Genomic DNA, 72,089 nt, shown 5'->3' on the forward strand with positions numbered 1-72,089 from the left:
ATTAAAACTCAATATATAAGCAATTCCAAAACATTTTCCCTAATAATTTTCCCCTGGCTATCTTGGACATTGTCACTTATCTGCTCCCAGCTCAGTGGCAGAATTAGCTCTGTCTGAGGATGGATTCACATATGTTGTTCCCAAAATTATTTCTGAGCCTGATAAAGTCTGATGAGCAACTAAGTTTCATTTGAGGGGGGAAGTCAGTGAGCCAAAAGGCAATTCTGTTGTATATATGAAATTTTTTTACAGACCAAAAGGAGCTGGATATCTTTTCTGTAGTAGCTCAAGAAAAGAGAACAATAATCTTGACACCTAGACAAACGATTAAACTAAATCCCTCTTGACATCTCAGCTATGTAGCAGTCAATCGACAGTAACTAGTAAGTCATCCAAGACTCCTCTGCTTACTGAACACAGTCCTTAAACCCAACTGTTGATTTCACTTATATACATGTTATTATACAAAATTACCACTCACAGATGCCAACACATAAAATTACAAACAGAAACAGATGAACATATAGATAAATGTGTAAGACACATTTAGATATGAGGAAGAAGGAGCAAAAATAAAACACAACATAAGCCGTGTTCATTATTCTGGAACTTACCTGAAAATAGTTGTATAAATAGCTCTCATGGAGAACATCTTTTCTGAGATCTGCTATGGAAACTGAAGTATGGCTGTGCCATCAGGAAGCTTGGATTCTGATATTTTCCAAAAGCAGAGATGCGACAGGCACTGCCATCCCCTGCCATTCACTTGACAGGTTTGGGATGTATGCTGATGGGAAAAATGCAAATATTGAGAAGTTTAATCATTTGTTTTCCCTGAGAAGGAAAGAGATATGTAAAATAACTGCTTGCTACTTTTTTCTGTCACTTCTGTTAAGCAGCAGTACGAGTGCAAACCTAAGTTTTATAGCTTTGATATGAGGGCCTGTTTTCCCTCTGACAAACACTTCTGTGGATTCATTTTTGAGGTGGTGAAGTAACGTGACCTTATGAATGGCAAATATACACTGAAGACAACTTATTAAACCAGTTTAATAAAGAGCATACAAGCAAGGTTGGCTCAGCTTAATATAATATTTGTCATTTATGGTCTATATGACAGCTGATAACAAAGCACCAAAACAAGTCAAAATAGAATTTCACCTAATGAAACCACACGGGGCTTGACCCCACAGGGCCCTGAATCTGATGGAATCTTTTGTGTTGGGTGAGCGAGGGTATAAAATGGCCACATTAGGGAAGGCATAAAGAATCCCGAGAGTTATAAGGCAATACAATGTCAGCAAAGGGCTCATTTCCGGACAAAAACCTCTCAACTTTCCCCCTTGCAGCTAAATCCTACTCTCATGTTCACATGTGCAGATCTAGAGAAAGAGCAGGATAGATGGATTTACTTCAGGCCTAGGTACCCAGGAACAGAATTTGACCATGTGTATTAGTGAATGAGATCTCAAGTATAGTTGTTACATGTACTAATTGCCTCCTTAGTACAACAAAGCTACACAAATGAATTCTTTCAACCACATATAGTGCCTTTTAAATATTTGTTTTAGTAGATGCCTTGCTTTGCAGACCTTCACGTGCTGACACGAAGCACATGCAAACTAAGAGACAGTGTTTGTTAGGCCAGAAATTTTTCTCAAAAAGGTCAATGAATGTAAGGTGGAAGAAAGTAAGAATTATCCTACTTTTACAAAGGGGTAGCTGAAGCATTGGCTTCCTGAGTTTCAGGCAATGTCCTTCACCCCAATTTAAAAAAAAAAATTAATCTAAACACTGATTACTCTAAAAGCTTCTGCTTTTGTTTATAAAAAAATTAAACCAAGGTATTTCAAAGTGGAGTCAATCTACAAATCCATGAGTCCCTGAAGCTATACCACCATGGGTGCAGCAGTAGACAGAGCACCTGTTACTTGCTGTAACCCTCAGGCTTATAATGAATGAATGCCCAAATGTTGTGTGACCTCTGAATTGTATATAAATGCCCAAATTAGGAATTTCCATAAATCAATAGCCCACGTTTTAAAATGCATTTTTGTCCTTGCTCATGCTTGTGTCAGAGAACTGAGACTATCACCAAGTTATTAGTAAAAGCATCATGTGGCAAACAAAGATGTTCGTGTCACATTGTAGAGCTCTATGTGATCATGGTGATAAACAAAACATCCTCAGAATAATCCAGCATACGCACCAAATAAAATATCAGGTATTTCAATTTACCAGCCCTACAACATTTATAAGGGCCAGTGTTCAAAACACTCCCTTCCCACCCCCACCACTTTCTCTTTATAACCTGTTAAAATAACACTGTCTACAATTACAGGGTCGTTTGTTATGCATGATATAATAGACTGCAAATATAAAAAGGCATTATCATTACTTTTGTCCTTTGTTCTTCCAGGCCAGAATATTGCATAGTTCTTTACTTTGACATTTATTGCTTTTAGATTGGTAATAGAATGGTTTGTGTTGCTCATTATCTTGAATGATGATAATATTAGAGTTTGGGGAGCCTGTGTTCCCTGTTAAGTAAAGTAAAGGCTCCGTATAATTTACCAAAGGTTATTACTGGACAATTACCCACAATACAGTTCAAGTCTAATAAACGTTAGCCACATTCACTCTTAAATACCAAATCTGTAGTATGGTTTCTAGGAAACTGCAGAGAACAATTTATGTCATCTATGTGCACGGGAGGAGGAGGGGTGTTTATGTGTGCATATGTACATACATATTTTAATACATACACTTAGAATTTACTAACAGGTCTCCTTAGGGAAAATTTTTCATTCAAAGCAGTGCCTAGTGATAAAGCTGGGTCAGAAAAGAATAGGAAGGGAGGAGGGATAAGGTAAAACCTCAGTTTCCCCCCTTTATTATCAGAAATAATGGAGTAATTCCAGATTTAAAGTAGTAAAAATTAGATTTTGGCCCAAGACTTTATATAAGAACTTTTATAACAGCCTACTAATTAATCAGTTAACAGGCCTGATTTCATCTCTGGAACAGAGTTGGCCTCCCAGCCTGACCAGCAGTAGTTCCGTGTTCTGGATGGGCTTCACTGCCTGTAGCCTGGGAACGGCCCCATCCCCAGCGAGGGCAGCTGAGGTCTTTTACACCTGGGAAACTTGCTGGGTTGGGAATCCTTGGCAATTCAATCCATTTCTGAGACTTACAGATGTTTATATGTATATAACTCTCTGTGTGCCCAGACACAAACATGTATACAAACACTCACCATTTTTTTTTTCTGTTTGGTACTCCAGTTTGCCTGCAGCCATTTATGTTCAATTTATGTTCATCAGTTCATTTCTCTAGCAGCAGCACTTTCAATGAAATGTTTCTATTTGGTGCCAAGTAATAGTAGCTAGTTATTTGCCCTATGAATCTCAGTAGATTAGTTTTTGTAATTTACATACATATCCAATTTCTACCAATTTTCATTGACAGTTTTCTCTTTGGATTTTGTTTCATTTCTATTTTTGAGCTGTAACATTGTTTCAGACTTACAGCTCTCTGTAAACTTTATGATATATTCTGCATTATTGTAGTTATCTAGTAATGCAGAAGTGAGAGAAAAACCTTTAACTCTAAATATTAAAATAGTCTGCAGAAAATGGAGTTAATGTTTCATGAAATAAATGTCATAATACGAAAAAGGTATTTTAATGGAAATTTGTTCAAAACCTCAGATGTTTCTTTTCTGACTAACATCAGTTACTACTCTTCATATGAATCATAAACCCCAGACTGATTAGGTCATCTGGTTCATCCGTATGGCAATAAATAAATTTAAATCTACACAGATTTCCAGTTATGATGAGCTGACACAAGATGAGTACGAGCCTGTGAATATAATTGTAGCCAGCTGACACACCTGCAATTGGTTTGCTCTCAAGAGGGAGCATACTGATGGCTGGTATTTCTGATGTTGTTAGAACAAGATAAGCCGTAAACCAAGATAATGCTCTTCCATGCTGTGCTAGAAATGCTCAGCAGATGTTCAGGTGAAGCGAAGAGAACTACACAATTGCTGTTATTAGATCACCTGATATTATAATGGGTGGACAGGTGCAGGTAGGTGGTGAATGCTTGCAGAGCTGGCCAGGTTTGCTCAGCATGGGCCTAATCCAGTCATCGCTCAGGGTAAGGAAAGGCTTTCCAAGAGCAGCTGTGAGATTTCAACGGGACTCAACATACACAGGCAGAAGCTACACAGCCCCCATGCACAGTAAGCTTGGCCCTGCATCCCCCATCTCATGCATAGCAATTGGACACATAACATCTAAACATGTTTGGTGGAGGGTACAGCTTAATGAGTACAGCTGTGGTAGCACTGATGCCTGATAGGTACAGACCTGCAAACTCTGCAGTTTTTGCTAAAAACTGGAAAGCAGCAGGTGCTGTTTCAGCAAGGGGTGCTAGGTGCCCGGAGAAGGCAATGAACGCTGCCCTCCAAGGCAGTGAACACTGCCCTCCATGTCTCCCTCCCAGACCTGCAATAATACAGAACACATCTGTGAGTATTTTCAAAATAGCCGGGGCAACTTAGATATGCAAATCCCATTAAAATTAAATCAATGTTCTTGTTACTCCCACCTGCTTTCAAGACCGCAACTTATTTTTAAACAGCACAGTGGCAAAATACATAATGAGCTGGCCTAGCCTTTCAACTTTCCTTATCCTCTGGGCTAGAAACTGTGGGTGAATTTCACTGCACAGCAGAGATACAAGGTAGCAGACAGCTTTCCCATGTGACAGAAGAAATTAAATCCTCCGGGTCTGTGTAACTTGACAAAAAAAGTATAAAGTTTTTCCTATACAGCCATCTTTCAATAAACAAAAGAAAAAGACGGTAAAAAAAATGTGTGTTCAAATCTAAGCAATAAAAAAGCAACTACGTTTTGATGAACACTGTCGCATTCAGAGGAACAACAGAAATGTTCAACTGTGCAGTTTCGATAATATAGCATGTCCCAAAGAGACGATTTTTTTTTTTTTTTTCCAAATTGAGGAAGGATTCTCATAAAGTTGGGGAGACTGAACAGAATCTCATAACTGAGCTGCACATAGGCTAAAATTCAGCTGGGATTGAGAGTAGTCTCTGTGGAGCTCAGCAGCCAAGCTCAAGTCACTGAAGGCTGGAAATCAAGCAAGGGCAAGTACTATTGATGCAGTCTTCCCCCAGATGGATACTGGTGATGAATGAATTTCAAATGCCAATAATCTCAACCTTTGTTCAGTATGATACAAGCTTTGCATTACATTATTGGCAAACACCTCGCTGATATTTGCCCCTACACTGTTATTTGGTGCCTGTCCATCTGGGCTTGCAAGCACTTACTTCTTTGTTTTTCCTTTCCACTGGCTGTAATTATTTCCCCAATGACCTAGTAATCGTCTCGAATGAAAGTGACCTTGATGCCTAAGTAAATTTTCTCTGTCTTGTTCAGTCCACTTCAAATGCAAGTTCTATTGATAAGCTTGTATATTCATTCTAGTTGTCTCACATCTTTATTAGTAGTTTATTTTAGTGTAGCAGTTCCTAAAACAAAGAATGATCCTTTTTGATTTGTTTGTCCAATTTACACTCACAAGTCAGCTCTGTAATCCTCCTTCGGTCAAATCTTTAAAAGGCTTTACCTCTCTCCAGGCTTCAACCAGCACTTTGTACCTTAGCTGCAGGGAGTTTCTTTCTTTTGGTGCCAAAGTAGAGCTTTGAATGTACTCCTCTTCCACTGAAACAATTTCTAGTGACATTCTTGTCCTTAGCCCATCCATATGTTGGTTTAGAACTGCAGTGATATCAGTTCAAATCCTCCCCTTTTCCCAGAAAATCTGAAACCTACACCTCCACCAGGCCACAGAATGTAACTAACCTGTTATAACAGTCCTGAGGTGCAGATTTTAGTGCTGCTTTTTCAAGCTCTTTTACTTTGAACAAACAAGTGAAAATGCCCATTTTCTCTGGTTGAATTATGTCCTATTAAAAAAAGGGCATATTAAATTCACTCATTAAGAATTCAGGCTTTTCTGATACACAGTATCAGATGAAAAAACACTGTTGGCACCACAGCAAAAGCACACACCTCTACCACTACAAACAATTGCAACATCAGCTTCGATTTGCTATGGTATAAATATACATACACATCCCTCTCTTGCCTATAAATCTGTGTAGGAGCAGAGCCGCAAAGGAGCTCCTGCTCTGCCGTCTACAGTTCAGTTTTAGTCCCAGAGAGCTCTGAAGGACTGAAACCTGACAGCAGGGGCTTGCAGAACTTATAAGCGCTGCAGTAACACGCTTTCAATCTGTGCAATTCAGTACTCCTGAAGACACTCTGCAGTGGGTATCAGGCCAGCGCTGCTGTTGCACAATTTTTCCTCAATGGGAGAAGTCAGGGTATTCCTTGTTTCATATGTTCTAATGTACACGAGTACCTAAAGTCCCATCTAATAAATGCATTTAAAAACAAAAGCCTCAACTAAAATATGTCTGTGGCTGCTGTATACTTGTAATAGTACCGCTGCAATGTGGAGCTCTGTGGACTGGTAATGATTTTGTCTTGTGGGGTAGGAGCCTAAGGCCTGAGCTAGACAGATATGCTTGGAATTTAAACAGTGCTCTTTTCTCCATTTGCTATTGGTTTAAACGCTACATTTAAACCCCAATGAGGGGTTATTAACCACTAGCAAAATAATATATCTAGTTACACACATAAGAAATTGACTAAGCAAGGGTGAAGGGTGTGAGCAGCAAATTATAGTGTTCTCATATGGAGAAGCAATATACTAACATATCCTGACATAATGGATCTTGAATAGGAGTCTTACAACTGGGAAGAAGTTTCTCTTCCCAAGGGAAACATTTTAAACTCTGATTGGAAAGAAAAATATTGTCATTCTTTGAGGAAAAGTCTTTCCTGGAAGACTTTTGGGACCCTCAGAAAATAAAAACATTTTTACCCCCCTGGGAAGTTTTACCATAATATGCCTGAATGAAACATTTTAAAGCCTATTATTCTTCAGAGGGGTTTGGGGTTGGTTTTGTTGGCTGTTGTTTTTTGGTTTTGTGGTATCACGGTAGAGACGGTCAAGTGACAATCAATAATCAAGTCAGAGGCAAAAGAAACACTATTGTTCTCTACATACTTTATATATCTTTTACAGCTACCTCAAGCTCTAGCACAATTGGATAAACCCATAGCAACGGTACATGATTGGATATCTTTCTTAAAGTTTTACTTCTGAACATAATGCACATAGTTTCTTGTCTGTGGTCAGCAGTTTCATATCTCTTGCAGCAAATGTTCCCTGTCCTAGCTTACTCAGTTATTTGTTTTTGTGTGGTAAGACTTCCTGCATGTAGGCCTCTCAAAGGTACGGGACGATCTGGTCAAAGTCGAACTCCATTGGTTCTGTCAGGCTTTCAGCAGACCCTCTGCCTACCCCGACATCGTGCTTTGGTTTTGTTTTTTTTTTTTTAAAAAAAACCCACCAAAAAATAAAACATAATTAGAAAATCTTTCCTAGTCTTATTCTTGTTACAGAAACAACAACAGGTAAAGCAAATAAAGCTTTAAACCTTTTAGCCTATTGCTGGTATCTATTCATCTTTACCCACTCAGTAAAAAGTATCAAATAGACAAGCTAAACAATCATTATCAGTAAAGCAAATGATCTGCCAAGCAGGCATACACATTTGGGTCCCTCTCCTGTGAAGGCAGAGAGGTTCAGGCCTGCCACGATGCCAGGGGGGCTCTGCACATCGTGTTGCGCAGGAGAAGCTCTGTTTGGAAGAGCATTCTTCTGAATAACTGCCTCTGCCTTAAGCTGTCAACTTGGGCTGCCATGATTGTCACTGGGAAGAAATAGGGTGGGGGTGTGTGTGTGTGTGTGTGCCCACTACATCACCCTAAATTACAAACTAATTGGTTGTCCAAAGAAGTTCAGATGAGTCATTCCCTAATACTCATTTCTTGTCACTGACAATGTGGCAAGTGGTGAGAAAACCAGGTGTACAGCTACATCTACTGTAAATGCCTGAAGTTATGTGAAATTAATTCTACCAGATATTTATTTTTATAAATGGTATTGACTCAAAAGATCAATGACACTAAGAAAGACAAAAAGCTGTTATTTCTATTTGCTGTAAATTCTGGATTAGGTTTTGATTCTAACCCCCTTGTTAATATGCAAGAAAGGATAATCTGTGTGAAAATTAATGGAAAATGAATTACCGCCTTATAACCAAGTGAAGTATGAACACAGATTCGGTTGTCTAGAAATTTGATTTGTGCTGCATACTGAATGAGGTCTTGGGAGCTGCAGTACATCATGGTGAGGGACAGAACTGCATGTTTTATAGATTTTTTTTGTGCTTAAATAGGTAGTACCTCCACTTGAGCATAAGGTGAATGAAAGCTGCCAGGTTTGATCCTGCAAGGCCTCCTTGTGCTAAATTACTTCCATTTTAATTGGTGGTGAGGGGATGGAGTCACAAATCTATTCTCACAAGTCGATATTACGATAAAAGATCTGTCTTGAAGAAAGTCTCAAAAAGGCACCTAAAACTTGCCAAGTCAAAGCAAGCTGTCTGCTTTTGGACCTGTATGGTACCAAACTCCTCCAAACAGCATCTCAAATTTGAGACTATATCTCAACCATTATGTCTGCTGGGTATGGGGCTGTGAAGCGCTCCATCCCTCCCCTTCTCTGCAGGCAAGGAGGCAGCCAGGGAGCTGCTGTCAAAGGATGGGAGGAAGTTTGTGGAAGACCCACAGGGATCAAGGGATTATAGCAGCAAAACTGTTTCAGGTCTGACATGCCAGCCTGACACAGATATGTTTGTCACCTCCCTGGGCAGGGTTTGGGGGAGCACAAGAGCACGGGGAAAGGCTTGGGTCCTTCAAAAATGACCTTGGGATATGATCACTTCTCCAGCACACGGGGCTGTGCAGGAGAGATGGGAGGAAACGGGATTCACAGCGTGCATTTCTCTGAAAGGCAGGGAAAGGAAGAGAGGAAAGAAAGCCTTCCTTAGGAAACCACCTGGTGAGACAGCACTAGGGTGAATGCTCATAAAATCATTATTGCTTTATTTACATTTCTCAAAGACCTTGCATTTCCGCAGGGGTCAATTTTCACTCCAGACAACAACAGAGTAATGCTCAGCTGTTCCTTATCAGTCAGTACAGAAGAGTTGAGCCACAGTGTATGAAAGCCACCTGCCTAACTAGTGATTTGACTCTGCAAAGCAGAGGAAGACCTTATAGATTTGTGGTCCTTATCTCCATACAGTGTATCCCTGAAAAGCTCAGGCTTGTGCTTTTCTGCATCTTCAATTTGGCTGCCAAGAATTGAACTTATTTTAGATTGATGATATCATCATTTAGAGAGCCACAGCTATGGAAAGGACTCTTTTTGGGAAATGGTCATTAAAACCAAAAACATCTACCTGAACAGCTGGCATTGTAACACAAATACTGAAGGAATAAAGTTTTTATATAGACCACATCCCTTTCTGTGCTAAGGCTGATTCATAACTTCTTTTAAGTAGCAGATGTTAATAAAGAAACTGACAGAAACTACAAACATAGTTCTCATCATTTTTTTTCAACCTAGTGTAAAGACATTCTGAAACCTGCCTTTTAATTCAATATAAAACAAACCACCTAAACAGGAATCTTTTTGTTGTTGTTGTTCAGAACTTTTCCATTCAGTTTTATTCAAATTTCTGTTCAAAATACCATTTTTTTTAGAAACCTGACGTGCTATTCTAGACAGGTAAGTCTAGAAACATTGGTGCTGTTTCAGAAGCACAGGAGTTCTACAATTCTTAGCTGTGAGAAAAGGGAAATATACCTGGAGGGACATCAGCTAATAGCAAGAAATCAGAAAGTAGAGAATAGAAGACGAATTATTCTTTCTCCTTGTGCAGCCTACCACAGTTATCTGTAAGGCACAAAGACCCTTCCTATGCTCCTTCTCCTTATTTTTGAGACACTAAGAAAAAAAGGTTTGGCAGTAACAACATGAACTCCAGTTAAACCTTTTGATCTCTGTAGCTGAAACATAAAGGAGGGGAAAAGACTATGTATGGTACCTCAGTGAGATTACTCCTGTAGGGCAAATATAACTGAGCTATATCCCAGAAATATATCCCAAAGCAGCACTATATCTAACAAACATAACAGCTGATGAGCTTCTAAATTCAGAAAGGAGTGATATGCTGCCCTGAGCTGGTGGATTTTATTCTTGTTAGAAGGAAGGATAACTGCTATCACTAGAATAAATAAAAAATAACAGTAATAAAAAACCAACAACAAACCAACGTCCTCTTAATCTATTTTAAATTTTATACCTAAACATCATCGCACAAGTAAATTCTTATTTCTTCTCTTTACATTCCCTCTCACTTATGCATGTTTCTGTGTATAATAGATATACATATGTGGAGTTCACACAATAGGGAGGAAAAGAAACAAGAGAGAACGCATGTGTTATTCTGAAAAGCAAGCAGCAATACTAGAAAATAAATTAAAGTTTCCTCTGCTGCTCTTCGGGATACAGACATTGTAGCAACTTCTTGGATGCTCTCCTTATCAAAAAAATACTGTGTGCCGGACTAAAGTTTTGGAAAACAAGTCTGTACTTCATGTAAAATGGAGATTTCTGAAAATATTTTTCTTTACAATTACACACCAGCCCTCTCTTCTTACTTCTAGCTGATGACTTGCAAATATAGATCTTTTATAGCAATTGTATTTGTTACCAACTTTTTTTATTGGACTATTGTGTTTAAGCTGCAGAAACAAATCAGACTCACTTGCTTCTTTTGGCCAAGTGTAATTTTATTTCTTGAGTCACTACACCCAAATTTAGCAGCCTACATGTTTAGGTCATCTGACAGCCCAGAAATTATAATCCTGCACCCAAATTCTCTTTTTCGGTGTCATCCCTATGATCCCTCATTGAATGCATTATTTGTAATTCTTTGCACTAAAGTCATGAATACCTTAGAAATGCATCTACCACAAAGTAGATAAAAAATGCACTCCAGTCAAAGGTGTGGCTAAATACTCTCGCTGGGAAGCACTGTGCAAGTTTACATTGTTCACCTGTACATGACTTCTCTTCAGGACAAGAATTAATTTTCTTATTTATCAGCTAGGGACCATGACTGGTGGCACAACATATGCAGGACGTGAGTTAAACTTCCCAATTTGCAACATTTACATAAAGAGAAAGACAGAGTAGTTCTCCCAGGAGCTGTAGTGTACTTGCACTTCCCATTCAAAGACACTTTGTCTTCTTTGAAGAGAAAGTCCATTAAATCCACAAGTAATGCACATATTCATATTGCTTTCAGCTTTGCTGTGATTGGTGGCATACAGGACAGTGCTTATAGTTCACATTTGGACTCACTTGAACTAGACAAATCTAATATGCAATTCCAAGTTAGAATATGTTCACACTTCCTTTTCTTTTGCGCACACCCGAGGTTTAAATTACCTATAAACTGTTCCCAGACAGGTTTTAATTATTCACTACTTTTAATTATTCATCTTTAGCATAGCCTCTGCATAACACCCACTGATGTTTTGAGAAAATAATTTTACAAATACTGTTGGACTGTAAAGCTGGAAGAGCTGTCCTACATTGCTGAATCCAGTGTTCCACTGTTATTAGCAAACATGCAGCTATGTTCCTCATTTTCACTTATTTCCTTTATAAAATTTTCTTACAAGGATTAAAATTCCTTTTTGTCTTGTGGAAAGGCAAGGCCTGAAAAAGAGCCATGCCCATAAGCATCTCAGATGCAGCTAGCTAGCCAGAACCTCATTGCCTCAATAATCTGGTGTTTTAGAAGACTTTCTGATGTTGACAGAGCCGAGCCATCTGCTTGCTACTCACTGAGGCTTCTCCAGGGGCAGTTGTAAGGGACTGTCCTCCGGGCACATTTCTGTGCTGATCTCTCTTGAGATGGTGTTTCACTGTTCTGAAATTGCCTGGTTGCTTCCATATTTTTGCTCAGGCCATGTAAAATAGATTTTAAAGAATTATCTAGGCAAAATAAAATCAGTCTCTCTTTCAACTCTGTGCTGATATGCAAGTTACTTCAAGCCATATGGCTACTCCTCTACTGCTCCAGAGGTCACTAAAACAGGGTGCCAGCAGAAGGCAGTCAAAAAGCATTGACTGTCTGAAAGGAAAATAGGAGTTGGACATCTCTGTGAAGGGTTAAACGTAGCACTGCTTTCTACCGTGACAGAATCCACCTATTGTTCTGAGGACAGAGATATTTTACATCCTTACAGTACTTCCACACAGGCAGTATCACCTTCATTCTCCAGGCAAGGGACGGGAGAACAGATTTTTATAAGGTATTTAAGCTGTGCTTACTTTTTTTCTTATTTCTTCTCAACACTTTCTCTCTTTGGATCAAAACAGTTTTCATGCCTTCTATTTAGCAGTCCAACCTCAACAGGATCAGCAAATTGCAAGCCCATTCACATCTTCCCTCCTCATTATTTCAGTCTTATTGTAGACCTGTAGCTGGGACACCATCCTAGTTTTGACTGGGATAGAGCTATCTTTTTCTTCTTAGCAACTAAAATAATGCCATGGTTTGGATTCAGTATGAGAAGAATGTTGATAATGCACTGATGTTTTTATTTGTTGATAGAGGACTTTTCAACTTCCCCTGTCCGGCTAGTGTGCAAGTACACAAGAAGAGGGGAGGGAGCACAGCCAGAGCCACAGATCCAGGTGGGCCAATGGAATATTCCATATCATACAACACCATGCTCAGTATATAGATGACGGCTGGTGGGAAAGCTCACTCTTGCATCCAGGATTGTAATTTCTGGATTCTCACTTCTCTGGAATCACTAGCCGGGAATGGGCTGAGCATTGGTCGGCATTTGGTGAACAATCACATTGTGCATTACTCATTTGTATTTTCTATTATTACTATTATTATTATCATTATTATTTTAATTTTATTTTATCTCAATTATTAAATTGTTTTTATCTCAACCTACAAGTCTCCTTACTCTTGCTCTTCCAACTCTCCTCCCCATTTCTTAGGGGGGACTGAGGGTGAGCAAGCAGCTGCATGGTGTTTGGCTGCTGGACAGGTTTAAACCATGATAGACACTCTCATGAAGTCAGAAATAACAGCTGTCCTCTCTCAAGTTTCCACTAGAGCATGACAGCCACAACTTTTTCCACTTAATTCCAGACAGTACTTGTATGTTCATGGGGTTCCCACCTGCCTGCATGTCCACCCCTGATGACACAAATCCAAATCTCCCCAGCAATATAAAACCCAACTACACACTAAATGTACAAAGCCATTAAAGCAAGCTAAATGAAACAAGAAGGTTTTAATGCCCTTTATTGCAGACAGTCTGGAATGAGGCATGTTTTTTTCAGGTGAGTGAGGGAGCTGACACATTGTTATTTAAAAGGCCAGGCATATTTATTTTTTACCTTGAGTGAACTAGGAATCAGTTATTTCTCATATGCTAATTTAGTTAACACTAAACAACTCCAAAGTCTGTGGGTCATGTGTGTGTACGCATTTGCTTCTGGTTATTTTAGACATTGGATATTTTTTGTGGTAGACTTTTTTAAAAGGGTAATGATGTAATTCCTATTTTTCACAATTTACACATCCATTGAGGTGGGAAAAGCAAACAAGACTCTACTCATTGAAATTAAATCTTTACCACGATGCTTCAGCAGTCATTTATTTGTGGCAGGAATAACAAACCACAAAAACAATGGAAGGTGGTTTTATATTATCACATTAACACAATATTTGCAAAATTTTCATCCAGGAGATCAGCTCTACAGTCTGCTCTCAGACAAACAGGATCTCAGTCCTGCATGGGGTCTACTTTATAAAAGATGAGACTGTAGGCACAGACAGCCCCCAAGTAAATTCTGTGTAATTCTGTTAAAGCTAAGATGACTCTTCTAGTTGAAATGCCACATAACACTGGGTCTCAACTGACACAAGAAAGCACAACAGACTATAGTCAGTGCACAAATATCAGCCATCAAGAATATCATCCAACTCCTAGAGAAAGTTAACAGGTCAATACATCAACATAGACTTTAAAATTCCATCCACATCTAGATCACCTTCTCAGACAGAGGTAGAACTCTATGGAATTGCCTCACTTTCTTCCCTTGCTTATCCTTTGGTCCAGGAAAACAACCCATTTCCAGCCAAGCAGGACCTCCTACATTCTTTCCTTAATTTGGCAACTACATTTGTTGGGGAAGTTTCCCAGGTTTTAGGGGGTTTTTTTGGAGGATGAGGGAAGCAATTATTTTAAATACTAAGCTATGATTTATAAAGTTGTCTTTATTCCTTTCAGTATTTGCCATACAGTATTTGTCTCATAACACACAAGAACTATAATGATGGACATATAAGAGATGCTCCTGGCACAGCATTTGGCCCTTTGCAAACATCCCTTCACAGGAATCCTTGTTTGCTGCCAATGGTGGAGACTGAAGTCTGAAATCTGGACTCAGTCAGGACTTGGCAGCCTCCAGACGGAAACACAACCCACTGTCTGCCAAACCAACACCCTAACAGATTATGCTGTTACCCTTTCTCCCTGCCGGTGTCCATCAGCAGCCCAAATGAACAAATTGCCTTTGTGCTTTTCATAAAAGAAGGCAATACAAACGATTTTAGATGTTATAATGAGCTTCACCTGTTCTGCACTCATGTGGGAGCTTGGTCTGTGTTCAGCTTTTGTATTCATATCATCCTACTGGATAAAGTTGCAAGTATTTGTGTTGCTGTGAGCACATGTGCTCAATATTTTTTAATAGGACAAAGGCCTAGCACAGAAGCGATTATGGAAAGGCTTTACACTGGTTCTGCCATCAAGGCTTTTGTAGCATTTGTACAGCTTTTTTGCCTTTACCCCAATATTTAAATCCAGATAGGCATTAATCGCATGTTAGACTGGTAGGTTCTTTGGCAAAGTGCTTGGGTGAAATTGGTTTATATTTGCTAAACAAAGTCAATGAGACCTGTCTGGGGGATGAATTATGGGACCTGCTCAACTTGCTGGGAGGTGCCCTAAAGAATAATCAATTGCCTAGCTGTTTGGGTTTGTTTTCTAATGTGGCTTGTACATTAATGAGTTCCTAATTCAGCACATGCAGTATTGCTTTTAGGAAGATGAGATAGTTTGAGGGATAAGGAGAAAGGGTTGACTTTAAGCCATCAGAATTAAAGCAGTATTCTTGCTTCCCTCTTCTCCTGCCCTCCAAGAAGACAAACTCAAATTGATGTAAATACTCCTACATCAGCACAATATCAACAAGTTGATATAGAAAGTGAAATGAGTAATTACAATATAATGCGTGTTTCATATTGTTTTAACTGCAGCCACATATAGGGGCCACACAGTTACGCCACTAAAATTTTCCAGTCACGAGCCTGGAAAAATCAGAATTAAGGCCTGAAAGAACAGAGCACTACTGATGTTTAAGAAGCCAAATATTCTTCAGCTTTCGGGTTGGCCCTGGCAACTGTAAAGTTCTGGTTTTGGTGACCTCAGCCTTCAAAGATGCTGCTAGCTATCCATGTCAACCTGAGACTGCAACTGAGAGTTGACTCTAGCTTGTACCAAGGAGACAGGTCTGCATCAACATGAAGCTCCCCTAGTCCCACAGGACTAAGCATCAACCTGGTTGGTGCTGTTTCATCTGTGACCAGACAACCTCACTTCAAGCAGCACCAGAAGCTTGGGAAAGAGCTTCCTAATAAATCCAAGTCCTCAATGGACAAGGATGGAGTGGATCTTCTGCAGTACTTGTAAATCAGTGCCATGCCTTTAACAGAGTTACATGCTCCACACAACTGAATGGAGATTAGTGGAGAAGCCGAAAGGCTCTCATACTTTTTACAGAGTAGAATATTTGAACTTTGCTACCCCTTCCCACCCTTAAAAAAAAAAAAAAAAAAAAAAAAAAAAAAGCAAGTAAAAAAAGCAGTAGCTGTGTTGTTAAACGCATAAAGAAGGGAACTCAAACTTATCTCTTGTTCAATGGCCACAAGGACAGCCTGCTCCTTTCCAATGATACCAAGCTGAGGAAGATGACCTATATAGGAGTATGACTACAAACTCAGGATCAAACAATAAATGAGGTTGGAAGGAACCTAACGAACACCAAATCAATACTCCAAGATCACCTGCTGCTTCATACATATATTGCTAATTCAATGAAATCACATCAAAATATTTTCCAAGAACTTCACTATGAGGAACTCCAGGAGTTACAACACAGAATTGAATTGCAGCATTTGGAAAACCTCATGACAGTTATTCAAATACCCCAGTCTGATACGGCAACAAACCCCAAACAGGAAAGCACAAGCTGTGACCACTGGAGAGAAGTTTCCAAGAAGGACTTCAGTAAACACAAGAGAAACAGACGTGAGAAACAGCACCCAGCAGATGAATGAACAGTTTCAAATAATGTTCAATTTGTCCAAGGCCTGTGAAACCTTGTTCAGTACCAGCAAAAGACAAACTATTTCCCTTCTTAATGGCAAACTGGGCACTGGGCAGCCTTATGCAAAATACATGGCATTGTTCCCTTTGCAGCACAGCTGGTGGGTGTGGATAGCATTCAACCCTCCAAGTTTTCCAGCAAATGTCATGTTAATGTCTTCACAGAGACGACTTATGTTCCATGTCAGTCAGGGTATGTTTTTTAGTGACAATAAAAAGAAAATCTGTATCACAGCCAAATAGCTACCTTCTTTCATTGTCCTGGCAGCTCTCCCTCTTATCTACAGGCCTGTGTCTTTGTTAAGTTTATTTTCTCTGTGTGCAATAGAAATCTCCTCTGCTGTACCAAGAGAACAGCTAGTTCTGTTTCACCCTTGGCAGCCAAGATATCAAACCTCCCTAGTGCCTGCTTTTGTTATTCTCCCATTCCCAGGCAGCTATAGCATTCTGCTTGCCATCCAGAATGGATCAGTGGCTCTCTTGGTTTAGATTTTACTATTTTCTGTCCTTTGGGAGTATGAGCTTAAGAGGGTTTGCTGAAGACAGAACTATTAGCAAGTCCAAGCTGGCTCCCTTTATCCCACGTATTTCTGGGCTGGCTTTTTCAGCTCATTTTTTTCTCCTCAAATCAAACAGTTATTCTCATTTATAATTCCTGTAACCAGGCTTTCTTTTTCCCAGCTGACTGCTCATACACAGTGCCATTGCTCTGGACCTGTCATTCACAAAATTATTTCCCAGCACATGCAAAAGCATATAGCTTTCAATATGCCCACAGACTCTCAAGTATCCATTGGTGTGCACACACCTCAAACTGCTGACTTTCAAACACAGCTGGATTAGTCTCAGCAGTGAAATCCAGCTTCCCCTTTAAGTAGCCACTCCTTCAGCAAGGACAATTGCATCAAGTACATGACAAATAGCTGGGGAATAGGAACCATTTGCATGCAGTATAGTTTAATTCACCTTAATTCAGAAGCTAACACACAAGGCAAGAGGGCAAATCAGAGTAACTTTAAATATTATAGCACTGGCGCAGTGCTGCATCCCATCTTACTTTTATCAGTGTGTCAGGCAATTTTTGCATCATTTTCCACTTGTTGTAGTGCTTTTTACCTTAAGTAGCATCACTGGTTCCAAGGGTACACAGCTGGTAAACTCTATGTATTGTACTGCACTCAGAGCACAAGCAAGTTTTCAGACCAGATATCAAAGGGAAAGGATTCTTTTCCACAGCTGCTTCCTACATCACTCCATAAGATCTTTTCACTCTTCTAATAGTAAATACCATTGTCTTAATTTTCTACTGATCTTGAGAGAAATTAAATAGCTTGCAAAGCTACCAATAAGAGAAAGACATATTCTTCCAGAAGATATACTCAGAATGTGTATCAACATACGTTTAACATAAAGGTTTTAACTGCCATAGAAATGAAAGCATGGAACAACCACCACAGATAAAACTCTTTGATCTTAACAAATTTAGTTTGCACATATTAAATTACTCATAATTGTTGATGAAAGCAAAATGTAATTCTGGAGCACAGTAAATAAAATGCAGTTAAAAGCACCATGTCACAGCACACCTGGGAGTTACATTCGAGTAAGAAAGCAATTCAGTAACAGACTGAGGAAACACAACTCACAAACATTAGTGCAATATCTGGGGGGGGGGGGGGAAAAGGTGGATTTTAATTTTTTTTTTAAATATGCTTAATCAAATTACAAAAATCTCAGAAATGTCTGATTCAGCAGCTTCTCCTTAATGGCAATATAATACAACTGTGGCCACCAAACAAAGTAAACTCCCTCCTGGTAAACCTCCATATGGAGGAAATTATTTCCTTTACATTTCATTAATCCATGATTGAAAATGAAAACTTCCTCATGCACTTGTCACTGCAAAGTAGTTAGAGATCTCCTAATTAAAAAAAGTGAAGTACTGTTGGCATGTAGCACCATCTCATCTTTCTAGCAATAGTAGTTTTCACAGATGTATCATATAGTGAAAGAATATTAAGTAGACCTGTTGTGAGTGATATCAAATGAGGTTGTAAACTTAACATATAGCCTGGAAAATTTACAAATTTCTGTCTCAAATAGGATTAGTAGAGCTTGCAAAGTCTCACTGAAAGAAAGGTACCTTACTGGCTCATTTCATATCAAACTACCTGAAAGGACGTTGCAGAGAGCTGAGGATGAGTCTCTTTAACCAAATAATAAGCGATAGGACAAGAGGTAATGGCCTCAATAATGACCTCAAATTGCACCAGCGAAAGTTTATACTGGATATTAGGAAGCATTTCTTTCCAGAAGGGGTTGTTGGGCGTTGAAATGGGCTGCCCAGGGAGGTGGTGGAGTCCCCGTCCCTGGAGATGTTTAAGAATAGGGTTGACATAGCACTGAGGGATCTGGTGTAGTTGGGAACTGTCAATGTTTAGGTAAATGGTTGGACTGGATGATCTTAAAGGTCTTTTCCAGACAATCACAATTCTGTGAATCACCCAGCTGCATCAGCCAGTCCCAAATAAAAACCCTGCCAACATTCACAAGGTCCTTACCTTCACAAATATGACACAACTTAGCACTATCACATCTTACACAGCTATTTCCTTTCTTCCTCTTTTCCTTTTGCCTTACAGTGGACCACAGAAGCACAGGTCAAGATCTGCACAGATCGGAGATATAAGGACTAAACTGTGGATGGTTTCGAAGACCAGACACAGCAAGGAGGACCTGGTGAAGGGAATGACAAAACTAGTTGGAAAAGAAGCAAAGATATTATCATTAACCTCACCCTCACTAATGTATCACAGAATCTTTATGTAATGCTTATTTCAAACCAAAACTGAAAACTGACCCAAGAACCCTAAGTGAAAAGTAACTGTAAAACAGTAAGAAATCAAGTTGCAAGAATGCATTAACTGACTCTCCTGTAGAAACAGCTTTATAATGTCACTTGAAGGACATGGAAACAATGAAAAAAAATCACATTAATTACATTTGCAGGTGATACTGAAAACTAGGGCAGTATTTGCAACTGAAAAAAATAATATATTGGATGCATCCTGAAAAAAATGTTGGTTTTAGAATATAGCAATATGATTGTTTAGAAGGTAAATTTGAAACAAAATGAGAAAGTAAAGGGCATGAGTAAGGTAGATTTGCTTAAAAATAATCTAGGATAATAGTAGAGAATAAATCTAAAATAAGTTTGTAACTACTTAGTCATTAAAACAAAAAGAAGTAGAAGCTTCCTATCTCACACAACTCAGATGCTTGGGAAGACACTTGGAATCTCTGGACAAGCCCTGAGCACCCAGTTCTGTTTGTGAATGTACAGCATGCCAGGGCTCTTTAGGGAACACGAGTGAGCCCAGGTGAAAGAGACTACATTGAATTCTGAGTTCTTCTGCACAGGAGACCTGAAGCGGCTGAAAATATCAGTAGCCCAATGTGCAATTAACAAGAGCTTGAAAAGATGATTAAGGAGAAAACTGTAAATATAGTGAGCTGCCTTGATAACCTGTTGGATTATATGACAGCTTTTCACCAGCAAGCAGTGGAAAAGGAGAGGGTTGAATGAAGAGCAATTAGATAAAATCAAAGTTGGGGATAAAAAAAAAGATCAACATCAAGCAAGTTCTACCAATGAGATGTAGAAAAGTCTGTCAAATAGAAACAGTGCAGTTCACCTCAAGAAACTCTTTAAAAAGAGTTCCCCAAAATTCCCTGCCCAAAGGGTAGATAAAAACAAGCTAGTGCTATTGGGGGCTGAGATAGATGACCTCTAATGTATTGTTATGCCAAGCCTCTGACGCTTACACTACCAAACTAACATCCAGAATGATCACAGACAGAAATAAAAAATCCAGTATCTTAAGGTCATGTTTGCAGCATAACATCATAATACATATGCAACAAACACAAACACCTAACTTTTACCTTGGGTTGTTGAAAGAAAATGGGGATATAACAATCATTTCTGTTGACCGGGAAAAAAAGGGGAGAGAGATGTCAGGGGAAAGATGTGATTCATTTCTTGCATCCTCTCCCCAGGCACCTGGCACGGGCCATTGCTGGTGCAGGAAACTCAGCTAAATGGGTCTTTCACTCACTGTTGCAGATGTCATTTTCCTAGAGAAAGGATACACTATACTCAGCGATCGAGTCACACCCAGGAGACTAAAGAGAAAAATCATCATGGGTCTGCTTCAAAGAAAAATTAAAGCTACTGTTATCTGGCTACTAACTTAGAGATCAGAAGGAATATTAAATATTTAGGAGTCTTCTGAATCTTCTGTATCTCTCTGGGGGACTCCCATCTTCCATGTGAAGAGACAGATTAACAAAGGAAAGGCTGTGGTCTTCCCAAATCTAGACAGCGAGGAGCCCAAGGGAAATACTCCGCCAAGAAAAAAAGAATTACATTTTCTGCAGATTTTCCCTACATAAGTGATATTTTACATACATCTATTTGTCACTATCATCCGGCACTGCTGAAACACCAATGCATCACAACCAGAGCTGACATTGAAAGGAAGATCTTCACCATGAAACAAAATGCAAGTCATTTGGCTAAACTAAAAGATTAAAAAATAAAAATAAAAAAATCACTGAATGTCAAGCATCTAATATAAAAATAAAACGTAATTTTCCCCACAAACACAGAAGCATAGAAAACAGAGCTGGAAGGAACATCATTAGGTCAGTTAGTCTATCCTTCCTCAAGGCAAAAAATCAACTATTCCACAAAATAGAACCTGAAAATTAGCCTTCATTTTAATGTGCAGGTGTTTTTCATGATGTGGTGACAAAGAAAAGAGGACCAGAACTGATTGAATCCTTATTTCAAAACAACAAATAAAATAAATTCCTTTTCATTGAGACTGGTATGTAAAATCCTTCAAACTACTGCAGTGATTGTGAGGGTTGTACAAAAAATAATGAAGAATACCTATCTAGGGAAAGAAATGAACACTGTGAAATGAGTGATTTGTTGTATGTTGTGTGCACAAGCAGACATGAATCCTTTTCAGAAGCAGTCAGAAAAGCTTACAATAGCTCATAAATCTAAAGCTGGGGAAAAAAACCCAGAGACAAAAATAAAGTAAAGCAAATACTTTAATAATGGGGAATCTCCATCATATGAGGGAAGGATATAAGTGTTACTGGGTAGTGCTAAACAACAGGCTGTTCAAGCTTTTGCTCAAGCATGAGAGAGTTGACACGAGAAGTTACTCGTTTTACCTGATCTATTGAGAAAATCCATATTCACAACTGGTCTGCAACCAAAGGGACCAGATCATTCCCTGCTGTGACTGCACTGAACCTTGGGAGGAGTGTAAGCTACACTTGAATGTTCATGCATATCAAGTTAATTGTAAAATCTAGAGAGATCTCCCTGGCTTAGGCTGCATTGTCTTTGGCCTTAAATACTGACCATCTGCAGTGAGACCCCTTCCAAGGCATAGTATGGCTTTGAGACTTGTTTTTACAAGATTGCCTAGAAAGGAATATATAAAAGAAATTAAAGTGTATATACTTGTATTTCAGCAAGGAGCTTACCACAGTTCAAAGAAATAAAGGGGGTGGAGGGACAAACCCGGTGAGGTACACAGGACTACTTCCCTATCTAATGATGGCCATACATGAACCACCAAAGTGGTGACACATTTAGATGTCAGAAGACTTGTGAGGCCATGTCAAAAGGTCCATAATCCACATTCTAATGGAGTTGAAGGGAATGTAAGCCTCAGTCTTATCCTCTCTTTCTATATAGGAATGTATAACATGGTACATAGGTATGGTTTTATACACATATCTCACATTCTGGCATTGACCAACTGAAAATGCAGACTAGTAAGAAATAACTTCAGTCTTTGATAACAGAATTGATTTTAATGTTCTGTTTTACTAGGCAGCAAAACCCGAGATAGTCTAGCAAATATTAAGACAAAGATGTTATTTTAAAGTAATAATAGATGCAGTCTCTTTTTCCAATTATAAACGCAAGGACACAATTTATTCTACTCTTCCAAACATATGTTTTCATAAGAATAATGCCCTTTATAACTTTGGCATTTTATTGCCAGTACTCTGGGTATTTATCATTTTCAGGACAAATGGCAGCCATAAGGTCTTCATAAAAACATTTAAATTTATCTGCATGATGTTTATTGTGGAAGAGCTGCACAATATATATGGAACTTTTGCTATTTTTTCCCTACTGTGAAATATTAATGTATAGGAATACCGCTAACTATTGGTTATGCATCCATGACCTAACTATAACGACAAAAGTGACATCTGATTTTTTAGCTAAAACATTTAATAATTATATTAAGATCATAGTAATATTTATTTTTAACATTCCACAAATGCCAGCTTCAGTGAAAGTTGATTGCAATGTGCATGAGCGTCCCTTGGTGTAAAAAGAAAAACCTCCAAGGATTAGTGTACCTGATTAAATAAAAGATGGAACTGAATAAACCCAGAATGGAAACAATGAAAGGGATATGAATACTAAAAGAACATGCTGAATGAGAGTGAATTATGCAAGCATGGAGAAAAATTGCCACTCTGTTCACTTTGTCTCATTAGAGACCTGGAGAGAATTTTGAATATGCTAAGAGAATGCTGTTACTTCCAGGTACACTGAGCTGTACTGCCGAGATCACTGTCTATCCTTACATTGAGTGAGGTTAGTGTTCATGGGGGATGCTGAACTTGAGAGTTCGGTCTTCTTTAATCAGTTCATGGTCAAAGTTACAGAAACTGCCACTGATCTCTTTTCCATGCTCCATGCCACTATCAATACAGCCTTGGTTTAATGGACCCCATGCTGGAATGAAAAAAGCTCTTTGCTGCTAGTTGTCCGTCAAGAATATCTGTCAATTGGATCAGCTTGTGTTAACCTGTGGGTGACCCAAGCAAGGGAGAATATCTTGGTAGTTTCACTTTGCACTAATGATAATTTCTGAATCACCTCTTCAGACAACAGTTTTGCACCTTTATGAAGCAATGCAATTACCTATACTAACCCCCATTGTTACATCAGACCTTTTTCAGCTGTCCAGAAATGTGACCTTTGAGACAAAAGTTTCTTTCATGACATAGAAGCTGTAGTAATAAGACTAATTTTAAGCCTTAATTAGCTTTAATTAAGACTAATTTGCCCTGGCTACTCATTCCTGTCCCTACTGGGCACTGTATCACCTCTTGAGTTGTGCTGCTATGAACTGTTTGAAATCAGGTCAATTAAATAACCCACGCTGAAAAACAACTCTTTAGGTAAGATTTTCTTTGTTTTGATCAATGATCATTTCTTGACATATCATATTTAATAGGACAGCCCACAAGAAGTTAACTCGACTGACATGGGGGCACATTGCATCCTAGAGACCAGGATATGCTGCCAGGGGAAGGAAACAACTTATGCCAAAACCATGAAAATAATTTTCTGCAGCACAGAGTTACAGCCTAAGATTCTCCCTCTCATTAAATCAGTGTCTGTCTAAACTTACTAAATATAAATTCTCCATGCTCTGGGAAACCAAGAAAAGAGAGAACTGATTTCAAGCACAAGCTGGAAGCTACAGAATGTGTCTCCAGATCCTTGCCTCCGCAGTAGGTGATTTCAGATGGAAAATGCCATCTGTGCAGTGCAAATGCCCCAATGCCTGGAGGTCAGTTCCCAGCAAGATACAGACTGAAACTGCCTTCCAGTTTCCTTTTCTCAAGACTTTTATCAGTATTACCTCTAACCGAGCTCATCCCAAATCAAAACTGAAAAAAAGTGAAGGCATTTTATGTGCCAGCTAGAGCAACTACTGATATTGCTCCTAACAGAAATTCTTCCTTATGGAAAAACGGATGGAATAAAATCAGTAGCAGAGCAATGTGTTTGTTCCCTGGCCTCCCCACTGCTGTAACAATACAAATGTCTTGCACTTTCCAAAGCAGCGATTCAATCCCATTTGCTCCTTTCTTCTGTAAACAGCTCTTCTCCATTTTGAATGACTCGTCTCCCTACTGCATTTGGAGAAACACCTTGGAATCACCTTATTCCCATTTGTTCAGATGGTGGTTTTAAGCCAGTTTTCTTTCGTCTCCTGTTTCTTTTATAAAATTGACATTTGCATCCCTTTTCCAGGCACTCTTGGCATCCCAGCACAGGAGCAGAGGGATTCAGGCTGACAAGAGCAGTGGATGGATTCAGCCCCCTTGCAGTGCATTAGGTCTACAGCATGGAAGACCCTCTCCCCCTTTCCCCAGCATTTATGTACCTAAGAATCAATCTGAATCCCTGAATGAGGGATTGTTCTGCTCTTTTCCCCTGTTTGTTCTCCAAACTTATAAATATTTCATTGAATGGTAGAATTATGACATCAGCAATGACCCAGACAGACATCACAAAAGCAACAAATCCATTTGCACTCAGCTGTTTTGTTAAGATTCTGCACAAGCTCTTTCACGTTTTGATAAAGTCATAGTTTACAGCTATATCATAACTCTAAATATGACCCTTTAATGACATTGCAGCCAGGAGATACGACATTTTTTTGCCAGCTGGCAGTGGAAATTTTGCTATATCTATTAGATAGAAAGATTGTACAGATATTGGAGAGTATATATAGAAAATACTATCAGCAGTCAATCTGGAACTAAAGGGAGCTTCAGGCACATGACACTGGCAAGTTATCTTCAAGCTAACAGAATTTAGCATCCTCCTCAATCTAACATCTGTATCCAAAGAGTCAGTCACCATACTTTTGTCACAACATCAGCATTCTTGAACAGTAGCCCAAGTATTGGGTTTTTTTTTTTCTTTTTTTTCTGCCTTGTTGTAGGCAAACATGCTTTAAATCAATAAAATCTCCATTTCACTTCATCATGAGCTCATTCCTTATTTTAAAAGGGTCTTAGTGAATAAGATATATTAGAGAAAAAACCCCAAAATGTACATTATTCCAACTGAAAAGTTAGCTTTGCTGAGACACACTTTCAAATAAAATATTTGTGAAAAATCACACTCTTGTGCCAATTAGAATATTCAGTCACTTACAAAAAGACCTCACAAGCTCTGAGCACTTTAAAATTCAGAATAATAGCATAGTTTGTTCTATTACCAAAGAAAAAAAAAAATTACTACCCCCTCCTGTTTTACTTTCATTTAAAAAGTGTGTGAGCACATATGTATATTTTATACAAAGGGTAGCCTTTATACAAAGGGATGCATCCAGAGGCTACCCCTTCTTCCACTACTTTCTACCATTGCTCTATTTATTTGCATGAGAGATGACATGAAGCCAATGGCTTTGTTCCTAGACTAGATGAACCTCATAGGTACACCAGTATATCTGGGGCAACAGTTTTGTTAGCGACAGTACGAGGTCACAGAAGGATAACCGTTATATAGAGCACAAGGCCATTAAGAGAATAATCATTTCTTCCCATATAATGGGAGATGGTCCCATGACACAGAGCAGAGCTCCAAACCAGAGTTCTGCCATTGCCCAAAGGTTAGCCTGGGTGCACCTCAGTGGAGAAATATATGCCAGCAGCAGAGACCACACACTTCTTGAAACTTCCATGTAATCCAGGTGTGCTCTGGTGACATCTGTGATGTCAGAGCAGGCCCCAGAAAAATGCCCTCAAAGGCCAATTTTCTTAGTCTTGACAATTGAAGAATTTCAGGGGTTCATGTATCCAAATTATACTAATATATCCATTCTACATCCTTTTGTTTGGGGAAACTCAGACTGTTTCCACAAATATTTAATTAAACCTCATCTGGCACAGCATGAGAAATATTTTTAATGATATCCTGTGGTCAGAATCAAAATTTGCTGACAGTTACCTCACAGTGGTGTTCAAGTTTAATATTGTTTTTCATACAGATAATAGAGTTATGTTTATCAGTACTTGACAAAATCTGACCTTTCTTGGTCATATCTCACAACACTGGAACACCTCTGGGATGAAACGTGTCAGGGGTTGAAAAGTGTGTAGTATCACCCTGTGCAATAGGCTTCATCATGGGAAGCACTGAACAGGTAAACATGTGGGAGAAAATATGAAGTTACCTCCACCAGCACCTGGATAAGAGACAGCTGGCATCTATACTTCTCTGATACAACAGTCTAAGATCTGAAAGAAGCAGTGATGACCTATTTTCAAAGGCTTAAAAATACAATTTTTTAAGGGGCTAAGATTTCATTTATGACAAAATATAGGCAAGGTTAATATTAGGTGCTGGAGGTAATTGCTTAGAAGTTTCATGTATGCATCTGTGTTTTGGTAAATTCTCCAGTAGCCAGAAATTTCTGGTCAGCCTTTGCTTAAAGAAGACAAGCTTTTCCCGTGGGACAAATCAGGTGTGGGAAACTTTAAATCAAAAACTGCAATGAATAATGAAACTCTCAATATGGCCTTCTTATTTTACAACTAGAGACTTTACATCTGTCATCCTTAGTGTCATTGCTTAATTTGCAGATTGATATAAACCAGTTTACTTTCAGCATCCTTCTTAAAGGGATTTGAATATCCAGAGGAGTATGCTGGGAATTGATAATCACCCCCTTAGATCTTGTAGGAAATGGAGATGTGTCCTGATGGAGGGGAAATCAAGATCTTGATGTAATCAAATCAACTTAGTAACAACTGTTTTGGACATTTCATGCTAACAAGGGTTCTTTCAAGTTACTCCTTCAGCAATATTCCTGGAAATTGAAAAGAAATATGATGCTGATGAAACAGTAATTATTAAAGAAACACTGTCATGACTCAGCCTGTTGTTACAAATCATAAACATTTATTTTAACCTAGTTCAAATGGCTCCTTTATTTTCAGTTGTCAGTAAGCACACATTTTAGAAGTATTTCCAGAAAATATAAATTAAGAATTCCTTCATTTTAAATGGCTGGAAGTGTTTCAGGAACCTGGGTTAGGAAACACACATTCATACATACACTTATATTTGACATTACTTTCAAAGAGCTAAAAGAAGCAGCAATATTTCTTAGCAGATAACTGCAGGTTAAAACAAACAAACAAACAAACAAACAAAACAACTTCTAATGAACCAAGAATTAGTTGAAGACTAAGAAAGCATCTATTCCCTTAATTAATAAATTGCACAAAAATATAATCTGACATCATACAGTCTCTGAGTATTTATCTGACATAGACACATTAATCAAATTATATCAGTCTTTAGGTATTTTATTTTGTTAAGTAGTAGTAGGAAAACTGCACCTCTGAACGTGACAAATGTTATCATAAGCAAAAATGGACAATGACTGATCACTCAATAACTAGAGATTCTTCTGCTTCATTTCCATCATCTACACTACAACAACTGAAACAGATATAGAACTGGCCAGGAAAAGAATCATGCATGTGTGTGTGTCTAATGCACTAAAAATGTCCTTCAAAGACAGACTTATCTATGTACAGATATAATATAATCATCTAATCAAGCTTAATATATTTGTCTTTGCAAATACTGACTGAGAGATACTCATACTTTTACTGAAAACAAGCAAAGAACAATATATATGGGCTTGGGACCTCACAGAGACATTTTTCCTGAAGTTATGTGCATGGTACCTTCTCTGCAATTTTCAGATGTTCACATTAAGTCACAAATACCATTCCCAGAGTGGAGGTACCTGATAACAACTAAAGTGCCTGGAGACATCCAGGCACAAACACCCATATGAAAAACCAACACGGCACATCAGGCTGCTTACATTATTACTCATAATATCTAGGTATGCTTTGGCATAAACTCCATACCAGTTTTAACCAGTATGTCAAAAAAAATATAAAGGGAGATGAAAAAGTTGAAATGTTAATTTTGTCTTTCAGATTTACGTTTCTTCCCCCTATAAATATCCCAAAGAGGTTGTTTTCATTATTATTGAAAGACAGAACAAAACAGGACAAAATTTTAGCAGTCAGCTGTGTCTATGCTTTCTAACTTATTTATATTAAAAGCCAGACAGCATAACTGAACCAGAACACTGTAAATTTACACAGCCAAAATTTTCAGACCTTTTACACATTATTGTTATGTTCACAATTAACTAAATCAATCCCAATTTTAAAGAGCTTTTAAAAGCAGTAAGGAGTACTTTATTTATCTGTTGCTCACTCTCCCACTTATTAACCTTATTGTTGCACTCTTCTGCAGTTTACTAGCAATAAACAAATCCCATGTGAAAGCAAATAAAATACTTCTTTTGTAATGTTAATTCTACTGTCTTTATAAATCTTGGATTCCACACACAGCTTTAGCTCCTTACTGACTTTGATTTACGAGTGGGATGACCTGGGCCTAACCCTGTCAGCTATAGTTCTGAGACAGTCTTTAGGATTATGGGTTTCTGATCTGGCAAACTCCTGAGAGGAAAAAATTTAACACAGGAAGGCTCTCTCTGACAAGTGATAAAGCCCCATTCTTCTTAGGTTACACTAGAGACAGGGTTATGGGAAGAATTAATTGAGGGAGATGCAGGGACACTAAAAAAAAAAAAAAAAAAAAAAAAAAAAAAGAAGAGAATACAGAGTTTATGGGAGAATTACAGAAAAGAAAAGAAGGAGAGGTTGAAGGGAAGCAATCAATTCCCATTTATAAGGTAGGGAGTCTAGCAAACTAATTAGCATTAGAGCCAGATCAATTTTCTTACACAAAGTATTTTATGAGATTGTTACATGACAGTATACTAATTAAAACTGATTGGCCTAATTAGAGCAGCATTAATAACATAGCAGGCACTGGCAGCAGCACCGCTTATTCCGTGATGTGCTTTAAAGATAAAGATACATGAGAGTCGCCACAGACAGCCCTTGTTTTAACATAACGTTTTGTTTTGCAGCAAGCCAGCGGTATGTCTGCAGTCACGCGCTGGCGAATAAACTTGCTTCCTTTTTTTGCAGTGGAAGAACAATGGCAAATTAGCCAGTATAAAAGAGAGAGACAAATTGAAAACTGAAAACAATGGTGTGTTGGAAAAACAACTATAAAGCATGGGCCTGATTCTCCCATGCCCTGAATCTTGGGAAAATAATTTCCTGGGAGGTCACTCCAGCAATACTTCACCCAGGCTTTGCTTTTGCATAAAAGACTTCATGCAATGCAAGGGAGCAGAGTCATAAACTCCCAAACTCAGCAAATTACAGCCATGTGAGTCTACACTAGTCTACAGGTTTACAAGCTTCCCCCAAGGAAGGGAAGTATAACCAGTATTTCCCAAGGTTGTTCATGAGAATTTGCCCAGATTAAAGTTGTGATGAGACCTTTCCTTTATAAGAAATTTTTCTGAACATGAAGAAATCAGGAAAACATGCTCTTTAAGGAGCACACTATATAGTATATGCAATTCTGGTTTGAGAAAATGAGTGAAATTTCCATTAAAAAAGTATGTTTCTAGTTTGTGTGTGGATAACAAGGAATGTCTGCATGAATGAATGAATAACCTTCTACAGGTGTTTGAAGGAAGACAAGTCATCAAATAACTGTAGAAACAAAATGCTATTTACGTATGTGAAAGGAAGCAAAAGCACTATCAGACAAGTTCAAACTGAAGAGCTATTCAGAATAAAGTGAAATATTCCCCAATGGTATTTTGGAGCACTTGTCTCCTTCTGTTTGCCGTTTAGACTTTAACTGATGTGATTCTGACACAGTGAGTGAGAAATCAACATGGACTGAAAAATCAAGATATTTAGTGTTTAACAATATAGATGCTGCAGATCAAGGTACTGGGAATTTCAGATTAAGAACAGAGACAGGTATTTTAAGTTGGTAGGTTGCTAGACAGACAATACAAAGACCTGAGAAAGTAGAAGTCTTTATTTTTTTCTGGAGCAAGGCTTCCAGTCCATAACAATTATAGTGGTAATAAAGTATTGTTGCCAACTCTCTGTTCCTCGTTACACAATGGTACAAAACAAAGCCAAGCATAATGATAATTTCATGCTCTGCTTCCAAAAGATACTGCCTTGAAACCACCCATCCTGGTCACTGCTGTCTTCCACAGCAACTGGTACAAAGTAGGTACTCCATACACGTTATCTCAAGAGGAGAAACAGCTGAGGTTATTTTGGAAGAGCATCAGAATTCTCTACCCACATGGGTAATTTTTCAGAAGTAAAGCAATGCAATTTCAAGATAACAACTGCCTTGTGAGTCAACTACTGCAAAATAATGTTGCTAAGGCATCAGAATTCAAGTATGAATTTATTCTGGGAAGTTATTTTGCCATGATGGTCAACTTCTCCAAGTAGAGAGTAGTTACAGAGAATTCACCTCCAGAGGAAAAGGAGGAAAGAGGAAAATGTGAAAACCCACAAAGACCTTGCAATAAATGGCAATGTTCAAGGTTATAATTTTAGTTATTTGCTTATCATCTACATGAATATGTACTCATAGCTTTTAAATAAATATGTTTGTATAACATCATTTCCTAAATCTGAACATATACTTGAAGCAAAGCATAGTAGGGTGGAAATAAAATATATACAGTAATTAGCTGATTTTAATATTTTAAGCTTCACAAATTAACTTTAAATGATTAAACTCCATATTAACTATGTAAACGATATATATAAAAAAAGTACTGGTGCCATGGACAAGATGAATCCGCCACTAAAATATACTCCAAAAACTACAATGAGTCTCTGAAGAAACCAGGGCAACTAATGGCCCTTTGCTTGAGTGAATCACATGGCACAGCTTTGTGGTCTTTCACCATGCACAGCATCTGTCAAGTGTGACCTTAGGAATCTCTATCTATTTTAAATAAATATACCTCAGAACTCTGGGGGGGATTTTACTGACATTCATTTGACAACTCCCAAATAACTCATGACTTGGAGTTACAAATAGGTTATTATTGCGTGCAAAAACAATTTTCAAGCCAAACCTCATACAGAAGTGGAACATTCTTGCCATGGTACTCACATCTGAACACTTCCATATAACTTTTTGATGGATTACACAGCTGAATGCACATTCTATATCCGAAGCTCATCCCCTGGGTTTGTGTGTCCCTAAGTCTCCTACAGCACTACCTCCATTTGTCTGGCTCACTTTATGAGCATAAATCTTTATCTTTTGAGGAGTTTGGAAACTGCACTTGAAATCCCATCTGTCAGAAGCTTCAGGACCTCTGCTAAACCCCAGATCCACCCTGTTATTTAAGCATATTCTTTCCTCAAACAAGCAGATCTGCTGACAGTCTGAGTTTACAGTTCTCCTATTTGGAAGCATATAACATTTGACACAAACTGATGCAAAGACTGCAAAGGTTCCAAAAATCTAGTCACTGCTACGTACAGTACAAGATATATATTAATATAGTGGGAATAAATTAAAATCTGCTTCTAGTGCTCTGCCTCCATTTCTTTGCCAGTCCTGACTGTCTTTTGCACTTAGAGTAAATGTATCTTAGTAGTCCAGGTTTCTTCGTCCTGTGAATGGTTTCTTCTTTGATCCATATTTTTTTTTTCTGCACACAATTCACAGAATCACAGAATCATTCAGGTTGGAAAAGACCCTTGGGATCATCGAGTCCAATGACCAGCACTACTCTACAAAGTTCTCCCCTACACCACATCCCCCAACATCTCATCCAAACGACCCTTAAACACCTCCAGGGATGGTGACTCCACCCCCTCCCTAGGCAGCCTGTTCCACTGTCTGACCACTCTTCCTGGGAAAAAATTTTTCCTAATGTCCTGTCTGAACCTCCCCTGTTGCAGTTTAAAGCCATTCCCCCTTGTTCTGTCACTAATTCCCTGTGAGAAGAGACCAGCACCAACCTCTCTACAATGTCCTTCCAGTTAGCTGTAGAGAGTGATGAGGTCTCCCCTCAGCCTTCTCTTCCTCAAGCTAAACAGTCCCAGCTCCCTCAATCTCTCCTCATAGGATTTATTCTCCAGGCCCTTCACCAGCTTCGTTGCCCTCCTCTGCACTCACCCCAGCATCCTTGGACAACCTTGCAGGTAAATTACCCCTCCAGCTATAAAAGAATTAATTTTCTTATTCTTTAATGTGTCCATTATTACCATTAATTCTGCTCTCTTTTCATTTTTGCCTGCCATTCCTTAAGCTAGCAAACTAGTACCGTTTTATTTTATTTTATTTTATTTTATTTTATTTTATTTTATTTTATTTTATTTTATTTTTTTCAGCCTTCAAAGCCTCATGCTAGAGACTAGAAAAAACAAGTCTTTCATAGGCTGTATCCAGATTATTTTTCCTGATATTCTCCTCTGATGAAAAGTAGAGTTTAATGAGACTGACTTAAAAGAACCATAACTCACCCTCCTAGTTAAGTGTAACAGTTTACAACCAACTCCACATACGCAAAGCCATTGATTAAGTTACTTCACAACAACAATCGAAATTCATAAATGGTACAATATATGTAAAAACAATCCAATTTTCAGTCCGCTCTTCCTATCCTTAACGTCAGGTCACATTTATTTGTGTGCCTGAGTATGGATTTGATGGCTAAATTTATGGACCAGTTTCAGAACCCTAGTTCAACTAGAACTGAAAATTATAGTGCTAACATTCAGTCTGTTTTGTTGATCATGGCAGTGCCAGATGTACATATTCTAGGTAATAGCACAAAGTGTTGTTTAACATTTAAGCTGATCTAAAGAGAAAGGGCTATCTAGCCTTTGCTGTCAGCCGTTGCTGTGCAAACACATGAACTTCAGTTAGTTTAACAAAGAATAGAAATCATTTGAGTGTTAACAAATATCAGAATACTTCTGAAAAATCTGAACCTTTGAGTTATACAACATGGATGCTGTTTGCAGTTATATGCAGCATCATGAAGTCTTGTATCTGTTCAGATTTTTTGAATACTTTGAAAAGGCAGTTGTCGTCTTCTTCAACAGTACCCTGAAGTGTATTAAAATACCACAGGAAGGGCATTAATAAAACAGAGATGTATCAAATGCATAAAAATAAGAAACTGCTGAGGGGTCTGAAATTTTAGAAACTGTAATCATGTTCCTGAGCTTTTATTTAGTTTTGTTTAAATATACCACTAATGGATGTTAAATATATTGATCCACATTCTCAGCTGGTGGAAAAATAATTTAAAAAAAAAATCAATAAAGCTTAAAGAGATTTAAACCAGTTGTGGTTCTGCCCTTCTATCCCGATATTTACCTTTCTTGCAGTTCATTTGTCTTCAGTCTGGTTCTTGAAGACTTTCAGCTTTGTAAGCCATGAGAAAACCAAGATCTTACAGACTACTTCTGGTGCAAGTTTCACTGCTGAAAGCACAATCACCCTTTCACATAATCTCATTTTGACCGGACGTGTTCAAACGTTCTTACTGTTCAACAGGAAAATTAACAGTCCAGATAAAAAAGTCCACACGTTCCATAATAGGCTTGTCTCCAGCTGTATAGCCGAATATAATCCACTTCTTAAGCCATAGTCTCCCACTTGCTTTTACTTGGAACCTCTATAAACTATAAAACATTGATGAACAACATCTGAGAGATGAAACCACCATGAATTAACTTCCAGCTTAAACAGCCAGTGCTTTGCTTGCTTTGAGACCTTGCTGTTCATTGTCACTTAAAATCCATCACCATATTTCTCGACAGTCACAAATCAACAATTACATTGCACTTCACTATGAACCCTGATACTCTGCAGATCATTAAAAGGTATGTCTTCCCAAAAATCTGAAGTGGAAGTAGCTTAACTCCAGTGACAGGGTAATCATCCTGTAAGGTAACACTTCAACTCATCGTTTACACTTGTAATGCATCCACTTGCATATGACATAAGAGGCTTCTAGGTCCCATTCCTCTGAAACATTTCTGCATGAACTGTATGACAAATCCTGTCCCTTCTCAGGGCTCCCGTGGCAGTTACAGGAAAGCTATAGAGGGCCAGCAATGGCTGAGTGAAAGACACTGCCTCACCAGCTCAGCTACACCACTGTGCATGGACCTGGTCAGGTGGGCAACTTGAGTAAAAACCACAACACAATTTAAGAGTATTTAAGAGCTCAAGAAAACCCTACTACAGGACATTTATTCTGCTGGAGAACAGTTTCTTCAAAACCAAACTTTCTATAGGAATAGACTGGTTTTGGTGGAACAGAAATTTTTTTACACTCTTGGTATAAATGCCTTGTCAAAGGAGAGGGTGTTTGAAAATGGTTTGTTTTAAACATGTAAGAATTAAAGGAGGAGAAAAGCATTTCAGTGTTATTAGAGTAAACATTTCAACAGATATAAATTTCACTCTACTGCCCCATCCAAAAGTGCATTAGAAAGCATCCATGTGCTTTAATCAAGTTATAAAATATTTGCAATAGCAATCTGTCCTGCAAATGGTAAAAAAGTCTATTTTGTGCCTGGCTATAGGAAAAAAATAGCAGTTATGGGAAATAATTTTTATAACCAGAGTTAACTCTATAGTGCAGACACAGCATACCACATCTGTTCTAGCATTTCCAAAAACAAGGCTGGTACTATGTGACCAAGTGCCTTGATCAAATCCTATACTGGGTGCTGCAATGAACGGCCAACAAATATGTTTCTTCCAGAATATAAAAGGGGAATAAAGAAGCCCCCAGTACACATACCAAAGCATGATTAGCTCAGCTGGTGCACCAGAACATCAAAAATCACTCCTAATTACAGCAGCAGCAAAGCTCCAGACAACATGCGGGTCAATTTTGCAAGAGAAAATTGTGGGAAAAGACATAAAGGAACCAAGAAGTTGTTCCTCATTCATGATGACACTGTACCACAACAGCACCACTGGATTTACCCAAACCACTTAATGCACCATCCAATTAGCATGCTATGCACAATTTTACTCAATATAAGGATAAGAAAGATTTAAAGAGACGCATCTAAAATAGTGCAATGAAAGTACAAGAATGCACAAACCATGAATCAGAATAACTTTCAAAATGTGCGACTATACTGCTCACTTGCCTGGAATCATCCCAACATCAGATGGAATAATTTCACAAAGACTTTTTTGACTGTGAACATCTGATGAATTTGGGGGTCACAGGAACACTGTTGGTAAGCCAACAATCAAACAACTTCAAACCAGTATCTGAATAATGAGTCTTCATTCTAGATACCATCAGGGTCAGGAGTCTGTTAATACTGGGTCTACATTAAGTTCACTTGGATCATTTTCAGACTCCACTGTATTTGCAAAACACAGTGATTTCTCTTGCCAGGTGGTGTAAGACTTACAACTAACCCCTCCATAAAGACATCTCGCAAGACTGAGCAGGCCCATAAGCAACAAGATCACCTTTAGTGATACTTGGAGATATCTACAAAGGGTAAAGGAAAGACACATTATGATTTATGCTCCATCGTCCCTTGAACAAACAAAGAGGGAGAAATATGAGGTGGGTGATGTCCATGTTTCTTTTTTTAAAGTCCAGGATGATTTGGGTGTCAGTTCTCAGCATGCTCTCTGATCATCCCTCAAGAAGAAAAGCAAAGTGTGACCTGAGAAAGTGAACAGGAGTGGCTCTGCATGCTTGGATCTACAGGCAACTACATAACTGGGTCTGAAATAATGGAGAGGAAATTAGGAAGCAACCAGCCAGAAAATCCCTTCCTTTTGCCATATGTCTGAGCTGAGAGGCCTTAGGGAGACCACCACCCTCACATGAACCCACATAGGATGCAACATCATGAGGAATTCGGTGTCTCTGCAGTAAATGGAAGGACTCAGTCTGCTCTCAGTAAGTCTTGGCCAAGGACCTTTTCCTTACAAACTTTCAACTGTTTTGGGTGTGCAGTGCTATCTGAGGACAGTCAGCCAATTGATTCCTTCACATGGAGGTCAGAGGGGAAGGGCAGTGCACCAGGATGATGGAAGAGTCCAAAAGAAAGTCCAAATTTCTGCACCTCTCCTCACAAGAATGGGAAAAATGCCCTACCGGGTCCCATGCATGACACAGGGACTCACGTTGCAGAAAGGGGCTGGGAACTGATTTTGGCCAGGTCAGAAGGCACAGAGGCAGCCCTACGCTGAGGGCACAGTCCAGCGCCAGCTGTAAGGTGGAGGGGCAGTTGAGCCAAGCAGGTCCCGACTCTCCCTTAGGCAGGGATGTTCAGACATGAGGAGGTGGGTTGCATCTCAGTGGAGCTCCATTTAAAGTCACGGATGTGGGGTTTCTCCACTGCACAACAGCACACTCAAGGGTCACAAGCGCGAGCCTGCATCCGCCCTGGGGCATTTGCTGTTCATCAGGGCACACACACTTCATATCAAGAAATCAGGTCCCTAAAGAGCTCTACTCAGAATGCAAATACAGAAAGCATCCCCTTCTCTGAAAACATTTATATTCCAGTATGTAATGCAACTGTCCCGTTTTCCCAGTCCGAGTAGTGCCCTCCTGGAGTTTTGTACAGTGCACATGGCTTTTCTCCACTGCACAGTTTGTCAGCCAGCCCTGAGTTCAGCCTCCTGAGCTGGCCCTGTCAGAGGGCTCTGCCTTCTCACACAGCCCCTTGTCTGAGATGTTTCCCTTTCAGGTTTGCTGAGCGACTGTCATGAACAGTTTGAATTGGGAAAATGCTTCAGCTTTACAAAAAAAGTGAGCAGCACTTTTGTCTCCCATCCCCCAAATTACACTCTATTTGCACTGTAAATCCAGACTCTTTCACACATACACAGGCAGAGACTTCTGAAATTGTTCTTTAAAATATTTTTTTTTTTTTTAAATAATTAGATCTAGCGTTGAAAACTCCTGAGAAGGATATTTCTTTTGGACAGTGACACTTTCTTCCTAAACTTTATAAACTAAAATGATTAAAACAGCCTAAGCTCCTTTTTCCTTCTTTTCTATTCTTCTTTAAATTTCCTTTTTGCTGCTCAATTCAAAAGCAAGAATATTTAAATATTTATGTATCATTTTGATCTTGGTTTGGGGTGGGTTTTTTTTGGCTATTCAATTAAAAAAAAAAAAAAACCCAGAAAGATTTAAAAAGTGGAAAAGTAGTAAGAAACTAAACAAAACAAAGGAAAAAAAATCAAACCACAGTCACCTCCTTCAGACACCTTCTTGCAGCATAATAGGAAAATAAAAAAGGAATGAGCACATAGAAGAAACTGTGAAGAGGTTTTGTTGAAAATATGCTACACATAAATTGAAAAAGCTTGCAATCAATATACAGTGCGAAAAAAAAAATTGTATATCAAGTATAGTCATATTGATGTACCTAGCAACTTGTTTTGGAAAGGACAACTTAGTGACCCTGCTATACATCAACTTCACCACAAACAGCGAGCAAGAGAGCGTTCAGAGGATGCTGCCTCCCCCAATGAGTCTGTGAGGAATCTCAGTACAACAGTAATAATTTTACAAGTATTATGTGTCCCATCTGTGTGATATTTATGCATTGGCTTTATGATTCCAAGATGTTAATTCAGGCAGGAAAACAGGCAATAACTTCATATAGCACCATTTAAGAACCTTTAAAGGACAACACAGGTGGGGCTTTTTGCTAGGAAATTACACCTCAGGCTATTCCGTGCTGCAGCATCTGGCTTGTAAACACAGACAATGGAGTTCAAGAGAGAAAACATGTAACATTTGGTGGATAAAAGCACAATTTCTAAGGAGCGAGAGAAAAACATGGTAAGGAGTTCCATGAAATTTATTGAATTTCCTACAACAATGAGGAACTGGGGAACTCAGGAAGAAAAAAGCTAATAAGCAAGTAATTAGCCTAAAATGTGGCAAATAAGCCTTTTTCTAATGTTTACAATTTAAAAAAAAATATTATTATTATCTCAGCTTTGTTGTCTTTGCTGAATTACAATTACATTGTGTTTCTGGTCAATGGTTAAAGTTGCCAAAGAGCAATGATTACGGAAATCATAAGGATCGATTACAACCTTCAACTACTGTACCCAAATTGTGGTCAGCACAAGGACATGGGCTAAGGCCAGAACAACCACAGGATTCTGTACTTCAATAAATGTGCAGGTCGAGCCATTTAAATCAGTGCCCACAAAACCAAGTTGAAGACAGAAGCCCAACAAGACCTAACTGTGACACTGCCCCTAGCTGGAGTTTGGGACTGCAAAGCACAAGCCAAAATTTCCTGACACAAAAGCATCAGTTTAGCTGATCAGAGCTGCCCAGGGCTAGAAGACAACAAAGAACATTTTGGAGTTATACTCTCCCTCTAATTGTGAAGCTTACACAGCACTGGAATAGTGCTCCTTTCAGTTTGGGTTACCAAATGACTTCAGCAAGACACATACTTCACACAGCACATGCAGAAAAGGGATAAAAGTCTGTAGGTCACTAACACCCAATGTGTTCTTATGTCAGTAGGTGCCGCCCTGTGATTATAGTAAGAAATCAATAGGAGAAACATCATTTAAAACATACATCCTCCTCTGAATAGCACAGTGTATCCCATAATCAATGCGTGGGACTGTTGCTGTTGAACTGTAACACCCCTGATGCAATTGCACCTATCTGCACCTTCCAGTTTTATGTTTGGGAATGTGCTCCCCATCTCTACCTACTTCTGACTTCTATCTGGATGTTTTAAACATCAGGTGCTCAGTTATTCTGACCTATAGCAGTCCCCTAAACAAAGCAGCTCCTACAGCTTCTGTATCACAAATCTTTACCTGCCTTTTTATTTAGAAAGCAGAAGTTGAAAAAATGAAGCAAAATATCTATTCCAAGCTTCTTATAATACTAAAATTAAATTTCAGGCAAGAGGTAAGAAGCAAACCAAGATATATATGTGTGAGTGAGTGTGTGCCCATGCAAGAGAAAGAAAGAAATTACAAAAGGACCATGTAAACTTCAATAAGGGAAGGCCAGGCTCAAACATGGTATTAGAGATCACAACATCACCCATGCTCCCAAGAGTATACCCACCCTGCTTAAAAATAGAATTGTTAGACAAAAGAATCTAAAAATAAAAATTTGAGGCCCACGTAAAGCATCTGCACATATGAACACAGTTCAGTCATACATTTTATTCTGCACTGCTGCAACTTCTGTTATCACGTAACAACACCATAGAGATACACAAGACACGGTTGGGACAAAGGCTTTCTGAAACAACAGACAAAAATATTTTTGCAGTTCCTGACACAAAGAAGCTTATAAGGGGTGTGAAAACTTGAATATTTTGGGTTTCTCTCAAGGTGAGAAGTCTTTTACTTTTCCTCTCCAAGAGAGCCTCACAGAACATGACACTATTTTGCTGTGATTATGGACCCAAACAAGGGAGGAAGTAACTCTTCACTTTGCACACTCTCCACAGAAGATAAAACCTCTGATCAAAGTGAATCTCTACAAAGCACATAAATATGAATGCTTTGCAAAGTGGGATATTCTTTTTGCTTATAAATGAATCATCCCACGAGGTGATACCCACCAATACCACCATATGTTAAACTCTTAATATTTACTAAACTGATAAAGACCATAAAATCAACAGCTGCACACGACTCAAACACTATTTGAAGAGATGCTATGGTGTGTCAACAAATTGTCCAAATCCATTTTTAAACAATTCTGCTAACTCCTTGGTAGGAGTTGGGATTTTTGCATGTTCTTCCATGGTATTGTCATGTGATAGAAACTCATTTATGAGACTACCTTTCTTTATATGCATGGACGTGACACCAAAATAAGTTTCTGAGTGCTTCATTCTGGATTTAATAGGCCAGCTCTTGAGGAACTGCACCAATTCATTTTGATATCAGTAGAAAATAGGCTTATTAATGTCAATAGTTTTGACTCAGAAATATGGTGGGGTGGAACCTGCAATGGTACAATACTAGTCAAAATATAACTGCAAACACGTACTACACACAGTTAAAGAGCAGCTCCGTTTTCAACAGCTTTCCTCTTACAGCAAACTGGTACTTAACTCTGAAGTCCTTCCTTCCTTCCTCATTATCCCACACTGCAAAATCATTCCCTCTTTTTGCATCAGAAGAAGAATGACTGGCTGCGACTACATGCTGATCCCATGATCTCTCATTACTAGCAGCACTTGTTAGGGAAAAAGAACTTGAAAACTTCAGAATAACTTGGAAGCATTTTCACTGTGAACATTTGTGAAAGAATCTTTAAAATAATGAAGAGTTCTCGGTCCCTTACATTCATTTAACAAAGGAAATGTAGAGCAAGCATTTGCTAGGCTAGATTTTCTATTCACATAACAAAAGTTGTAAGTGGCATATTATCTACTTTCTCATCTTATTTGTAAAGTAGGAAAAAATCTATTTTATTGAACTGGATGCTCAGTGCTTTCTCACTAATGCAATATTAAGACCCCTTTTCTATTACTAGAGCAGAGCTTTAAATTAAACACCAAATACATTTTGTCAGATGAAGCATGGCAAATCTGGCCACCCTTCAAGAAGGGCTGACAGCCGTGTGCACTGTGTGTCTATCATCAAGCATTACTGGTTAATGCATCACTGCCTGGTAGGGCGTAGTTCTTGTCCACTAACAAATGTAAGCTTTCTCCCTTCCTCTTCCTATAAAGGGCTTTATCGATATTAGTTCTTCTAATAATGATTCTTTCCTAAGTTCAATCAACAGCTGTTTTAGGAAGCCAGAAACAGAAAATAAAAGCTTTGAAGACTTGTTCGTTGTTTTTTAAATTGTTTACAGAATCTGGGGAAAATATTCTCTCTGATCTGTGAGAAAAAATAAACAAAAAACCAAACAGGATTGGTGATTGGATTGCTGATTTACATAGGTGCAAGGAAATTAAAAATATGGAAAATATTTGCCATTTATCCCCTTTAAATACAGAAAATTGAAGGATATTAGAGACAGCCTTGGAGTTGGGGACTATGTTATGCTTTGATTTCATCAGTATCAGTTCCCTCACAAAACTTAAGTTGACAGGGATTATTTCAACCTCAATTGTTCATGTGCTTATGCAATCTCTCCTAACCTGCTCCTAGATGATGTTGTTTCCCTACAGGTTAAGAGCACTTACATAGAACATTGCCACAGCTCAGCTGATCTCTTTGTGACCAAGTTTGTGCAAGTCTTAAATCTTTACCAAATTATATTTACTATAGGAAAGCAAATATGTCTTATCCTTGGATTTCTCTGGATTTGGTCCAAGTCAGCCTTGAACTGAGATGCCCAAAGGATTCAGGGCCATATTACCCTCCATGCCTTACACAGCAGTGCTGGCAGAAAACAGTCCTCATAGGTCTCTTAGCAATATCAACAGTAATTTCAAGGAAACACATGAGAAATAATTTCTCCCTTATGGTTTAAAATCAAAGACATGTTTTAGCAGAAAACTTGACAAAATCACTTCTTAAAAAAACCCCAAAAAACAAACAAAAAAAACCCACCTACCAACAGCAACATAAAAACAATGAATAGAAAGAAAAGTATAAGGCATCCAGAGACTAGTATAAAACTACTTGGTGCTTGCACAGCTTACCTCACCTTTATATTGATGAGCCACCAAAAGAACGTTTATGTAGACATTAGTCTGTCCTCACCACACCACATTTATTTAAAATCAGTAAACTGCATAGATTTCTGAGACTATGTCTTTTCGGTAAAGATCAGAGTTCAAAGTTGACTTCTAAGAAGCATGAAAAAACCACCCCAGAATACTCTAGTGTTTGGAATTCAAAATTTTCTTTGAAGACTTCAGTTTCCTAATTTGAAGCATTTAAAAAGAACTAAGTTTTTAGAAAATGCCAGCCTCTATCTTCCAAAAATCAGGAGAATACATAACATCACAAATACTTTGTATGAAGGTAGAGTTCCTTTAGTTGAAGTTTCAAAGTTAGTTTAGGCTAACATTACTAATTTATAATAGCTGTATAAAAATATAAAAATACATTTAAAAATATATATAAGGAAGAAATGAAGAGAAACACTTCAGTATAATGTTTTATAATTTGCATTACGCAAATCATGCAGGGGCAGGAGAAGCCCACAACCTTGAAGAGATTACTGTTTGGTAATTAGCTCAGTGAAGGAATTCACAACAGCCAAACCAAACCTGCTGTCCCCCTTTGGTGACTCGGTGAGGTCTGGCTAATTATTCAGGGCAGTATCTTCCTGGTGAAATAGTCTGAATTCACCATAAATAAGAAAGAGTAGTAAAAAACATTCAAAATCATCATCAGCAACAAAAAGCATCACCCAGAAAACTGTTAGAAGGTGAATACATAGCCCCATGACAGCCTTAAAATTCTTCAAATATGTCAGAGTAGCTCTTGTTTCGGATGGTGTCCTGGTTCAGCTAGCATAGGGTTAAGATTTCTCCCAAGCAGGGGGAAGGGATCTCCAGCCGGGTTATTCATACCATACTGACTCCGATGCGGCAGCACGGGAAGCTTTCCTTGGTGGCTTGGGTCGCAGAAAGCATGCGCGGCAGGCTGTCTGTATCCATTGTGATATTTCTCTGTATATCTTTTGTCTTGTTTACTGTTATTACTGTTTGTTGTTGTTACTATCGCTATTGTTGCTGTTCAGTTTGTTTTATTACACTGTTGTATTAAATTTCTTCTTATTTTAACCCGGGGTTTGTGCCCTACTTGTGTCCGAGGGTGGGGGAGGGACAATGGCAATGTGGTCTCCGGTCCCGGCAGGGCTTAAAATCATCACAGATGGTCACTGCAGTAGCACTCTTAAATGGAAATGGAAATCAAAGGGAGATGGCAGAAAGAGTTGAATGAGGACATGTTGCTGATGAGGAGAAAAGTATAGTAGAAGGGCATAGACACACAAGGAAGACTCAGGCTTTAAACAAGTTGCAAATATCAGGGGACAAAGGCAGTAAGAAAAGGCTCTATAAATACCCTAGACATAAAAAACAAAACAAAACAAAACCCAGAAGTACAGGCACATTACTTACCCATGCAAGCTGAGCAAATAATGGATGACACTGAAGGCTGAAACGTCAAATGCCCTTTTTCCCTTAATTTTTACTAAGAAGTTGAACTTTGAACAAATGCTAGGCACAATTACTATTAACAATAAGGATCAAGAAATACAATCCAAAATGGGCAACAAATCAGTTAAAAGAATATTTGGGCAAGTTAAATGCAACTAAGCTGGCAAGTGATGAAACTGATAAAAGTTATCTTTGGACCCTGGGGAGATACAGAAGAGGGTAAGTACCAGAGAACTGAAACACAAACATCTACCCTTAAGTAAGACAAAAGAAGGAACTAGTAAAAAAAAAATATAATATAAAGAAAAAACAAAGGAAATAAAGATTAGCTTCTGAACCTATATAGAAACTGAAGCAAGTTTTCTACCCAGTTAAGATAGAAAGAATAAAACACCATAGATAAATCACAACATCACAATCTCATTCCTGTTTTGAATAGGTCGTTTGAATAGTTTAGAGGGCAGAAAGAACTTCAGCAAAGCTTCTGACACAAGCATTGTCTGGTACTCTCTTTAACTCATAATTAACTCAGTCCACAGCACATAACTGGCGTCCTGTAGCCTCCCTGGGAAGCATGGGTTAGATCCAGAAAGTTTCTGAAAGGAAAGGAGGAATGTTTGCCCTTAGCTGCAAATCTACATGGGTTTTTTTTTCCTGCTTATTTGCTTGTGTTTTAAGGTATCTAAATATTACAGTGTTTCTAAATTAGTGGTGCAGGGTAAAATGGGATCTGCAGGTCATTATCCTTGAGAAATTTGAAGAAAATCACCAAGATAAAATTAAACAATATTATTTTAGATCAACATTACAAAAAAAAAAATCTTGGAATTGTAGTTGACTAAGTAAACATGCAGTAACACTGGGATGTTGTCAGTATGCGGCACAAATTTTATTCCATCTTCTGAATAGGCATGACAGGATGAGACAGGCTGGTTGACCTCACCTGGAGCATTTGTGGTATCCAGCACTGGGAACAAAGCTTCAAGGTAGACAAGAATAAATGTGACTGTGCTTGGTGGAGAACCAAAAGATAGAGAAGTTTGGAAAATATGACCTCTGCAGGGAGGTTAAAAGAACTGATTTTACTTGTTCTACAAAAGAGGAGATGCAGGAAAGCAGGAACAAGGCACAACTGGAAAGATTGCTCCAAGAATTTAAGAAGTTGTAATAGGAAAGCTGCTCCCAAAATGAATAATAAATAATTAAATTGAGAATCAACTTTTTGGATAAAAACCAAAACACACTCTACATAACTCCAAGGAGCAAAAATATATCGGATTAGGTTATTCAGCAACACTGTGACGTTGTATAGATATTTGGTGACAAACTAGAGAAACATCAGTCAGGAATTGCTTGTGCCTATCACTTCTGTTTCAGTAAGAGAGCATCATTTCTAATCTAATATTTCCACGAGTAGCAAGCTTATTTCAAGTTTTCAAGGCCATTTAGATTTATTCTGATGCAAGATATTAAGCAAAAATATAAGAACCAAAGCTTTTTAAACGCTAATAGTCAGAAGCTTGCTGTACTATTTTGAGTTAAAATAGCAAAAAAACAATTTGGTTGAAATAAGACCCAGCAAAGAAAATCTCTAAATGAATGCTAGAGATAGAATGAGGGATAGAATGAATCATGTACATTATATATTAAGCTCCAAAACAAACAAACAAACAAACAAACAATTAAATAAAATACTGAATGGAGGCAAGTGGAGGGAGAAATGTCTCAAATTCTGATTTCTGACATGACTATACATTATCAAAACTTACAATTCAACCTTTTAGAAACTATGACTTTTGGGCTGAAAAAAATATGAAACCAGAATATTTTTAAAACAAATGAATAAATATTAATATTTCCTTTTCTATCTTGACCTGAGAATTCTGGTCAAAGCTAGAGAATAGAGTGATGTTACTGATTCAGGATTTCCCATTCTGTTGATTCTTCCATGGACAAGACAGTAGAAAAGAGAACAAGTACATATGTAAATATGAAGGGCTTTCAAACTTCTGTTGAGTATTAAAGATACCGAATTAATACACAGGTTTATCAGTCTATGTTAGAAATTATTTTGTAGGTAAATACATTAGGAAAAATTAGATTAAAATATCTGAAATGTTATTAAAATGCTTTTCTGAAGACATGAAAGTAGCAGAGAACATGGCTGTGTGTCAGACAACCACTTACAATCACATCTACTGGCTGGGCTCATCAAAAGAGCTAGATATATTTTTGGTAAAAGAATGTTCACGTTTTGTTTAAAGAAATAAATTACATAAGTTGAGGAATGCATTTGTTGCCTTTCATGATATCCTTTATTTTTTCCTCTCTTTGAGGAATAAAAGAGAGAAAACAAAAGAAAACTTTCAGTTATATAAAAAAGGGTTAATTTAGAACAAATCAAGTATGTTGCATTTTTGGATTTTTTTTTTTTTTTTTTTTTTTTTTTTTTTTTTTTTTTTTTTTTTTTTTTTTTTTAATTTATGGAGGCTATGAGGAATCTCATATAGGTTATTTTTCATGGAAAACCTTCCAGCAACTCTATTTGTCGGTGTGATGAAAGGAAACAAGTGTGAATTCTTGGCAGCACACTGTATTAACACTCAGCACATATAATACAGCTATACATACACGTCGTAACTTCAGACACTGAAAGTACTTCCATTATGACTTCTCCAGCTAACGCAGCAAACCACTGTAAATGCTTCCATTTATAGATGATTTTAACATAGAAAATGGTTCCTATACTGCCTTACCAGAATCCTTTATAGAAAATTGGGCTATTCTGTTTTTAGAAGAGGTGGGGAGCCTATGCAAGTTGCATCCTTACCAACAAAATCCAGACCTTGTTATCTGAAAACAGCTAAATCAAGCAAGCAGTAATCACTGTGCATGTCGGATGGAAAGCATTAATCTAGAGGAGTAAACATACAACAAGCTATCTAATTTGAATTATAATTTGTTATTTTTCTGCAGTATACCATTACTGATGAAAAAGGAGAAATATGATAGATAAGCGCTGCTCTCTTAGAAACACAAGAATTAAGGTGAAAACAAATAAAATACATTAGATTATGCTTTGATTTACAGTCTAACTGAAGAAGTTTCATTTGGATTGTGCAGGATGCTAGAGAAAATTTTGGCTTAGTAGGTTACAGAGGCTCATAATTCACTGTTATGTACATAATTTATGTGCATGCAGATATACACACAGAGATAGATTTTACTAAAATTAGTAAAATGTTTGTAGTACAAAACTAAGTAGCGTAACTCCAGTTTAGACAAGAAAGGCAGCTTCTATGAATGATAAAGAAGGTATAATACAGGAAAAGGCTTGCCTATACTGTCATTGTCTAGATAACTACTGAATAATTGCACCAAACCAAGGCAATTAGCATTTCTTTTGGTCTTGTATGTATGATAATAAGAGTCATTCTACTTGTAATAAGACATTTGATTAATACGTGTGTCTGGTAATTTCAGATTATTAATTCCCTTAACCATAAAGAGACACCCATGTACTAGCAAAATTCATGTAAATTGAAGCTGATATGAATTATCGAACACAAATTGAAATTTACAAAAACCATTAAGCACCACAAACGTGAAAATAAATCACACTTAGCAAACCTTTAGACCTAGTTCAGATAGAACAAGAGGTAATGGCTTTAAACTGAATGAGGATAGATTTAGATTAGATGTAAGGAAGAAATCCTTTCCCATGAGGGTGGTGAGACAGTGGCAGAGGTTTCCCAGAGCAGCTGTGGCTGCCCCCTCCCTGGCAGTGTTCCAGGCCAGGCTGGACGGGGCTTTGAGCAACCTGGGCTAGTGGAAGGTGTCCTGCCCATGGCAGGGGGGTGGAACTAGGTGGTCTTTGAGGTCCCTTCCAACCCCAACCAGTCTATGATTTCCCTCTTCCATAATTCAGATTATTTAGTGAAAACTGTTCAAAATTTTTGGCCTTAGAACAATTAATTCAAAATGAAGACAGTTCTAGTTGTGTGTCCTGGTTTCAGCTGGGATAGAGTTAATTTTCTTATGGTAGCTGGTACAGTGCTGTGTTTTGGATTTAGCATGAGAATAATGTTGATAGCACACTGATGGTTTTGTTGTTGCTAAGTAGATTTTATCCTAAATCAAGGACTTTTCAGTTTCCCGTGCTCTGCCTGCAAGCAGGTGCACAAGAAGCTGGGAGGGAGCACATCCAGGCCAGCCAACCCAAACTAGCCAAAGGGATATTCCATGCCATCAGACATCATGTTTAATATGTCAACAGGGCAGGAGCTGGCCAGGTCAGTGGGTGGTGAGCAATTGCATTGTACATTGCTTATTTTTGCCCGTCCCCATCCCCTCCCCTAGTCTTATTTCTCTTTCTGTTATATCCCTTTTCATTACTACTATTATTATTGCTATTATATTTTATCATCTTTTAGTTATTAAACAGTCCTTATCACAACCCACGAGTTTTACTTTTTTTCTTATTCTCCTTCCCATCCCACTGGGTGGGGAGGAGCAAGAGAGCAACTGTGTTGTACTTAGTAGCCGGCTGAGGTTAAAACATGACATTGGGCTTAGCTAATCAGTGCCCAAGAGCAAGCTCCCTGATGAAGCACATGCTATGTTTAACTATTCAATATTCCACAGGTTTTATGAAAAAATATTGTATAACACATGACAGCCTTCTCTTATTAATATCATTGTGAGAAAACAAAAGCGATCCATTCAGGAAACAATGTATCATTCTGAACGCTGGCAATAATTAAAAGAGTTCTATTTTGCTATAAATTCAGATTTTAAGAAACCTTATGATAGATATAAGAATCAGATCATGCAACAAGTGCACTGTACTGTATGCTAGCTACGTACCTTGAGACATACTGGCACTTATCGCAGAGTGATCACTATTAACTTGTTATTTGAGGGGAGATATCTTAGGACTCAGAGAGAGTGGGGAAAAAAGTAAGTTATTTTATTAGAAGAAATCAAGGACAAAAATGTTGAAGAGCAATAGAGTTTTGTCAATGAAGAAGAGAGCAGTGGGGTTTTGTCAATGAAGGAGAGAGAAGAACAGAAGCTCCTGTCAAACCCTTCCATGTGAGGGGAGAATATCAGCTCAAAATAGCACCAGTCTCCCCATCATTACACGGAACAAATCTCTGTAGGGATGAAGAATGTTGAAAGAAGCTTGGGAGAAAACATTTTGAAAGGCTGTAAATGTATGCAAACTACTAAGTGCTATTATTGTGTTAAAGACAGACCCAGAAGATTATACATAATACAAAAAAACATGGTCACACTAATATAAATGAACACAACTCCCCCAGACACCAAAAACCCTTTGACCCCACACAGTACCACGAAGCAAGAGCACTGGGAACCTTGACTCCCTGATGGGACTAGTGACAGCATACAGTAATACTATGGAAGCAGGCCATAAGTGCTTGGGCAACCCAATCGCGGTGTCACTAGTATCAGTGGATAGCAGCAAGACTGGTCTGGGTTAGTCCTGTCAAAAAGTCCACCCCAACAGCTGCAAGCATATGGTTAAGCAGTGAGATCACCTATTTTAAGACAAGAGGAATCTCAAAGAAAGATGAGGAAAATAACCTGAAGATGTGAAGTCAATTGCAGCATTAGTTAAAGAGCCTTAAACCTTTAGGTGTTGCTTCCATTTAGAGGTAAATTGCACTTGAATTGTTGTAACTTAATCCTCTTTAGTGGCTTAATTTTAAATTCTCCTGAGTGTCCACCCACTTAGACATAGCCAACATTTAGGAAGACGGTGGTAATCTCATAAGAATGCATAGCGAATTGCTTTTTATTTATTTAGCTATAACATCAATTCTCATTGTACCAGAGTAGTGCATTTGACCTAAAGCCTGAAAAAACCTCCTATCAGTAACTATGCATTTCAATTTTCCTCTTACAAGCAGCAGACATTAAGATCAGGATCTAAAAAATAATTTTGGACATTATTAATCCTAAATTTTGGTTCATTATAGAAGTTCTGAGCAGAATTAGTGTATCAGAAGTTGTGGTTAACAATGCACAACTTTAACAGGACCACAGTTCTCCGTCAGTGATTTCTCCATGTGCTTCACAATGACCAGGATCACCAATACAGCAGTGACAGGCTCAGCGTCAGATGGCTTGCCTACCTGATTACTCCAGCTGCTGTGGCCAAAATGACTGTGCAGTATACTTGTCTAAACAAGTTTCTTGATCTTGGGATTGCTATAAAACTTGAAAAGGAGTTACCTTGCTAACAAAGTAGAACAAGTTATTGGCGTTTTTTAAATTTGTTTTAAGCCTTATGATTTGGGGTAATTTGGCTCATTTTTTTAAGAGCATCTGACAACAGTAACTGCAAAATAAATATGAAGATGTGAGAAGAACCTTAATCTGATAATGAAAGAAAGGTGCACCTAATCCTAAGTAACTAAGACACCTGCTGCTGTCCATTAAGTATTTATATTTTCACTGCTGAATAACAACAATCAAGTGTAACAGATTAGAAAATACATTTATGTTTATGAAACTATGTTGTATCTAGTCATAGATTTATTACCTGCAACTCCCTTATTTCCAAAGAAAGCATGTTTCAGACATGAGAATTTTTATTAAAAAAAAAAAAAAAAAAAAAAAAAAAAAAAAAAAAAAAAAAACATCATGCACAGCAAGGCACATGGCAAAGCTCTAGGGGAGCAAGCGATTGATTGCTCTGCTGTGCTTTGCTAGGAGGGGCTACTCTTGACTATCCCTTTCTCAGGAGAAATTCTACTGATGAGCACATTTGACTAAGAGGTTACTACATCCTCTACTGCATTTATTTGACCAGTTTGATGCCTTTTTGATCACATAGTGCTGAAATGCTGTTAATTTGCAGCAGAAGCTGTAATAGTGCCTCATTCACAGAAGCTCTTCTGAGACTGAAAAGGCCCATTTAGTCCTGCTGCTTAGAATTCTACTTACAGCAACATTTCAGACGAGGAGTCCTGGGCCAAGGAAAATAAAGTGAAACAGCTTGCAAATTATTCTTCCTTGCTGTCAGGAGAAAGTTTAAAAATCATGTTTAAAAGTATTGGAATAGAAGGGACTGGGAGAAAATGTAGGAACGTATAGTTAAAAACTGGCATATTTATACAGAAAATAGAGCCATAAACTGCCTGGACTGCACTCAGAGATGCATCTCAACTTGCATCAGGTGTTGAATAGAGCTCATGGAAGGAAACGCAAATGTTATGTATGCTAACCAAAATTTAGCAATTGCTGGTTACTAATAGGCTGGGAGAAAGCTATTATTTTAACTAGGAAAAATAACTAAAGAAATATATTAAAAAAAAAAAAAAAAAAAACTGAGGATGACACAGTAGACTCTGTTTGTGGCTTCCTTCCTGCTCACACACCTACACACCTTTCCATTTAGCACCTACATTTCACCAAGGCAAATGACAAGAAAACTGGTGGGAGAAAGAAAAAGTAAAAAACCCTTCTGCCAGCATGATGAGACACAGGTCTCGTTGATCAGTTTTCCAGAGAGCAATTGTTAATTTTCAACACAGCACAAAATCGTTACTTCAAGATACAAACTTGTTTCTGTTGCTTCTTTCAGAGCATGTGATGCTTTTCTAGCAAGGCAGCCTTTATTGACTAATATTGCCAAGTGAAAGTGTAATCAATCAAATATAATCAAATTGAAATTTCAGACTGTATCTATTTTTTTTTTTGGTGAAACGCTTTCCATGTGCAACAGATAAGATAGGCTTGTCAGAAAGGATTAGTTCCCGTGTCCTAGCTCCCTGTACCTGTCCCATGAAATTCAAAGTGATAAATCTGTGATGTTCAACTTCAGACAGGGCAAACAACATAAACTTTTACAGACATCCTTGAAAGCTTCATACCTCAAGTCCTCTCCTCTGCCATGTACCTAGGTATGTGCCCACCAGGCTATGAAAATGCAGAACTCCCCATGACAAAACAGGCACATCCTGTCACAGTTCAGTCTCTGATCTCAGGTTCAGTGAACATGCACACTTATGCCGTGTGTATGAAAGAGTCATGATGCCTTTGGCCAGAGCCAAGAGGAAAAGCTACAGGTGATGTGGGTTGTGGTTACAGACTGGACTACAGATTTGCAGGTTGATCTCCCCAGGGTTAACAGGGAATTCTGAATCACTAGAGCTACAAGGCTGAATCAGCCAGGTCTTTCAGTAACAGCAATATAAAATTTGGGGAACAACCTCTGCCTCTTTGTAAGAGACTGAAATGTCAAATGATTCTCTTGAAGCTTACTTGTGTGTGTGCTCCAAATCACTGGGTGGTGTCAGTTGATACAGAAATGATTACTTGTTTTGAGATTTATTTACTTATAGAAAACTGCTTACCAACTTATTTACTTACTTATAGCAAGTATAAGTATTACTTATAGTATTTTTGAATATTGCTAAGAATCCTGCTTGCCCAGACTGTTCTGTGGAATTTTACCAAGGACTACTGCGTTCATCAAAACAAAGCAGTTTACTGTGAAAATCTACCAAGAACTATAATATTCAGCAAAATGTTATGCTTTTGCCCTTGAGAAATAGTTGTGCTCTAACTAGCTGGAATCTTGGGAATGAGTAAAGATAGCCATACATGGAGGGTAAAGTTCTCTTCATTCTCTTAGATAAGATAGAAAGTAAACCATCTGAAAAACACTCTTGTTATTCAAGAAACTGGCCAAGAGAATCTGTGCATGCTCCAGGGAAAAAAACAAGATGAGAAAGACTATGAGCCTTCCTCCCAAAGACCCCCGAAGACGACCACCAGGAGGCAATGTGCAGGTGCAAAGAGAACATAAACTGCTGACATCAGCCTTTCGAACTAACTCGGCCTTACTCATGCATATGTATGTTTGTGTTATATAATCCAATGTATATTCACACTCTGTAAGTTTCTGGTAAAATGTGTGGTGGGGATGCAAGCTTTCTGGAGAAATCCCCTTGCACTCCGGCGCCAGAGTAAACATTCCTGCTGTATAACTCTATTGAGTTGTAAAGTCTTTGCGTGAATCACAGTTATACCTCAACATTCATCAAGGCCAGCTGTGGCCTTTGTAATTTGTCTAAGGAATGGCAACAAGGAAGCAGGAGTGTATCAAAGGATGCACCCCCCACTCCCTTGCAGTTGTATTGACAAACTCCTTAGATAAGCCTCAAAGAGATGGACGGAGTGAAACCAGGTTATTTCTCATCAAGCACAAGGACCGCTGATCACTCACTGACCATTGTATAAACCCAATACTTTGTGACTCTATTGCATATGCCAGATGCCATGCATACCTTGCCACTGACTTTGTAACTTCACCAGTGAGGAGGTCAAACGAACTGATAAGAGGTGATCATTTTTGCCTCAGAAGACAGATGATTGCTCAAGAAACTCAAAGTCAGCAGATCTGTGGGAATAAGGCAAAAACAAAGGTGAGCAGGGAGAGTACAACCACCAACTCAATTACAAATCAGCTGATGAGTTTAAAAGGCAATGGAACTTTGCTGTGTGTGCGCCCACCACCAAAGAACTGAAGACTTATGGGACACTGCTGGATCCATGGTGGTGACTATTCTTGCGACTATCCTACTTGCTTGCTTGATTTCTGGTTTTTTTCTTCCATTCTGTCCTATCACTACCACTCTTTTATAATAAAAACTGTTTTGGGTGTATGGTATTTGACCTAATTTGTGTCTTAATCTCACTCTTAGAATCATATTGAAACCTCCCCTGATATTGGATCTGGACACTCTTGCAACTCCACTGACATCAGGGAAGTGCTACAAAGGATTACTCTGGCCAGGATCCTCTTTCAAACCATGGCTAGCAGTGAAACTGGCAAAATGTTTCTAAATGTGAACATGAACCGGCATAATTTCATCTGGTTTGCTTATAAGAATTTTCCACATGTTCTAAGAAATAAATGTTAATTTACAAAGATTAATTCAACAATAAATTTAACACAAATATTTAAAATATTGATAGAATGTACATTTAATGACGGGGTAAATGTTTTACATCATGTGGTGGTACAATTCTTACCCCTTCCCGCTCCTGCTTGTGGGGCTGCTTGGTGCTAGGTGTGATTCCACCCACATCCTCAAGCTATACACCAGTCTGTGGAGATAAGGACTGGTAAAGTTAAACAAGCCTGGCTCCTGCCAATTGCTCGGAAACATTATAAGAGCCCATCATCCTCTAAGGGCCTGGCACACCTGTGCCTGGGATGTGGTCAAATGGGAACAATTACAGAGTCCCACTTTTCATCAAGTTCTTGCGCAGCTGCTGGAAGGCACCAGAATACTTGGTTGTTTGAGATGGGTGTGAGCAAATGGTATCTGACAAAAGTCAATTATCTTGGACCCTATAAATTGCGACCAACAGGGAGACCCTTTGAGCTCTCCTGGATTGCAGTGGGCCTGTGACCAGCATCTCCCCTGAGCTGGGAGGCCTCTCAGGTACCAAAACCCTTAAGGTGTCATCTGCTGCCAGAGCTGATGGAAGGAAGGCCGGGGCAAAGTCAACCCACTCGAGTGTCAGTTATCACCCCTTGAGGAATGCCAAGGCATTGTGAGTATTTGCTCTAAAGTCGAGAAGAGGGAAATTTTTCTTTGATCTAGCTTTTCTTTCACCTGCTCTTTCTCTGTTTAGTGGTGTGTGGGTACGTACTTCATTCTACTGGATCCAAATACCTTTGTTTCTCTGTGTGTGTTTGTATGTTTTGTGTATGTGCATGTATATATGTATAAATTAAGATACCATGAAGTAAGTTAGTGTGAATCTTGTCATCCTAGAATCTGTAAATAAGTTGCTATTTTTATAACATCTTCTAAATTATTTTGTAGATGATCAGTTGCTGTTGTTTATTAATAAATCTAAAATTCCCATCAAATCATTACTGTGTTAATACTTTCATCTGTGACACATCAAAATCAGGTTTAAGGTATTTTATTACTTAATAAGGTAATAGCTCACAACTTATCTATTTAATCACAATTAGCTAGCACATACTGAATTTTAGCACTCATAACTGATCAAAAAAGGACACAAGAACATTGATGAGGGGCTCTGTAGTTGTTTAGCAGAATTAGTCCCTGAAAGTATTCTACAGAAAGAGATTAAAATAGTTATTGACAGTTTATGATTTCTTCTACTTGCCAAAGAAAACCCAATTCTTCTCAGCTCTGGCATGCTGAAAATCATTCTGTAGAATGAATCAGCACAGTAACGGGTGCGCGAGTAATCTCAGTAGAAAGAGGCTATGCATGCAAATTTTTTTCCATCACGTAAGTTGCTCCACAAACTAAAGAATTATCGTACTGCTATTTTACTGGTTTCCATCCTCAAATCTGCTTACTTAGATAAAGCTAGTGTTTGAGAATCTATTACTATCATTATACTTCTATTTGAAAAGGTTAACAGTGAAATCAGAACTCAGAATATACAAAGATGTCTGGAATAAAACAATAATAGGATTTCCAACATAATTTACCACTTTTTTTCACCCAGTTTTAGATTTTTTTTTTATTTTTTTTTTTCCTACACAGAGAAGGGAGTAGTCTGCAAGATATTAGCATGTCATTATGCTGGTACTCTAAGAAGGTAGAAAGCTGTATGTTGCTTTAAATTATTTCAGAAAAGCCCCAAACCAATCATGTTAACTAAAACCCTATACAGAAGGAAGATGAAGACAGCAACACAATATAAAATGCTGAACATTTTTGCTGGAAGCACAACCAGAAGTTGAACTTCACTAGAATTAGAGCAGCAGAGATAAGAGTAGGCTAACAACCATTTGGAAGAGAAAATTATTAGAAAGATGACAAGCTCTTAAAGTAACAGTTTGAGTCCTAGTGGTATGTGCATAACTCAAGACCTGTAGAAAACATGGACTGGAAAACATCAGTTTCAATTTCATATCTTGCCTTTCACTCCATTTTTTGACATATGCTTCAAATACTGGCAATATGATTTTATACATCTTTTCTTTTATAAGATACACAAGGAGGGAGAAACTTTAAAGACAATATCTTAGTGATAGAGATGACATTCTTCTGTGTCCCAGTGTAGGATATTTCTATGTGAGGACCATTTATAAAATGTTAACTTGCATGCAATATTCTATTTAAAAAAAAATAAAATCCAAAATTATCTTATTTTTAAATGTCTACCTCAAAACCACCCAGAAATTGTGCAGTCTCCCAAGTGCCAAATAGAGGGGAAAACCACAAACCGCATCCCATTAGCTGTCATTGCTGCAAGGGCACACTGCTGCTGACTTGCATTCAACTTGCTGTGCCCAGGGACTTCTCCAAAGCTGTTTTCTCTGCCATGGGCTCAAATGTTGCTGCTACAAAGGGTGATCCCAGACCAGGGACCAGACCTGGCACTTGCTTGTGCTGATGTACTGGAGTTGCCAGCCAGCCCATTTATTTCTCCAGGCTGTCCAGGTCCCTCAGAACAGCAACCCTACCCTCCAGCACTTCAGATGCATCCCCCAGTTTAGCAACTACTAAGAATTTTCTGTGAGTGTAACTCATCATTCAGGCTGTTAATAAAGATATCATATAGCATTGGCATCAGTATCTACCCCTGGAAAAATCCACTAACAATCAGCCATCAGTTTGTGTCACTGATCACAGCCTTTTAAGCGTAACAGTCCAGCTAGTTTCCATCCACCTTCTCATCCACTTATCAAGTCCATATCTCACCAATTTGGCTACAGGAGTAACGTGGGAAATCATGCCAAAGGCCTTGCTGAAGGTGAGATAAGAGATAAACAACATACATTGTCCTCCCCTTGTCAACACCACCATTCATCTCATTATAGAAGGAAATGAGGTTGGTCAGGCATGCTACGCCCTTGAGAAATCCAAGCTGGCTTGTCTCAAATACCTTCTCCTTCATGTTCCTGGAAATGGTTATCCACTGCTTATTCACTATTAAAAAATAACACAGATTATGCTTCTTTCATTTTTAGCTTTTTGTTTTCTAGCAAGACAAATACTTTTTCACTGTAAGTTCTGTATAATGCCTAGGCCTATAGGTAAACACAGCCACTTTATCCATAACTGACAATAAATACTAACTCAGTCCCATCCATTTACTGACAGAGGATTATGTGTTTTTCCTCTGTGAAAAAGTACAATATTGATGGGGCCTCAAATACATACATAGATCAAACTACTTTTTTTTTTTTTAAGCAAAGTTTTTGTTTCAGCCATATAAAAGCATGTGATTATACCTTCTGCTTTTAAATTGCTCTGGTAAGTAGTACTGCAAAGAAACACCCTTTGAACAGCTTCAGAAATTCTCTGTGCAGATTTATATTAAGCTCAAAATTCAGCAGGAGTCTGTTCAACATGGTTGAGAGAAGAATTGAGTTATGGAGCTTATGGCTTGAGGCTATCAACTGAAACTGAGCTTTAATTAAAATGGATTTGATAATGCACAGTAGAGTTTGGGATGGCTTCAAAAACCATTTCAGAAAGCTGATGTGGTTTGCCAGCTTTAAAGTGAAGTAACTGTACTATATGGATATTAGAGTTTTTAAATTACACTTAAAAAGATAGAGATGAATTCCCGGTTAACCAACAGAGGGAGTGGCTTCTAAACAAAAGCCTGCTAACAGCATATCTGCAGTACCTAGAAATTTGTTTGTGACAGTTGTGGGGCTGTTTGGTAACACCACCAAGCTGCAAGAGGTTGGAGGGTGGTGATTTTCCTACATGAGCATCTGACATGGCTGTCCTATTAGGACTCCACTCACGCTTGCAGGTATGGTGCTTGCAATGCCCCAGTTCATGCATTGCAAGCAATAATGATTAATATAAAATGTTTGTATTTTACTTGAAGAGGAAACTCTTACTTCTAAGTTTTAGGGTTTATTTTTGCTGTTTGGAAGCTTTTGATAATTTGGCCTAATTACACCTCAGGGTCACACAATCACAGACAGCCTTCTATGCTAAAGAGAGATGCAGGAAATTAATAGGAAATGTTATAGAAAGAAACAGACAAAGTATCCTGCTCAGTTCAGAGCTGAGAAAGTATCTTTCTCAATTTCTGAACTCTAAGCTCAGGGTATAGGATATATTGGCTGTGAAATGTTGATTTTTTTTTTGTTTGTTTCATTTCCCCCTTAAGACAAGAGAAAAATCTAGATTGCACACATACAAAGATTTCCTTACTATTGCCTTTTCTTAAGCTTAAATCCTATCCTCCACAAAGAATATGATTAAGTATCAGTTTTCTAGCTCTAGCCAGTATGTGTTTAGAGGAACAGCTCAACTAAGACAAACTGGAAGATCTCCAAGTTGCCTTTGGTACTGGGGAAGAAAAAGGAAAACAAACAAACAAACAAACAAACAAACAAAACAAACAAAAAACCCCACAAACCACAGACAAAACCCAAAACCAACATCAGCATGTCATCTATTGCAGGAACCTGACTCACATATTCCGTCCCAAAGAGAGACCCTGCTAGAAGTTTCAGGAAAGCAAAAAGAAATAAATAAAAGGTTTGGAAGTGTGGTTAACACGTTAAAATATGTGACCCTCCCTGTGCAGGTTGGTAGGTGTGGTGCTATTACAAGACACATATAACTAAAGTTCAGAGAGACACCAACCACAAAGTCTCACACAAATTTTGCGCCCTTAATCTGTAACTTTACTCTCAGCCAGGTTTTCAAGTCATTATAGAAGCACGGGTGTGCCTCCTGCTCATTCATCTAGATAGTCACAAATTATGCACACAAATTGAGGATGTATACTCACTGTCAAAGGCCAAAGACACGCGACATCAAAAAATACCATGTAGTTATTCCCCAAACAAAATAATGTTAATTGCACAAGGCCTTGACTCATCGATAACTCTGTTACTAGATAAAGCACTGCCTTTTCCATACTCATTTATGTCAGTATCTCTTGTTCTAAATGGACACAAATTTTTAAATGTAAAATTCCTGATAACTGAACAAGGATCCTTACTTCATTGAGCTGATTTTACTGGACCCAGTCAAATTGAAAAAAAAAAGGTTGTTTTGTTTTTTGTTTGTTTGTTTTTTTGTTGTTGGTTTGTTTTTTTTTTTCAGAAGAGCTGCAACTAGTTTTATTTCAAGCATAAATTATTAAATTTTTCAAGTGTAGCTATGCAAAAATTCCTGGGGGGAAAATTTTTCAGGCCAACATTTCTTTCTATCTGTAGGCTTTGTTTCATACTGAGCTTCCCTCCTAATCTGCTAAAATCTGCTTTTTCTGCCTTGTTCAATATGGCCAGTACTAGATTTCTTCATTTCTCTAATCACTGGTAACTGGTCTTCTTTCCTTGTGACTCACACAGCCCTGCAACTAGTTTCCCAGCTATTTGGATAACGAAAAAGCTGCAGGAACAGGTATGAAAAACAGAACAGGCCAATCTCCTTCACTCCTCATCGACCATAGCAAACAGTCCCACAGCAGTGCAGTCCATCATAAAATGATAACTAGTCACCATCTGGCAAATAAAAAGCCAATGCTCAGGGTCCAGCAGAATCCTATATGTGGGGGTGCATCACTCCCTCTGCTTCAGTGCTCTGAAAGCAAATTGGATCCGGGCTGTAAGAAGACCTGAACCCTTCTTGTTTGAGAGACCTCTGAGGAACAGAAGCCTTTGGAAGAGGTATGTATGAAATTTAACCCCCATTACTGCCTCAACACACAGATGAGCACCTTGTGGAGCTCTGCTTTGTTTGCCTAGGAACTTGGAAATAGCAGCTTTAAATCCATGACCCTTTTCAGCAAACAGGCATTTTTCAGACAGCAAGTAGTCTTTCCACGAGAGCCATTCCTAGTCAATTAAGAGTTCACTCTTTCTGAAAAAAATCTGAAGTTGAAAACGTTGTGTGAGACCTAACACTCATGGTGGGGGACAAAGCATTTTTCTCTCATGTTTACAACTACTAAAATAACCACATATTCAAACAGCCATGCTTTGAAATGCAGGGTGTATCTGAGGTTTTCTTACTCTTACAACTGCCATTCAGTGAATGACCATAATCTCTTTATTCAGCTTTCATGGTATGAATAGAAAGGGGGAAATAACAGAACATTCTTCACTTATACATAATAGTCCAAATGCAAGCCTGCAAGAAATTGCATCTAAATAAAGGAAAGATGACTAACTGCAACCAGAGGTCTTTGTTATTCTGCAGAAGCATAATAACAGCCATACCTGATTTCTGAATTAACTGATCCAACTGTCCCAGATCAAAGTGCATCACTGCTTTGGGCAATGTTTCAGTGAATATATGATTGCATTATCTGGAACCACGTCCATCACCGATTATCTACTTCTACCCTGGCAAAAAACCCACCTCTACAAAAGGTTGTTTATTTCACAACTAAGGCAAAGATATCCTCTAACATTTCCAGTTATCCATTCTAAATACATACATCCCTGACCTTACTGCTGACAAATCATACCCAATTACATCCAAACTTTTCCATCCAACAGAATGTTGCAGTAAAACACACTGTCAGGGTAGTCACAAGCCTTTTGATCATACTGCAGACAGTCTCCATCACCTGGCAGTTCTGGTCACCTCAAAGCACAGCTTCTAGCCAGCTGAGTCTTTGCTCCACTTACATTCTCATTCATGCAATGCAGATATACCTCATACAATCAATTTAACTGAAAACTAAATTCACCTGGAGAATGGAGCTGGAGATTTGGCAGGTAATTGAATTTTGCTGAAGATGAAGTTCTGGAAGGATTGGAAGAAGGAAGTCACAACCTTCATTCTATGTTAATGAAGGTTTTTGTCACTGAAGAGAGATCACTCTGCCTTAGAGAGATTAAGTGTTTTATAACTTTCATTAAACTTTGTGGATGAAGTTCTGGCTCCTTCACAGTCCATGGAAGACTTCCAATAACACTGAATCAATGCTAAGTTGTACAGTACTCCCTCAAGGTACTGTAGGGTTAAACACATGCTATGGAAGTGCATGAGCAGACCATCAGAGACAACTATCTTTCCTAAGACTCCTCAGTGGTTAGGCTACCCCTTCAAAACATATAACAATCACCCTTGAGAAAACATCACAAAAAGGACTCCAACATTTCCTTGTTGAATTTATCAGGTAACTTTGACACTCATAAATAAATTACCATCCATTGTTAACTGTGGATATAGCAGTCACAAAACTGAAAATCCCCTGGGATTTTAGATGTATCTGCTTTGAATGGTCTCAGTTATGAAAGTTGCTGTTTTGTTCTATTAAAACAATAGAGTTGCAGCATTTTTCTGGCCTGTTTGTCTTAGCAGAATCAAAAGCATTCATAGGGACTGAAGAGACAGCATTTTGTGAACTAGCAGCAGCAGTAGGTCCTTCGTATTAGGTACCAATACAAGCCAAATATTACCTAGATAATGAAATAAGCGGTTCAGTCCAATCTGATATCATCATTCCCATACTAAATGAACTCTACAGTTCTCGTAACTCATTATTTATTGTTCATAGGATTTGAAAAATTTGTTGAGTAAAATAAATCTTTTTTGAAATCCTATCTTCCACAAAGAATATGATTAAATTAGGAAAGTATTTAAATAACAATGATTTTGATCATTCTGAAGATCAGAGAGATGCTTTCTAGGGGCAGAAAAAATTACTCTCTCTGCAGGATTAGTTAGAATATTTAGTGGAAATTAATATCTCCTGGATATTGTTCTCAAAGTCATTGCTGTTATCAATTTACAAGCTGACACGCAAATAATGGATTTGTTATAAAATACCAGCAGGAAGAAAAACAATGTATGTGTGTGAGAGGGGAGATTACACAGCCAATTTTTGCTGGTAAATAAAAGCCTTTATGAAATAAAACATTACAAGAAAGGATTCACACAGGGAGGGGAAAATTGTTTTAAGACCAGTATAGGGCGAGTAATACATCAGCTATTCTCTGGCAGAATTTGTATAGTAACAGAAAATTGAGGATTGTGTGGAACTCCTGATGCAGAGCATGCAGAGGGCTGGCAGGATCAAGACAGCCGTCCACGTAGGCAGCCATAAAAACTGGCCCTCTTTATCTATGTAGTTTTTTTCCACATGTGAACAGATAAGATTTGACTCCCACTGTTTCCTCCCTCATGAAGAACTACTGTTTATGAAATATTTTCCCACCTTCTGCTTCCAAATTCAAGTGACCAAATGTTATCCTAAAGATCACACTCTTCCCAGGCTCTGTGTCCACAGAATACACTATTCTGTGACACTTTCTGCCTAGATTTACATGGATCAATACACATGCACAAATTAGATTAGGACATGAACTTTTGGAACAGAAACCGCATTTTATGGTTGTATTCCTACCAAGGATTCTGGGACTAGTGTCTGGTCAGGTGCTAGGTGTAATCAAAAGGAGTGAAGACTATATTGGAACACATTTAAATCCCAGACTCGTAAAGAAAATTTGAGCAAGTGCATGAATGAGACCAATAATTTAACCAGTAAAGATATATGGCTTATCGGAGAAAACTCCTGTGTGAGTCTTTTCCCCAGACTTAATACAAGCCATGAGCAAAAAGGTCCAAACACTGACCTGTAAGAATCGTACTGGCACTCAATTACAGTCGCCTCTTTAATGCAGCCGTAAAGTAGATTTACCTATGAAGACTGAATTTAACCTGAAGGTGAATAAGGAATATAAACTTGCTAGTTTTATTTAAAGAAAAGAGTTGTCAAACTGATAGCATTATCTTCTAAGCAAAACTGTCTGGTCTGATTCTGATCTCACAATATAAATGAGAAGTACCCCCACAAAAGGCAACAGTGATATAAAATCAGTGTAAGGAAGGTCAGATTAAGACCCTCCTTATTTACCATTAAGGGTGTTATTTGGCCAAGGCACTTGCAGTGTTCTGGATCGATCATCGGTTAGTTGTGACATTCTATGCCTCACTGAAAATGTGTGCTGAATGAATGCTGGAAGGTTGACAGCTTAATATCTGGCACTGGTTAGAGAAAAGTCAGGCCATATTTTTCACTTCCAAAAGCAATAAACAAAGGACTATCCCAACTGCTCGGAATCATTTAAGTAGATTCCCTTCATGTGAGAACCTGGTAGGGTTACAGCACTAAAACCTTTGCCTCACTGGGGGGTGGGAGGCAGGGATTATTTATTTGGGGGAGGTTTTTGAATTGGTTTGGGGGTTTTTTTGGAGGTGGTGCGGGTTTTTTTATTACAATAGTACTTACTTAAAGCACATCAGAGAGAAGAAACCAACAGTAAAAGTGGGAGACAAAGTGGGTGACAGGGTTTGGGCTTGCTCCTTTCTTCCCTCCGTTTCAGCCTCATTTCTCTTGCGCCTTTAATTTCAGAGTACATGCTTCTTCATTACACTGACTCCTCACCTAAAAGTCAAATTTGACTTCAATCATCAACTTTGCCGAGGGTAAGAGTGAAACTAGTTATCTTTGTTCTGTGACGTGTGTCATCTCTTCCATTGTAGTAGTAGGAAACAACTACTTAATTTCTGGATGCTGCTTTGTCTTTTTGCACGTAAAACTCAGTCCTTAGAAACTCTCACCACTGGATATCAGAAAAAGACAATTTCCTTTTCCAGGTCATCCTTCCTGACAGTGCTGCTTTTAAAACCTATAAAATATCTTCTAGTAAATCCTCACTTTGAAACGCAATTCCTTTATTGTCAATAACATGGCTGCAAGTCAACGAGCTTAAACACTCAACATAACCCTGAATAAATAGCAGATCTCTCCCAAAGATTTCTGTTACAGTCAAGATAAAGAAATGGGAAATATTTCTTATTGTTCCATTGATCCCAACCTGGTTATTTACCTTCACCCAAAGTACAAATTTGTATGATTAAAGAAACAAAAATCTGCTGCAGCATAATCAATGTGCTGGTAAATACACATGAAATTGTTTTAATCTACCATATCAGGCTCTGTGTTTCACATTTTGCTAGGGCAGGAACTGTAAGAACCATGCTGGCCTAAGCTTTTGCCCGTACTGCCTAACGCCCTTTGCTGATCACCTCTATTCTTCTAGGAATGCAGCATCATATGTCTTTGCTCCTCAGCTTGGCTGTTCCAGCGCAGCCTGGGAAATTACAGTCCTCATACAAATCTTCCTAAAGCTTTGTTTCTTCTCAAACTCATGCCTGAGCATCAGCAAGAGTAATATTATATTAAAACCACAGAATGTAAATCGTCTCCCCCCCACACACATATTTCTTCATCTCTTGAGCTTTTTGCATATCCCACCTATTCAGTGCAAGACAGGATTGTCTGTTATTCTTTGTCTCAAAATGTGCTCAGCAAAAATATTTTTAGTGCTTAACAAAAACTAATATTTTGGATAAGTGAGAATTAAGTGTACAGTCATAGATCACTACAGTACCCTTGTACTCTAAGGGGAAGATTTTAATTTCAGCACATTTCTGTATAATAGCAAACTCTGTCTAAAGCTTGCTTATCAGTCTGAGGTTTGACCAGATATCTAATAACTGAATCCGAAAGGTCTTTCTGAGATCACTCACTCTTCATGAAGACAAAACAAGATTAATTTGTCCCACCTTTCTTCTATCCAAGGAAGCAGGTAGTAGAGCATTTGATTTATTTTAATGCACTTCAAAGCTGACTGCTGTGGGTCACTTGTAGGGAAATTATTATAAATACCAGTTGTTTTACCTTGTCAGGTAAAACAGTAAACTGCAGGGGTAGCTACACTGAGCTGTGCAATGGCACTTCTGCAATGAATAGGCTTACAACCTTATCAACAGATTTAGAGTTTGGATGCAGCCTAAGAAATCCAAGATCTGTCTAAAAAACATAAGGTCGTTGGCTGATCTGGGCTTCAAGTCATTCCAGAAGGGAAAGTTTCCTATCTCACGCTCTCCTCTAAGGAGAGGTGTATAAATGAAGATCAGGCATCAAAAGGAGTCAGGTACAGAACAGCCACCAAAAGTTTGGATGCTTATATAAAATACTGAAGGTCTTGAATCAGCAGTGTTGATGATAATTTATCTTCATCAGCACTATTTAAAATTTTGAAATCTACACAGGAACCAAACAGAAAATACACTTTCTTTTTTTTAAAAAAAAATAGTAATAAAAAAACCCACAAAAAACTTAGCCATAAATAATTAGATAAAAAAAAAAAACTAATTTCATCTCTGAACCAAGATCAGAAGTGCTAGATCTCCAGAATGTTCTTTTTCTTTCATTCATTTGTCATTTTTTAGCAGAAATTAAGTTAAAACAAAAACAAAAAACAAACAAACAAAAAAACAAAACCAAAAAAACACCAAAATGCTTAAAGTTACAGATACTCATAAAAAACCCAACTTCTGTTTCATCAACTGCAAGAACCTGTGAAGATCTGCCCAACTGAAGCTAAAGTCTGGTCACACTGCAGATATGTTAGCCTGTGCAGTTTCACAGGGAGACTGGAATAGGAAGCACTACATAAAGCTTCCTTTATGTACCTGTAGAGAAGGTAGGGTATATATTGCTGCCTGGTCTGCTCTGGGGATGAATGTGATCCCTAGAAGCTGTATTTGACTCTGAGTAATGTCAGTAAGTTAAAAAAACTGTGCACAGGATTCAATGTTTATGGTTGCCTATATTATGCTCGTAGCTTCATCAACAGAGGGGCATAATCAAATTTTTTGGCTAAGAAAAGTACAAACCCTTTGAACACAGGCATTACCGGATTTGGGTTATAAACCCCTAAAGCAAGATGTTTTCATATGCTTCTGGAGTTCACTGTTAAGGTGAGAAGTGTGTACATCATCACTGTGAAAGACATTAAAATGACAAAAGGCAAGGGATATATCTATATGAAAGCAGCGTACTTGTAAAATAAAATGAATCAGTGATAGGAGTGAGGACAGACCAAAAAAATCCTGGATTCCTTAACCTTGCTGTAACTATTCAACTACGAGATGACCATTCCTGCCAGTTCAGTCATGATGTTTCACTCCCCCTAGCTTGGAAAACTTTTCTCAGATAATGTCTTCTACAGCATATTGCATTCTCCTTAGATCAATAAATCATAATTACACCTGTAATGTCTTTGCCCAGATTGTTTAACACCCGAAAGTGTACTGTACTGTTTTAAGATTTGGGGCTGGGTGAGAGAAGAGCAAGGAGACCAAATGCTTGCTTGGTTTTAGTTTTTTGGGTTTATGTGTTTTGTTTTGTTTATTTGGGTGTTTTTTTTAATTTAGTTAGTCACAGAAAGACCTGTGATTGATTGGGGATTAATAATCGTGACATCAAGTTGACTGTAATACACTTCTTTTCCAGGAATGTCATGTTTATTGCCTCAAGCAAGCTGCATCAAATTGAAAGTCCAAAAAAAATTATGCGCCAAACGTTCCTGTGGGCGCAATTTGTCACCCGCCCTTTTCCAAGCCACTGACATGCAATTAAAATAGCATCACATAAATAGATGGGGAAAGTTTGAGAATATTTTAATTCCTCAGAGAAGAACAACTTGGACAATACAGTAAATTACTTTTTATTACCCTTCTGGTTTGTACTACCATCTTTGGGTAGGAGACTATATAGAAAAAAATCCACAAATTTGTGTGAAGTTTGGTGACAGAAACTATCTCACTTTGCTTTTTGACATCTGGAGAAAAAAAAAAAAAAAGGACTAGATTTTTCAGAAACTCAAATTTATGTTGTTCTATTGAATGCAATGAATAAAGCTATATCCTTTGATGCCAAAATCTAGATTTAGAACATAACATCAGGCTTGATTTTTAGTTTGCCTTTACTTTGCTTGAGTAATTATAAGCGAAGTCTAAAATAAGCCTTGTGCAAAGCTCCACACTTCTCAAGGAAGGTTGAAGCAGAAAGATTTTCCAAAATGTGTAACATTTTTGAAATTATAAATATAAGAATATGAAGATAGAGACTTATTTATCTTTAAATTTAAAAATACCTGCTTTCTAGGTTTTTTGCATTGCAAAGTAGAGGAAGAGAGTAAGAGATGCTGTTATCTATTTCAGATTGGCAAAAACTAGGAAGAGAATCTGGAATTGTGAGAAAATGCTGAGAATTTTCAGGTTATTCTAAATTCAATCTGATTCTTTTAATACAACAAATCTTATGTGAATAATCTTTCTAGACAAATGCTCGTTTTCTTCTCATATGCAAGTATGGCTTGCAATAGATACCAGGAACTCAGAACCCCAGAAGTCACACAGTTCAAAACTTTCCTTAGCCACCACTTTGTTTCTAGTGACCCCCAGCTTTAACTTGTTACGTGATAAAATCTGTGGATGTTGCTGGGTCTAGTAACATTTTAACACCTGTTCATCAAGCTCTGTGCAGTAACTTGTCTCATACAAGGGGAATTTAGCAATCACCAAATAGGTGAAGTTTTCTGACATTTGCTTAAATCAGCCAGGGGCATTAGACCACTACACACTCATACTGGGTCATGCAGTTGCCTCTTATTCAGAGCTGACTTTTGCAAGACCATCTTAAAAAAATTTAATTATTCCATATGCAATGCTCACTGTAACATTTTCGCTTTCTGATGGTGGTTGTTTAGCTAGTAACTACATCAGAAAATTGTGAATACCAATTTTTGGATAAAATATGCAACACGAGTATTGTGCATGCCTTTTGTTAAGTTAAAGCAGATTCTGCTATTCTCTGCAGGCAAATTATGGTATGCACTTCCCAGGAAAGAAAAATACCATGTAAGGTTATTAAGTCAGTTTTTATAAGTAAATTGCAGGTTCTGATATAAACCCTCCAACTGTTCATACTAAAGGTAAATGCTAAAGTTTAATGGCTGTTTTCAAATACTATATATATATATATATATATATATATATATATATATAATTACATCTCCTTAAGTATACAGGCACCAATATAGAAAATACTTGAGATAAACCAATGCATTATTTATGTGATAAAGCTTTACAGCACTGCAGTAAACTCAAAGAAAACACAGTATTTAGCTGCCTAGGCCAGTGATTGCCAGGAAGGTAAGGAGGGTAAAGAACTAAAGGAGAGTTGAATAGTAGACAGAAACATAGCAGAAACAAACTGTGCCAAGCAGTGACTACTCTCAAAACAAGTAAACTGATGTAAATATCTGCCTGAGCAGACTCCCCTGCATAGGATTGCAAAGGATTGTACTGAGAGGTTGTCTTGTACCGACGGAGTAAATAGCTGATGTTCAGGTGAGAAGAACCCACACCAGTCTGCACAAGCAGGCAACCCAAGAGGCAGGCATCTCATCCCCCATCTCCTTCAAGGCTGTTCTCTTATGGGGTGACTTGCTGCTCCACGGACACTCGGGAAAAAAAAAAATTTAAAAAAATGTTTGTTCAAGAGCATCAAACATACAAGCAGGCACAAGTGAGCAAAACCACACTGCATTTTCTCTCCCTGCAATCTGGCTACAATCCCTCAGAGGAGATTCCTGTAACTTAGCAAAACTTCCGCAGACTTCAGCAGAGGCCTATTTTAAAATTTACCAGAGCTAAAAGCAGACACCTCACCCAAAGGAGATTAATGCTTATGGCCAGACTCAGGGTAGAGAGGGAACAAATTGCCCACACTACAGAGCCTTAGAGTTACAAAGATAGAAAGAGGGCAGGGGAAGGGCAGCGCTGAAAAGAGACTAAATGTTTCCATAAAACTGCATAGAAATACTGTGATTTAGCTGAGAATATGCTGTGTTAAAAGTCCAATTTTACTATCACTGAGCTGCTCCTTAGACATTACATAGTGACTGCCCTAGTGGTAGGGATGTTTCTGTTTAGCAAACTGTGCTCCTAGGGGAAGGGAACAATCATTTTTATTTCCTTCCACATTTATATTTCTGGATAATGCTTATCAAAAAGCCTTTAAAAGCAAAAGACCGGGATAAACATGTCATGCATATATCATGACAAGCTCACAAACAGCTAAGGAAATTTTAGCATCTATGCCTAATTAATTCTGTTTTTCCTGCAAGGGTCAACATAGAATATGTGGCTGAGGAGGTGTGAACTGTGTGGAAATTTATACATCTAATTTTTCTTTTTTTTGTGGACAAAACCCCACAAAACAGTGTAGCTCATCCTACTTAAAAAAAAAAAAAAAAAAAAAAAAAAAAAAAAAAAAAAAAAAAAAAAAAAAAAAGCAAGAATCCCAAATGCTTTTTAGACTTTTTACATTTTACCACTGAAAGAAAATAATATTACAAGCACTATCTTGTATTTACTATTATGCTGGGGAAATCTGATAGATACTAGTAAAATATGTCTTTAATTTATAGGCATTTGGAGACAAATGAAAATGGTCATTTTTTGAACTGACCATCATGCCAGCTACCAGAAATAGATTAAACCATGATTTTTATGGAATGAAATAGCTGAAATCATAAAAACACACAAACAAACCAACCCAGTATAGGCATGTTTAAAGAGTAGAATCCTACTTTCTCTCCCCCCCTAAAGTAAAGTTTCTGGTTGCAAGACTACACTATTTTTCAAATAGCCTACAAAACAAGCAGGCTGAAATCTTGACAGATTACAAGAGCAGCACTAGTGTGTCAAACAAAGACCAATTTATCCCAATAGCATGCCTTTGATAGTAACCAAAAGTGGACGATTAAAAGAAAGAAAAGGCAAGGTACATATCAGTATTTCCTTAAAGTATTCCTCTACCAATTTGTGTTTAGGCATTTTTTATAGACCTCAGAGGATTTCTCTCTTATGAATTTGCCCAGTCTCTCCTTGCATTCGTGTTAACTTTTAACAGCAACAAGATCCTGGGGAAAGGAGTTCCACAGACTACACAAATACCGTTAATAATTAATTTTTATTCTGAACCTGGCACTTGTTAGCTGATTTGGATGGGTAACTTTCTATGCACAAGCAAAGGACAGGCAAGACCCAATGGCTGGTAATTGTCTGAATTAATAGGCATCAAACCTTATATATAGAAAAGATCCTCTACACAGGAAAGCCTTATTTTGCCCATGCTTTCGATGTGGGCAAGGGGAAGACAACGTAGACACTTTCTTAAAATATGTCAAAATAACAAGAGACAAGAAATAAAACTGTAGTTGACAAACCTGACAGCTCTGACTCTCCTGCCATCTGTTCTGGGTTCAGGATTCCCAGGATACTCTCCACATTGATTACATCTATACAGACAGTGCTTTAATGAATCAGCCTATATCAGGCAGTCATAACATAAAGTCTATAAAGCATTACATATCAAAGTCAACCTATTACATCTAAAAATTAAATGAAAGTCCGTATGTTGAAAACACAATTCTGTTCTTCACATTCATACTTATCAGCAAAGCAAGAACAACCATTGCTGTTAATAGTCATTTCACTATTTTCACTAGGTCGTTATAACAAATCTCAACAACAACTTTTCACTTACTTTGTGACAGCATTTGAGCAACTATGCTTTTCTGACCAAGACTAGATCAGTTTCAGCGTGAATCAGAAAGCCACAAGAGTCCATGTATCTGAGGCATTAATGGGAGAAAGCAACTCCTTTGGCCCCTATGATAAATCTGTCTGCTGGAACAAATCTGTGAAAGTTCATTTCAAAGTCTCATGAGTCAGTATTTGTGTCAGAAGTACTTGAGCAGTCACCTGATCAAGACACAGACAAAATCTCTCACATGACTTGTTCAACCCATCGCAGTTTAATCAACAAACCTCAAAGCAGCAACTATCAATCATAAAATGCTGTGAATATTCACTTCAAGAGACAGCCCCAAAAGCATAATTAAACTATACACCTGAAATAATTCTCTCTGACAAAAACTATTCTGTATTCAGATATTGACTTGTCATGATTTGATGCAACTTACTGATGTAGTTCTATCACCATATAAGTGGATGACAGAGAGAGAGAGTGAATGTTTCATTGCACAAGGCACTAAAACCTGAAAAGAGTAATGTTTTGTTGGCAAAATTAATCAAGAAAAAACTTCAAAATGCTTATTTGAAATCAGAACATTTTTAATGAGCAGACCTTTCTGGGCAATTTTTTGGAAGTTTCAATGTAGAATTTTAAATCAAAATATTGTCAGAAGTAGCCATGAACTGTGGGGAAGCCAAACATGAAGATGAGTTCAGGGTGGGTTCCTGAGCTAGTCCAACAGTCTGTCTCCCTCTCTTCCCCCAAATGTCAAAGTCTCTAAATAATAAAATGACAGTGTCCAAAGTAAAAAATGTCAAGTTTTTGTTGATGCCCTAATTAAAGTCAGTTATCCTTTGGTTTATGAGGTCAGGATCTCTGTCTCAAACTGTGCTATGTATCACTTGCTTTCAACACCTTTTTTCTCAACAAGCATGGATGTTTGTTGACATCCACAGCATGCTAAGGTAACTAGGAAAAAAAAAAAAAAAAAAAAGGGGAGAGGGTGAGAATCTATACTTGAACAATCAACCACTTCTAAGTGTGACTGAAATTTCCAACTGGTATATCCATGATAATGTATGCTAGAGATCAAATATATGAGTCACTAATGATTAATTCATATTGAAAATGAAAGTCACAGATATAAGTAGTATGCCACTCAAAGCGCTGCCAGTCCTCACAGAATGTAACAAATAAAAGCACCAAAACTACAGGAAAAATATAGTCACACAGTAATTTCTCTGCTTATCAGGACTGAATTTCAAACTCAGTTTATCCCAAAGCATAAGATCTGATTTTATCTCACCTAACAAGAAACAACATCAGTGACCATAATATGATCAGCCCTCTTTAAAAATGGAGGAGCTTGTCTCTGTGTGACCTCTTGCAGAAGTGAATGCTGCAGGCTAAAACATGTTTTGAAGAGATGAGAAATTCCTTGTTTGGATCTTAATTTGAGCTAATATTAACATCTACGACCAACACAGCACACACAAGTAACCACCTTATAAATATAAAATAATATAATATAATTCTTTCTATCTCATTTCATTATCTCACTTTTTTCTACCTCACTGACTGGATGGCAGCACTCAAAGAGTTGCAGTTGAAGGCTCGATGTGTGAGTGGAGAGCAGTGACAAGTGTCATTCCTCAGGTGTCGGTGTTGAGACCGGCGCTGCTCAACATCTTTGTTGGTGACACGGACAGTGGGACTGAGTGCACCCTCAGCAAGTTTGCCAGTGACACCAAGCTGTGTGATGCAGTCAACACGCTGGAGGGAAGGGATGTGCCATCCAGAGGGACCTGGACAGGCCGGAGAGGTGGGACCGTGCAAACCTCATGGAGTTCAAAAAGACCAAGTGCAAGGTCCTGCACATGGGTCAGTGCAATCCCAAGCACAAATACAGGCTGGGAGATGAGTGGATTGAGAGCAGCCCTGAGGAGAAGGACTTGGAGGTACTGATGGATGGAACTAGATGGCCTTTAAAGTCCCTTCCAACCCAAACCTTTTTGTGAGTCTGTGATTAGTTGAGAAACAGCACACACTCTAATAAAATAAATAAGGTTCAGTAAACTGTTTTTACTCTACAGATAACCTGGTCACAGAACTCATGATTGCTTGAACTTGCAA

This window comes from Athene cunicularia, assembly GCF_003259725.1.
Source record: "Athene cunicularia isolate RWA chromosome 1 unlocalized genomic scaffold, athCun1 chr1_part1, whole genome shotgun sequence".
Classification (NCBI taxonomy): domain Eukaryota; kingdom Metazoa; phylum Chordata; class Aves; order Strigiformes; family Strigidae; genus Athene; species Athene cunicularia.